The sequence below is a fragment of the Rhipicephalus microplus genome, chromosome 6 (assembly GCF_043290135.1).
Source record: "Rhipicephalus microplus isolate Deutch F79 chromosome 6, USDA_Rmic, whole genome shotgun sequence".
NCBI classification, from domain to species: domain Eukaryota; kingdom Metazoa; phylum Arthropoda; class Arachnida; order Ixodida; family Ixodidae; genus Rhipicephalus; species Rhipicephalus microplus.
Genome location: NC_134705.1, coordinates 25,478,497 through 25,550,585, shown reverse-complemented (window position 1 = coordinate 25,550,585; position 72,089 = coordinate 25,478,497). Strand labels below are relative to the sequence as shown.

General features: G+C 48.6%; 1 protein-coding gene across 1 annotated transcript; it reads right to left on the bottom strand.

Annotated features, from left to right (window-relative positions):
• Window positions 1-15,073: 15,073 nt before the first annotated feature.
• On the bottom strand, window positions 15,074-54,207 carry LOC142765826 (uncharacterized). The gene is made up of 2 exons (XM_075867632.1): window positions 53,224-54,207; window positions 15,074-15,262 (listed from the first exon to the last, which is right to left on the bottom strand). The coding sequence occupies exons 1-2, from the start codon at window positions 54,205-54,207 to the stop codon at window positions 15,074-15,076; spliced, it is 1,173 nt and encodes a 390-aa protein (XP_075723747.1).
• Window positions 54,208-72,089: the final 17,882 nt, after the last annotated feature.

Genomic DNA, 72,089 nt, shown 5'->3' with positions numbered 1-72,089 from the left:
TTGCAGCGCCTTCCACCAGCTTGGATACGCAAATAACGTAACAAATGACAGCACTCGACAGCCGACCGCGTCCACCTAACGCCCCGGCACGGACACCCACGTCCGAGTGCAGACACTGCGCGATGAATGGCTTACTTGGACAGATGCATTGGCATAATGACTGCTCACGACGCACAAGCATTTTCGCCCTCTCCACCGACGAGAGAAACGAGGAAGGTGAGCCAGAGTTCATGCAATTCAGTTTTATGCCCTCATTAACGGGCCCCCTACCAGCGCTACTCTTGATACCGGTGCTATGATTACCTGTATAAGCGAAGGAGGGCTGAAGGCGCTTCACCAGCTAATAATGAGAAATTCATGCATCTCAGTTCAGCAAGTCACATCATCTACCAAAACTTTGGGTCGTGTCAAAGTAAAGGTACAAATAAGAAAAGGGACAAGAGAAATTCAGGTTCATTTTCTACAGGGCATGAAAAGCGACTTACTTCTTGCTTTAGATAGTGCCTGTCTCTTCTGATAAGAAGTGCCAGTGCCAACACGTGTCAAACGCCATCCTCTCCACTATCTTGTGTTACGTCTAGGCGAGCCGCCGATACATACTTAATCATATGTAAATAAAGGTCGTTCTGCGTTGGTTCCCAGCTTGTCTCGGTCACTCTTGGTTAGTTACTGCAGTGGCGACGAGGATGGGATTCAAAATTTCTGACCGCTTTATGTAACGACCCACCACCGCGGAACGTCGACGGGTATGCCTATCGCCACGAGTTTGGGCACCCCAAGTGTTGACGAAAATCAAGATAAGTGGAAAATTTACTTCAATTAGCAGCATGCATTTTTTGAAGGAAATGTGATTAAGAAAGCAGAAAACAACAGGGTGTTTTTGACTTTGACGCTGACAGCAAAGGTGGTAGGCGTAATTGAGGGACACTGCGCTCTACGTAAAGTAAATGAGCTTAGTTACGAAGAAGCACTTACCTAAATGCCACTATGCCCACATGTGTTTCAGTGAAACACATGTGCATTGTTCGTTTATTGCTTTATAATGTTATATCGTTGTTTTTGCGGTTTGTTTTCCATATTTTGCATTTCTTTTTCATCTCCGCGATATGAAGTGTTATTTGTTTTGTACGCCCTCTCCTGTATAGGCCTGAAAAGGCCCACAGTATTGAATAAATAAATAAATAAAATGAAATAGAAGTGTAACGAAATTGCCACAAGTTATTCACTAGAGACCAAACTGCCTGATAATCTGTCCGAGACTATATTGTTGAACTCCGCAAGCTGGCAGATAAGTGCAATTTCGGTATCGGCCTTGACCATATGTTACGTGACCACATCGTTTGTGGCATTCAAAATCGCGCTGTGCAGCAGACGCTGCTTGAAAGAAGTGAGCTCACGCTGGCTGAAGCGACAAACATTGCTTCGGCTGCTTGAACCGTGCCCCTGAATATGATCATTGATACGAGATCCCCATTTTCAATAAACCCGCAAGAAGTGTATCCGAAACATCGCCTGAGCTGGCCGCGCTAATCAAAATGAAAAAAGACGCTCAGCTGCTACATGAACCAGCTTCCCATTGTCGGTGAGCTGCAGCTTCAAGCTCAGTTTTCAGGCAATGTTGTGCTTGCCACCCTGATCGTTCTGGTCCTAGCCTTTGTGAAAGGGATTTAATACAAGCATTGTCAATACTTCTGAGCCAGTTCCTTGGAACAGTGCATTCAATGTCAGCTGCTCGTGATAGCCTCTGCACAGAGGTTCATGCACTTCTTCAATCCGGACTTGAAAGAATTCAGGGGCCTCAGGTGAAATCGAAGTTTGGAGAAGACGCCCACCCTAATTTTCAAAGGGCACGGCTTATCCAGTACGCTCTTCGTGAGAAAGTGGAAATGATCTGGAACGCTTAGTGAGTGAAGGCATATTGTCACCAATAGCACATTCAGAGTAAGCGGCACCAATAGTGCCGGTATTAAAGAAATACCGTTTCCTTCGCATGTGCGGTGACTTTAAAACCACAATTATTACTGTGTGTTAGCTGAGCAGTACCAACTCCCTAACTTCGAGGATAATTTCGCGTCACTTTGTGAGGAATCTTTTCTCACTACATTGGTGTGAAATACGCGTATAACCAGCTGCTCCCCTTGGATAAGCAAGCGAAGAAGCTGGCCGGTATAAATACGCACAAAAGGCTGTTCTGCTATAACCATTTTCCGTTCGGAGTTGCCTCGGCTCCTGCGATTTTTCAGTGCTGCATAGAAACCGTCCTGGCTGGCCTTCCACCCGTGCAGGTGTACTTAGAGAATGTACTAGTAGCCGAGTGTAAAGAGGTTAACGACTCTGTTTTTCGCGATGTCTTACACCGTCTGCAGAAAAACGGTGTCAAGCTGATAGCAGAAAGCTGTCACTTCCGTGAATACTGAATCGTCTATTGGGGCACCAGCTGGACAAAGACGACTTTCATCCGTTGGAAAAGAACCTCGCAGCAATACGCGATTCACCACGGCCTACAAACGTAAGCGAACTGCGCTCGTTGTTGTGTCTGCTGTCGTATTATCAACTGTTCCTACCACACCTGTCGCCAATCTTAGCCTCTTGTATAATCCGCTAGAAAAGTAGCATAAATGGGAGTGGGGTGCAACTCAAGAAAATTCTTATCTAAAGGTGAAACGAACGCTTTTCAGCTCATCCGTACGAGCTGTCCACAGAGAAACTGAATCGTCTATTGGGGCACCAGCTGGACAAAGACGACTTTCATCCGTTGGAAAAGAACCTCGCAGCAATACGCGATTCACCACGGCCTACAAACGTAAGCGAACTGCGCTCGTTGTTGTGTCTGCTGTCGTATTATCAACAGTTCCTACCACACTTGTCGCCAATCTTAGCCTCTTGTATAATCCGCCAGAAAAGTAGCATAAGTGGGAGTGGGGTGCAACTCAAGAAAATTCTTATCTAAAGGTGAAACGAACGCTTCTCAGCTCATCCGTACGAGCTGTCCACAGAGAAGCTTGACAGTACACACGCGTCAGCAGGTGTTTTAAGGGCGTTGACCAGTACGTACAAAGATGTTATTGTTGTCCAGAACTTCACACCTAATGGATGGCCTAAATGGTTTTCATCATGTAACAGTCATCTCCAACCTTATTTTTGCAGCACACTGGAACTGTCGAGCACTGAAGGTATGCTCTACTGGTGTCATGGAGTTATCTTACCCAGTAAGGCGCGGGGGCCCATGCTATTTGAGCTACACCGGTCATACCAGGGAGCATCGGCGATAAAAAGACTGGCTCAGACATTGTTCTGGTCGCCAGGGTTGGATGGTGAGATCAAAAGTCTCGCTCGTTAATGCATGACATGTGTACAAGCTAAAGCAATGCCGCATCGTCAAGAGGCTATCAGTTGGCCAGAAACCGGTATGAAGTGGTCGCGGCTTCACAATGACGATGTAGAGGGGCGCATGCTGCTTATAGTCGCTGATTCGCTCACGAAGTGCATCGTAGCCCTCCCGGTCAGATCAACAACTACCGAAGTCACAATTACATGGTTTCGCGAAGTATACGCGCGTTTTGGTTTGCCGCAAGCTGTAGAGTCAGATATCGACCCCTAATTTGCAAGTCAGCAGTTTGCCCAGTTCATGACAGATCACAATATAACGCATTTACATAGTGCCCCATACATCTCACAATCTAATGGCCATGCGCAACGCGCAGTTCGCACTATCAAGGACTATCTAGTTAAACATTTTATGGTGGACGAGCTTAAAGTTAGTCTAACACGAGTATTGCAAGGCTACCGACACACGCCTCTACTGTGCGGAAAGTCTCCGTCAGAACTGCTGCCTAATTATCAAGTTCGTTCACGCTTAGATACTTGTCTGCCATATTTATGTCGGAGTCATTCGCAGCCTTCCAGATTCCAGCCCGGAGACTTTGTGTAGGTGCGCAACTTTGGACACTGGAGGCGATGGTGCCCAGGCGTCATCAAAGGCACTGAAGGTTCGCGCCTCATGAAAGTTGGCACACCAGAAGGGCCGACTCGGCGTCATTTAGACCAAATTCTTCTGCGAGTGTCACCCGGGGCTTTATAGGCGGACGATTTTGAATCAGTACCGCCCAGCTGTGACAACACGGAGAAGCAAACGTCACGACTGGAGGAGCGGTTAAGCCCAGCAACTCCCGCACGCATGAACGTTGTTGTTGTTTCTTCTGCAAAGCCACTAAAATCTCTACCAGCTGTGGTGACTTCTCCAACTCCTCAAGTCGTATGAAGGTCTACCTGACTACGAAGATCCATGCAAAAACTCAATCTTTAAAAGAACGGGAGAAGTAATAAGAAGTAGAGTGCCAACACGTGTCAAACGGCATCCCCGCCACTATCTTGTTTTGCGTCATAGGCAAACCACCTATATATATATTCAATCATCTGCAAAATAGAGGTCGTTCTGCGTGAGTTTCCAGTCCGGCTTGGTCACTCTGGGTTAGTTACTACTTCAACTTGTCGCTGGACTTTGACACTCTGACTCTATGCCAAGACAATGACTTCCTCCATTCTCGCACACAAAACTATGCCACGGCTAACACGGGCACGTATTTGCAAAGAGTTTGAGTTCGTGATTTACGACAGTATTATGAAACTCGACAGTCGGAATCAAAGCAGCTTATCCACAAATACGACGGCATTTTTTTCAAGTTGTAGACAGAAATTGGGTGATTCCACAGCAAAATTTATCACATTCATCTCACCAACAATGCTCCCATCCGTAGAGCTCCCCGTCGATGCTCCGAAACCGACAGCGTTGAAATAGACAGATTAACGACCTTCACTAGCAAGGTTTCATAAAAATACTTGCGTTCACATACGCTGCGCAGGCACCTCTGGTAGAGAAAAAAGGGGAAGATCACACGCGCTTCTGCATCGATTACCGTAAGTTAAACGAATCGACAGCGCCCAACTATCAGCCTATCCCCCGCATTGATGACATTCTCGATTCTCTGGGGAAACCTGCGTAGTTCTCGGCGTTAGAAATAGCGTCAGAATACTGGAAGCAGATTCACCGTAGTGAAATTTCGACAATGGCGTTTGTCACACCTACCGGTCACTACGACCGGCTCGTCATGCTTTTTCTCTTCGCAATGTTCCGGCCACCTTCAAATGTGCTGTAAAATTCATATTGACAAACAATGTTTGCAGCACGTCACGAATTACTTAGATGACATTGTTGTCGATTCCGACACGTTTACAGACCATCTGAGTCATCTAGAGGACGTTTTAGAGGCTTTCAGAAGCGAAGGCGTCAAGCTGAAATTAAAAATGTCGATTCGCCCAAACCTTCATGGAGTTCCCGAGGCACAAGTTTCGCATGCTACCGTAAGTCGGAAACAAATGCAACTTCAGTGCAATCCTACGGTTTCCGGCACCCTCACACCCAAAGAGTTATAGCGTTTTCTCGGCACTGTGATTATTTACCGCCGATACATCGTCTATTTCAGCCAAATTGCTGACACACTGAAAGCATGCTCATCAAAGACGCCACCTGAAAGTGGGACTCGGAGTGTGAGCTGGCTTTGACTAAGCTCGAGAAATGCGTGACAGAAGAGCTCATCTTTAACATCTACAATACCTCTGCGTCTTGTGTGCTATAATGCATTCAACAAAGGTATCGGCGCCGTCCTGAAACAGGCTGATGATGAAATTAAAGAACATCCCATTGCATACCATGCACGCAAGCTACTCAAATTTGAAATAATTACGCCATCACCAAAATTGAATGTTCAGCAAATATGGATGCCAATAATAAATGACATTGTTAACTACACGGGAAGCCTTTCACTTAGATCACAGATCATGCAGCGTTGCAATGACTTAAAAGCACCGAGAATGCCCGAGACCAACTTTCGCGATAGTCCTAGAAACTCTCCATGTATGACGCAGAAATCCAGCCCCAAAACGGCATTTACAACATCGCAGCTAATGCACTATCTCGAAGCCCGATAGTTCAACCAGCAACTAGAACGGACTGAGTTCAATCCCGCCTAGTGAAATTCGCAAAGTGTATGTCCTTATTGCCCTTCAGTCTTCTCCATAAAGCTCATGACGCTTTCGGTTATGTTGGTGTAAAGAAGACGTTGCGGCTTCTCTCTCCGCAATACTATTGGTCATACATTGCCACAGTTGTGAGCGAGTACATTCGGCACTGCGATGCTTGCTAGCGCTGCGAGAAGCTGCAAACCAAACGATTTTGCTCCTGGGACTCTTCACCACTAGCGGAGCAACCATTTGATTATCTGGCCGTGGACATTATTAAAGGTTTTGGCAAATGTGGCTCTTCAAAAAATTCATCCGTTTGGCCATTCATCATGTCACCAATTATATATAGGCATTCGCACTCAAATATTAGACTTGCGAGGCCTACTTATCTTGCCTGCAGAGTATCGTCACTGCTGGAAAGCCTCAAAGTTCTTTTTAAACCGCAGCACAGGAATCACTGCTGGAAAATTCAAGCAGTTCTTCAAGCACAAGAACATTACTCAGCTTTTCACAAGCGCACAACACCTGCAGTGCAATGGCCTGAACGAGCACACTAATCAGCCTATCGTTAATCGCCTCTGATGCACGATCAACAACAAACCCCGAAAATCATGGCCACACCTTCTCTCTTACCTTGTCGACGAGTGCAACAGAACACGCCAGCAAGTCACAGGCTACCCACCTTGTTTCCTCATGTATGGCACACTATCTTATCCCTATCTATTTTCAGATATTCCTGAAAATCTGTGGGAAGCCGCGCAAACACAGTTCGCAATTAGGTGGGCATATCTCGAGAAAAACAAGATCATATTTGAAAAGAAGTTTCTTCCATCAGAGTTTCAAGTGGGAGACTGTTTTATACAAAACACCTTGACCCTCGAACAGCGGTAAACTCAGTGCAGCCGTGGAAGGACACTCAACGATCATGTGCAAGATCTCGGCTGTTGACTACAAGAGCGACAGCAGCGTGACTTCACTCAGTCACCAGACTTACATCGTTCATGTCGGGAAACAGCCATTATCATCCGCCCCTTCATCAGCGTCTCTCTCGGGAGGAGGGGGGAGGCAGAAGCGTGTGACGAACCACAGGAGAATGGTGTGGTGGAGTAGTAGGAAAGGAAAAAGACCAAGCTAATTCTTCATATATATATATATATATATATATATATATATATATATATATATTTATATATTGCCACGTTCTCATTCTCAAGTTTTGTTATCACCCCAAACCACTACACCGAGCAAAACGCGCGTGCAGTTTTCGAGAAGCTTCTGGACTTTAGTAGATCATTTCGATAAGATCACGCCCATTCTGCGAACGGTACATATTATTCTGGAACCTACGCCACCACCAGCAATAACACTAGAACATTCGACGGCAAGAGTATAAATGCCGACGCGCTTCGCCGCTTGTCAGTAGTTGATTGACGGCCGACGCTGCGTTCGCCGCTTACCGGGTGCCGGCATTCCCGCGACCAGGCACGCTGCCAGTCGTCGACCCCATCTTATCGAGCGTCAAGTGAACCCCTGGACAACCCCCCAGCTCTGTCCAGGCCTTCATCGTGAGCCAACGCCCGGGCACCACAGCACAGGCCGTGGGAGCCAGGGCCAGGACGAAAGTGTGATGGCTTTCGCAGTGCCACCGCTGAAAGGTTATTGCTTTACCTTCAGCGCTCCAGAGGGGAGCACCGTCGACGACATCATAGATGCCCTCGAAGCAGTAACCGGCCCAGCCGGTATCAAGTCCCTCCAGCACATGGGAGGTGCAAAGTTCGGCACCGCTGCCGCAAACGTTCATGCAGACACCAAGCTGAAGAGCCAGGGCGCCATTCTCTTGAACGGCGAATCAGTTCCACTAGTCAGCGTAGGTCCTGAAATAGTCCACGTCACAGTCTTCCGGGTACCAGGGTGGGTAAGCGACGCAGGCCTGAAACTGCTCCCTCCACCTACGGCAACGTGCAACATATCCACGAGCCAGTATTCAAGCACCGCCCTGGGGTCGGCACAGGTGTCCGTGTGGCGCGAGTGGAAATGAAAAGCCAAATACCGAACTTTCTGACAGTCCAAGGCTACAATGTCATGTGTGACGTCCGGGGTGTCAAGAAAGTGTTCTCTAAGTGCAGGAATGCTGGCCACATCGCCAAATATTGTGCCACGCCCCGTTGCACGCGCTGCAACGTGTTTGGACATGCCACAGAGGGATGCGCAGAACCGTGCCGCAAGTGCTCGGGCAGCCATGCAACAGCTGACTGCGTACGTCCGATGTTCTTCGCAGCGGCTGCAGCAGCGGCAACCGAAGAACAAGCGTGCACCGACCTCACGCCCGCATTGCAAGATGATTATCCGTCGCTCGAGCCTGCAAGCGACACTGGCACAAGCGACACTGACGCCCATGCTGAACCACAAGACACAGGGGACCTGCCTCCCCTGTCTGAGATAGCCTCGTCAACCGTTCACACCCCGTCCGAGACCATCGACTTCTCGCCGGACGCCTATGAAGAACACAGCTCATCCAAAGTCGAAGCCCGAGTGCCCGTACTTAGCAGAGACCACGAGAGCTACAGCTCTGACACAGTTGGCACCACCAGTAGCTCCGAGGCGCCGAGAGCTTCGACGGGACGCGGCACCCGAACGACGGGACGTGCAGACGCTCCGGTCATCGGCCCGGACAAGACCACAACGGTGCGTATGCCACCTATAACGACGAAAGCCCGCGCCAGCAAGTACTCTGCTCAGACCCGAACAACTGAGCCTGTCAAACCCCATTTACCAGATTACAGGTGCGGTTGCCGGTGTGAGTGTCGGTGCCGGCGCCATGGAAATAGACCGTTCAGCCACCAAACGAGCCCACCCACCGACCACGGACTCTGAGGGCTCTACGGACAGTAGTAAGCCCCCAAAACTCGCTAATGCTCTGACGACGTCACAGCATTTTTCTCTTTAGTTTTGTATACTCGTTGAGCGCTCGCCCCACCCCCTGAAAGGGGGTTTTTCTGAAGTTTGCGCGCACTACCCCTATTTTCAAAATGGCTACGGTGCATTTTCTCTCCTTAAACGTCAGGGGTTTCAGACGCCGAGATAAGCAGAGAGAAGTCATGCACTTCTCAAGGTCACGTCATGTCAATATACTTTTCTTACAGGAATGTAATTTTAGAACCCCAACCTTGATGTGCAATCCTTTTGTTGACGTTTTGGAGACGAGGCCTTTTTCTCGCTGACTGATTCAAAGATGTGTGGAGTCGGAGTTGTTTTTTTGACACCAGCGTTACGTCGAAGAGCACACTGTGCTTATGGTTTTGACGGCCGCACACTAGCAGTAGACTTTGACCTTAACGGCAGACGAGGAAGGGCGCTCGTAATATATGCCCCAGCTCAACGTGGGGGCACGGCCGACATTTTCAATTCACTCGACTCATTTATGTTTGACAGCTACCCCACTTTCTTAGTTGGGAGATTTAGACTGTGTTGAGGACACCGACAGAGATGCGCGGACGCCGACAAATTAGACAATATAGCGGAGTCAGCGCATTGCGACAACTCATCCGCAATTTCAAGCTCAGGGATGCGTGGGTCGACACTCACGGGAATGACTTCGTTGCAACCTGGCAACGGGGTCCCAACGTAACCCGGCTAGACCGCTACTATTTTCCAGAAGTGGTAGTCACTCATGTCCTTAGTTGCGAGGTCCTACATTTCCCACCGGACGTTTCATGCTTACAGACCACTTTCCAGTGTCTGTAAAACTTTTCTCTGAACAACCCACTACATTTAGAAACCATTGGAAAATGGACACCACACTCGTGCATGACCCGGAAAGCGTAGCATTACTGCGAAATGCACTAGAGCAAGCGTGCTATAGGCCGCCTGAACCCCGCAGCCGGGACGATTTGAAACACAGTTGGCGCGCCGAGCTTATCAAAGCGGGGCGCGAAAGGAAAGCGCGCCTGACGACAGAGATAAACGGCACGCTACGAAAAGCGCGCATTGTACGCAGAGGCAAGACGCTGACGTTCGCAATGCACGACTATCTCGATCAGTTAAAGGCGCAGTACGAACTTTTGCTACGTCTTAGTTCACGCACGTCTGCGAGGTCTTTTATCAACGGACGACTGGTTTCAGATCCAGTGGTTCTTCGAAGTGTTCGCAACGGCTCCTTGGGGGAACACCTGCATGTTCCTTTCGTTCAGTTGCCGAACGGCGAACAGTCTACACGAGCAGAAGACATAATGAGGGTCTTTGAAACACTTTTAACGAATCTTTTCAGGGCGGAGAACGCAAGCGACGTGAACTACACCACCATAGTTAATGAGTTTTGCGCGGGAATTTCCCGCGTACCGGAGGAGCTCCGCATTGGTCTGTGCAGCCCAGTGACGCTGGATGAATTACGCTTTGTGCTTCAGCACATGAACGCAACCGCCGCCGCCGGCCCTGACAGGATACCTTTGTGTTTTTACAAAACCTTCCTTGAAACATTACAAGACCACCTTTTGACAATGCTAAATGGGCTTCTTGCTGATGGAATCAGACCGAATACGTTTCGTGAGAGCAGAGTTATACTCTTGCTTAAAAGCGAGGGAGAGCCGTCCGACCCAAGGGCGTGGAGGCCCATTTCCCTACTGAACTCGGATTATAAGATATTGACAGCCATCCTTGCAAACCGCATAACAATCATTCTACCAGAAATATTAAGCGACATACAAACATGCTGTGTCCCAGGTCATACGATCTATATCTCGCTCGCACTGACTCGCGATTTACTCACGTGCGCTACAAGAACACAAATATCTGGCGTTTTTGTTTCCTTGGACCAGGAAAACGCTTTTGATTGCGTAGAATGGAACTATCTTTTCGCTGTGCTTGGGTGTTATGGCTTCTCAGCACATTTAACCGACACCCTCGGTTTACTCTACACAGACTTAGAAACGTCATTAGTAGTGAATGGCTATACATCTGAACATATTGCAGTAAGTAGGGGCATTCGACAAAACTGTCCCCTCTCCGCAATTCTCTTTGTATTATGCATAGATCCTTTATTGAAACAAATCCAGAAATGTACTTCGATTCGTGGTTTCCCTCTTCCAGGCTTGGGCAAAATGAAAGTAGCGGCATACGCCGGTGACATCTCGTTGTTTTTTCGGAACATGGATAGCTACAGAGCCTTTCTGCGAATAATCGACACGTATAGTTACTTGTCGGGAGCACGTCTCAATCCCGGAAAAAGCAAGGCATTGTGCTTTGGGATGCACATTGAAGAGTTCCCTGATGGCGTCCAAATCGTCCAAGGCGTTAAAGTCTTAGGTGTAACTTTCCTTTCGACTGGTGAGGTAGCCCGCACCACATGGAAAGAAACCCAACACGAAGTGCACAGATGCATTGAAGTCACCAGAACGTTTCAACTACCTTTTACTGAAAGAGCTTATCTAATTAAATCCAGCATAACAGCGCCACTGCTCTATGTAGCCAGAATTGCCCGACCACCTAGACGGGTTTCGCTGAGAGTGGCTACTGCGTGCAGCTCCTTTTTTTGGGATGGCCACGCCGAAGCTGTTGCCAAAGCCTTGGTCCGCCTACCAGTAAATTGGGGAGGGCTTAGTCTAGCCAACCTTGATGTAATGTGCCGCATGTTGGCTCTCAAAAACACCTGGGCATCTTATAGAACTAATCGTATCGAGGCAGGCAACTTGTAGTGTATCTGCTAGGAACCTCTAGAAGACTTTTTGGTTTAGCAAACGACACGGGACCAGCTGCTGAGCAGCAGCGAGCGTATTACACACATGTTATAAAATCTTTTCAACAATGGCGAAACGATTTTCCAGCTCAAGAACTTATAGAAATGTCCCCCACCGACATGAGCGAATTAATAGCATTTAAAAGCCTAACTGAAGAACAACGCCGGAAATGCCGGGCGAAAAGACGCTGGACTTTTACAAACACGTCTCTCCCCTCCGAGGTCCGTGACCTAAACTGGCTCAGAGAATGGGGGGCTTTACTAACGGCCGACCGCCTTGCGGCGTGGGGCACGGCGCCCTCGGGCACATGCCCGCAATGCGGTCGCGTCGAAACACTGAACCATGTCTCCCATGAATGTATAGTAGTGCGCACCTTTTGGCGCATGGTTACCAGGATGTCCCAAACAAGTATGCAGTGGAAGTTTAGCCACAGAGATAACTTTGTCGTACTCCTAATGGCTATCGGAGCGAGCCTTCGTCTTATGGAAACGATGGGGACTGGCCTGCCTGAGGGGACGCCACCGGAGAGCCATGTTTCCCCTACTACATCGGGTAAGAAACATAATGCTTATGCATATTAACGCAGAACTAGTCATGCTTGGAGAGGAGGCTATCCTCCTACGGTAGTCTACGCGATTCATTATTGTAAAAAACAACAGTGTTCATGCCTTTTCTCCCCTATTGAGGATGTGGGCAAGAGCTTGTACCACTGTGACATTACAGTGTGTATTTTTCTTTTCTTCTTTAGAAACATGCCCTTTTGTGCAATATTGTTCTTGAGCGTGAGTGCAAATTGTCCTCACAGGTGAATGCAAAATATCACGCTACACTGTGAATGACCTCACCTTGTTTGTTCATATAACCTTATTGTTTATTTAAGTTTAATCATCTCGAAGTCATGAATGTCCTGTCTTTGTTGTACAGTTTTTGCATTGTACGTCACTGCATACGCTATAAGTTCTTTCGCTGTATATAACAGCTTGCATTGTACATACGCATTGTTCACCATTGTTCATTTTTATGTGTGCACATAAGCTGTGTAAGATGTATCCGGAAATAAAATTCTCTTAAACGCTTAACGCCTCTTAACGGCTCTTAGCTAGCCTTTTTTTTCGTTCGGCCCAGGGTCCCGTCACGCTGACGCTGACCCCCGGGAGCGTAATCAAGAGGAAGAAGTGCCTGCTTCAGCGCATTGCCGCGCGAGGCACCGAAGGTGGCGGCTCCGGTTATTCAGCCGGTAAGCCTCCCCTCCCCCCTGCAGCAAGGAGCAGAGGATGAGTCTGGGAGTGACCCTCTCTCACGGATCCACCTCGCTGCTACCACCGCTGCAGCTACCAGCCACGCCCACCTGATCAAGGCCAAGAGCCCTGTCCACGAGTGCGCAGCAACAGCTGCGCGCCACCAGTTCTACCAGACACGCCCCCGGCCCTGCTGCCAGCGTGACGGAAAGATTACGCCCACCATAATGGCGTCTGTTTTTGAACCCCCGGTGAGGGAAAACTTTCTTATTTAACGCTCCGGAAGGAGACGTTTCGTAGATGAGCTTGTAGATGCTATAGAATTTACGGCAGGTGATGATAGTGTGCTGGCCCTTCAGCACACGGGAGGCTCCAGATTTTTTATCTGTGCGTGCAACGCTAGCCAGGCAACCAAACTAATGGTAGCAGAGGGTTTCACACTTAATGGCACGAAGTGCGAGTGGAAGCAGTAGGGCCGCCTGTCACATATGTAAACGTCTAACGCTTGCCGGCGTATGTACCGGATGAAGCAATAACCTCGGTTATGCAACATTTTGGTAAAGTTAAGAGCGTGACGTTCACCATGGTACCGACCCGGCACACTAAACTGAATGGAGTTCAGATGATGAAGATAGAAATGAGCAAGCCGGCTCCTAACTTCACCTCGATTCAGGGCTATAAAGTAATGCTGCAATACCACGGCATGCGACGCGTGTGCGCACGTTGCCAGGGTGAGGGGCACATGGCCACCGCATGCACCACTCCTTATTGTAAGCGGTGGGCCGCTTTTGGCCATAGCACGGAAGCGTGCGAAGAAGCGTGCAAGCGATGCGGTGGGCGACACGGCACGCGCGAGTGCTTTCGGCGTCGCTCGTACGTGGCTGCCGCGCACGGTTTTCTACCAGTCCATCATGAACCAGCAAACGACGAGCAGAACGGTCACCCTGTGACCTCGCGCAGCGCGGAACAGACGACGGGACTCCAGGTCCTTAAACCCAGATCTTCGGCGCCTACCACCAGCAGAACACCCAACTACTGGGACAACGCCGCAAAACACGAGCGGGTCGATGAGCACGCCACACTATCAGAACCCGAGCCCCTGATGGATGCTGCGGAAAACGGCAGTAAGTCGAGCCATGATGGCACTGATACAGAGCAAGCGGCGAGCAGTAGCCCTGAAACCAGCTCTGCCGAGACTTCGAGGGAGTCATGGGTGGTCTCGTTGTCGGAGGGCGAGGAGCGAAAAGTATCAGACCACGAGAATGGTGAGGAGTTGGTGGAACTGCTCGTCGACGAGGCACACTTCCCGCCTTTGGACGTCGGACGCGCCACCTCTTCATACCGGCATTACGCCTAGCGTTGGTAGCGACCATGCCAGGACACCTAACCCGTGGCAGCCGGTAGTTTACCCCAGCCCGGCAGAGACGACACCGCCAGCAGGCCCGGCTAACGAGGACGACAAAGGGTTCCTACAAACCCAACACAGCTCGCTCGCGGGCGCAGTAACCGCTCGCGCTCAGGCTCGCCTCGGGCGCAGAACAGGCCAGTCGATTCGGGACAGATTATACCTCAGGGCTCCGACAATATACATCGCCGACAGACCCCTATGGTATCGAGTAGCGACAGCGATGCCCCTCCCCGAGTAAAGTCCCAAAGACTAGCTAGAACCCCACATGGGAGAGGAAAATTGCCTGTCAGAGAGGCCGGCGATAGACCCTGATGCGTCACGAATTCTAATGCACACCTTAACGCAAGCGCGCTTGAGGTGCCCCCTCCCCACCTTCCCTTGAAGCAGAGGCCCGATTTTTCTTTATGCGCAACATAGCGCAGGTTAACCCTCGACGCACCCCCCCCTCCCCGAGGCACTGGTTTACAACGAAGCGGTATGGCGCTCCGAGTTGCTACATGGAACGTCCGCGGGTTCCGTGATAAGATAAAGCAGCGCGAGCTTCTGGCGGTGGCCCAAGCACTTGAGATTGACATGCTCCTTATTCAGGATACCAACTTTACGTCCCCACTCGATGTCGCTGTTTTTAAAAAAGAATGCCGCGTCGAAGCTTTTTTTCCCTGACGAGTGCCAGGTCATGCGGCATTGGCGCCATCTTTATCTCGGGAAAATTCCGTCGCAAGGCCCACTGTATCTTTGGGAAGTATGGGCGCTTCCTGATGCTCGACGTCTACATCAACGGCAGGAGGGTCCAATTTGTGTCTATTTACGCACCAGTTACGCGAACAGACACGAATGCCTTCTTCAGAGGGCTGCACAACAACCTGCAGGAACCACTATCCCACGTTCTGTTAAGCGATTTTAACTGCGTGGTGTACTCAACACGGCGCATCAGAGGCCCGGGCAGTGGGAGGTCTACTTTCAATGCCAAGAAATTAGTCAGAATTCTGCGTCATCTCAGGCTCACTGATGCTTGGGTACACCTTCATGACAATCTTTTTGTACCGACCCGTGTGTATCCAGGACCACCGTGAGCAGGATCGACAGGATTTATGTTCCAGACTTCCTGCTACCGTCAGTGGTGTCATGCGAAACAGCAACTCTATCCTCCAGGGTAGAAAGAATGACGGATCATACCCCGGTCGTGTTCACAGTCAAAGGGACAGCCGGACCTCGTCACGACGACTCAGCATGGCGACTTGACCCTACTCTGCTACAGGACAAAACTAGCCTGCAAAATATCAGGTCCTTCCTGGAAAAGTCGGCGCAGAAAGCCCCTTCTATAACACCTGATGTCTGGGAGAGCTTGAAAAAAGAGGGGAAGGGGTTCCTGCAGAGCGAAGGAAGGAACAGAAAGCGCTGACTGACGGCACAAATGGCCAAAGTGTTACGCAGAATGCGAATTGGTAAAGGCGCAGAGACCCTTACCTCATGCACAAGGGACTACTTGGCATCCCTGGAAGTCGAATACAAACGACTCCCTCAAGAGAGGACGCGTAAGACGTCGGAAGCGCATGGATCGTCGGGCGAAATGGACGTGACGGCTGACTTGTGCGAGGTTTGCGGTAACGGAAGCTCTAGAATAACACAGGCCATGCATCCGGATGGTTTGACCACAGATTATCAAGCGGAAATAGCTGCCATTTTCCGAAGCCATTTCAAGTCCCTCTTTCAGGAAGTCGCCCCTGAAGATGGCTACTAACTTTGTCAACCGGTCGCAGATCTCTGCCGGAACCTCCGAAGACTTGGCGAAGGCGCTTGCGAGACCCTGTGCGGTGAAGCGTTAATTGAGGAGGTGTGATACGCAGTTGCCCCCATGTCCCCAAACTCGTCCCCGGGAATGAATGGCATTACGGTTAGATTTTACCAGGCCTTTCTTGACCTCTTGGGAGACTTCTTGTAGCACTTGTGAACGAGGTGCTAAAACAGCACCGAAACCAGCCTCGTTCCGTGTAGGTCTAATTGCGCTGCTGCTGAAGGATGGGGTCCCCCTACTCCACCATCATCTTGGCGCGCCATAACCCTCCTCAATGTCGACTACAAGGTTGTGGCCACAGTTATTAACAATCGTGTGAAATAGTTACTACAAGAAATCATCTCTCCAAGCCAGACTTGCGCTGTCCCCGGAAGATCCACGTTCGCAAACCTGACTTTAACTAGAGATGCCTTTGAGTATGCGGCCAGCAAGAGACTCTCGGGTGCCTTTCTGTCGCTCGACCAGGGAAAGGCATTTGACAGAGTCAGGCACGAATACCTTTTTGAGGTCTTGCGAGAACTAGGCCTACCAGAGGACTTCATCCACGTTATGTAGTTGCTGTATAGTGACCTGACATGCTGGGTGGCCGTCAATGGTATAGCAATGGCAAGCTTTGCCTACACCAGAGCCATAAGGCAGGGGCACCCGCTGGGTCCCACTTTTTGTCCTATCTATTGAGCCGTTGCTGACGAGCCTATCAGGTGATGCGCACTTCAGGGGACTACCACTGACTGGAGATGAGGAGTTGAAGGTATTGGCCTATGCTGACGATGTCTCCTTGTTTGTTAGGGACAGAAGCAGCCTTGAGCGGTTTCGACACACCCACAGCCACTACGCCGAAGTGTCGGACCCCGGAATCAACGAGGAGGAAAGCAAGGCTTTGACTTTCGGTTTGTTTCCATCGAATGCAATGGGTAACATGGAAGTGGTCGCTACAGTAAAGGTCCTGGGTGTCTATTTCTCAAGGGAGAGCGTAGCACCCACACCGTGGCAGAAAGCCCTGGGGAGAGCTCAAGGCGGTGCCGAAAGAGCCAACCACTGCTGACCCTCCGAGAAAAGGCCATTATTGTAAAAACTGCCATGTGTGCCTTCGCGTTTTTTGCGAATAGAGTGGCATTGATGCAAGCAACAACCACAAGTAAGCTGAACAGCATCATCACAGGCTTCCTTGGGGGAGGAAAGCCGGCACCGGTAAAAAAGAAGCCTTCTACAGCTGCCCGCAAAGGAAGGGGGCCTAGCACTGGAACACGTGCTAACTACCAGTAAAGTGCTCGCCCTAAAAACAGCACGCTCCCTGCACCAGATGGGGCCTACATGGGGAAAAACCTTCTTCTGTACTGGTCCAGTACCAATAATGGCTTTCTAGGAGCCGACAGGCACCCAGGTCCGTTGGCAAAAAACTTCTCTCCCTTCTACAAGGCGGCGGCGAAGACCAAGAGGATGCTCGACAAGAAAGTCGCGGAGTGCGACGTCGACAAAGAACCACCGGTCCGTATAGCGGAGGAGGTGATGAGACGCCAGATGTTAGAAGAGGAGAGAAGCAAAGTACGGAAATGGCGAAGGAAACAGGCAGAGCTTGGGGGCGGCCTTTAAAGGAGATCCAAGTTTTTGTTTGGAAGAGGAATTGGGGGATCCTCCCAACAAGAGACAGACTCCATCGGTTTGGGGTAGTCCCATCCGCACGCTGCCCTAACTGCCGTGCTGACGAGTCAGCGGAGCACACATTCCTCGAATGCCCTGCAGCCAGGCCTATCTGGCGACTGGTGACAAGGGATTTCCGCATACGGCCACCGCCGGCTCTTGACCGTAACAAAGGCGCATTCGCTAGGTTGGTGGTCGCTTGCGCGCTTTACGTAATATGGCGAAGGCGATGCCTAGCGGAAGCCAAGCACAGGACTATTATAGCGGCCTACCCAGTGGTATCCCGCATTAGACTTTTGGTGTGGCAGCACCTCACAAGAGAGCTCGAGACCAGCGGCGAGGAGAAGTTCCTTCGCCGCTGGCATACCAGGTTTTTCTTTTTAAAGAACGGCAGACTTTTGAGCCCGGTCACGCCTTACTAACCTCTTTCCACCCGGCTTTTCTTCTTCTTTCCTTTTTTTTTGGGGGGGGGCAAAAAAGTTGCACACCTACGTTTTATTACGTCTAAATGAGTTAGCCATAAGGTAGTGCATGAGTGTACTCTGCGGGGTGAACACTGTTAAGAGAAAGGGCATGCTTGCATGGTAAGCAGTTATATACATGTTCGCCATTGTATAATGACACACTCCAATATATTGTATCAGCATGAATCGCCAGCACCCATCCGAAATTTTGTACCATGTCCACAATCACATTACATGCTCTGTTCATTTGGGAATGTACGGCCACAGCGCCCTTGTCAATATTCCTGATAAGTTTTAAAAAAAGCAACTATGTGCAATGTTATGATAAGTGTATGTGTATATTGACTACATGTTATTCGTTGAATAAAAATTGCCTTTGTGCTATCTGTGCTAGACTGCTACTGTAATTGGACTTTCCGTTTGCCGTGCTCAGGTTCGCCCAAATAAACTGTTAAATACAAAGTATCCTATCTTCGGCCACGTCACGACCCCGTGACAATATATATATATATATATATATAGATACAAAGTATCACTACCAGGAAAAACAAGGGAAGCGTGGGCAGAGAAGGAAGACGACGTTGCCTCCACTGCGATCCCGCTGAGTGGGTACGAGCCATGGCGGTGATCATCATCACTATACTGTGATCACGGACTCAGGGCCCATTAAAACCCCCCCATTAAGTTACCTTAATTTGTGTAACAATTTGGTGGAAGGTGCTGGGTAGGACGAACCAAAAGACGGGAGCTTCACTACCAGGACTTCATCGCAGCCGTCGCCTCGCCGGACTTCCACCTTCGCCGATCGTAATGGCCCAAGAGCAGCCATCCAACGCTTCGAGGCCAACTCCCATGGGTTCCGTGCCGTACTACAGAGTGCCACCAAACTTCGGCGGGACCTCAGGAGAAGACGTCGACGTGTGGCTCGAGAACTACAAGCGGGTGAGCAGAAGCAATGGCTGGGACTCGAACGAACAGCTCAATCATGTCGTATTCTCGTTAACTGACACCGCCCTTATGTGGTACGAGAACCACGAGGACATGTTCACGACTTGGGAACGTTTTGTTGAAGAAGTGCAGAAGTGCTTCGGTGATTCAGACGCAAAGAAGAAACGCGCGGAGCAGACATTGTCTCAGAGGGCCCAGCTTCCAGAAGAAACATGTACGACATACATTGAAGAAATATTGAAGCTGTGCAAGATCGTGAATGCGAGGATGTCTGAAGAAGACAAGGTTAGACACGTTCTCAAGGGTATAGCTGAAGACGTGTACAATTTCTTAATTGGGAAAGACTGCTTGAACTCCGTGTCCGACGTGATGAAGCACTGTCGTACCTTTGAATCCCTTAAGATGCGACGAATTTATCCGAAATTCGGCCGCCTGTCCAACGTCCACTCTGTGGCTAGTGTTGAAACAGTGCCGCCTAACGACCTTGCTTTGACCATACGGCCGATCGTTATAGAAGAGCTGCTTCGATGTCAGCAGAGCTATCATCTCCCCAGCGATTTTCAGGATGGGTACGTAAGCGAACCAGAACGTGTGCGGACTCTTGTTTCTCTTCCACCATGGCAACCATCGATCAACGCAACAGACGCTTATGAATATCAAGGCACACGGCAGGCTGGATTCCCCCGTCAACCACCTCCCAACTACGAACGAAGTTTTCGCCCACCTGTTTACCCAACATCGCCTCCCTACAGGGCTCCCGAAGGACGGTACCACTATCCCATGCCTTCCGAGAGGAGTCGTTACTCTGAGCATCAACGTGCCCCTCGACCAAGTCCGGTATGCTACAACTGTAGTGTCCCGGGTCACATCGCACGTTTCTGTGACCACCGCCCATATCAGCGACAGTCTCGGCACATGTCTCACCAACCTTTCGACCATCCGCTCTCCACGTCACGGAAACCACGCGCACCTACCGGATCGCGCTACCCCTCGCCGGCCTCTGATCGAAGTTTGACACCACCACCAGCTCCCCGTGCTCCACGATCACCATCGCCACGGCGACGCGCACGTACACCACCGCCGGAAAACTAGTCGGTGCGGCCAGTGGGGGTGAGGCCGCGAGGTCACACGTGCTATCTACAGGTATACGCCAGTCAGCGTTTTTGTTGAAGAACAAAGTTCATGTAGTTGTCGATGGAGTGGATACTATGGCACTTGTGGATACAGGCGCGACAGTCTCGGTGATGAGTGTAAATTTTAAAAACCTGCTGGGACCAAAAGTGATCTTTTGCCTGAACCGTGGGGTGACATTTCGTGGTGTAAGTGGTGACGTGTTGTGTCCGGTGGGATATTGTACTGTGGACGTCTCGCTGTGTGGCAAGGTGTTTTGCACAGAGTTTGCGGTTATTCCGCGGTCTACACATGACGTTATCTTGGGTATTGACTTCTTGTGTGAGTGTGGGGAAACTGTAGACTGCAGAAGTGGGCATCGTTCTATACACGGTACTTTCCCAACGGCGCTCTTAGAAAATTCCCGTCCGGAGGAATGCATCTTTTTCGTCTCCGTGAACACAGTCGTTCCTGCATTTTCTGCTGTGTGTGTTCCCGTGACATGTTCTAGCAACAACTGTGGCACGTTTGACGCCACGCTCAAACCGATTCCCTTGGCATGCCTGAAAAAGAACATTCTCATTCCCCATTGCATAGTGCCAGTCGTTGATGGACGGGCAGGTGTGTGGACAATGAACAGTTCCATGGAGCCTGCACTTTTGCCAGGCGGCATGAAACTTGCAGTATTTAGACCCGAATCATGTACGACGCTGGTTGCGCTTCTTGATGCTACAAGCCAAAATGAACATCTAGGCTTAGAAGGTTCAGAAGATGTCCAATTGCTACAAATGGTCAGCAAGTCACTTAACCAAAGCGAACGTCATACACTGCTCGACTTTCTATCCGAGCACTCGAAAGTGTTCGATTTTTCTAAAAATAGCCAACGGCCCTTAATCCCAGCGTCCCGGATACGTCATCAGATCCACACCAAGTCGGCGCATACCATTAGGCAGAAACCTTATCGAGTGGCACCATCGGAGCGCAAGATTCTCAACGAGCAAGTCCAAGAAATGCTGGAAAAAGGAATAATACAGGAATCGGCAAGTCCGTGGGCTGCTCCTGTCATTCTAGTGAGGAAAAAGGATGGTACGTGGAGATTTTGCGTTGACTACCGCCGACTGAATTCTGTTACCAAGAAAGACGTTTATCCACTGCCGCGCATCGATGGCGCTTTAGACTACCTGCATTCCGCGTCCTACTTTTCATCTGTCGACCTGAGATCAGGTTACTGGCAAATTCAGATGCACGCAGATGACAAAGAAAAGACGGAATTAGTTACAACCGACGGACTTTACGAGTTCAACGTTATGCCATTCGGATTATGCATTGTTCCTGCGACATTCGAAAGATTTATGGACTCTATATTGCGTGGTTTAAAATGGCATATATGCATGTGTTACCTTGATGATGTCGTAATTTTTGGACGTACGTTTGAGGAGCACAACACTCGCCTAGACCTCATGCTAAGCTGCATTGAAAAAGCTGGCCTTGTATTGAATTCGAAAAAGTGCCACTTTGGTGAGCGACAGACATTGGTGTTAGGACATCTCGTCGACAAAGATGGCATTAGACCTGACCCACAAAAGACCGCGGCCGTTGAATCGTTCGAGCGTCCTAAATCTTTGAAACAACTGCGTAGCTTCGTCGGGCTCTGCTCGTATTTCCGCCGGTTCGTACCCAAGTTTGCGGATGTGGTTCACCCCCTGACGAGCCTTCTACGTAAGAACAGCCTGTTTCAGTGAACCTCCGAGTGTGATGCCGCTTTTCACAAGCTGAAGTGTTTGTTAACTTCGCAGCGAATACTTCGGCACTTCAATCCTTCGTCGCCGACGAAAATTCACACAGATGCAAGTGGCATCGGTACCGGTGCGGTGCCGTTCTCGTTCAGCGTTCTGGCAAGAAGGAACACGTTGTGGCGTACGCAAGTCGTTCTTTAAGCAAGCCTGAACGCAACTACACAGTGACCGAACAGGAATGCCTAGCCGTAGTCTTTGCCGTGCAACGGTTTCGCTCATACATCTATGGTCGCCCGTTCACTATCGTCACAGATCACCATTCCCTGTGTTGGCTGATCAACCTTCGTGACCCATCCGGCCGCCTCACACGATCGGCCATTCGTTTGCAAGAACATGTCTTCACCATCTCATACAAGACTGGCCGTCTACACGCTGATTCGGATTGCCTCTCCAGAATGCCGCTACCATCGACAGATTGTGAATCCGATAACTTTGAACACGTTATCGCTTTTCTGTTGTCGGTCTTTCCTGATCCCGTGACTTTCTCCGCTGACCAGCGTAATGACCCAAGCTTAAAAGCTCTCTTCCCTGGAGCGAGAAATTCATTAGGCGAAGGCAGATGCTGCGTCCGAAATGGTCTTTACCAGAGAAACTTGTCCACGACGGGCGCCCGCTTTCTGCTGGTTGTTCCTGCGTCCCTCCAAACGTCTGTTCTGCGTCTCACGCATGATGACCCCACCTCTGGCCATCTAGGCACCGCACGAACATTTAAACACTTAGTCGCACGAAAGAGCGGTTCTATTGGCCGAAAATGAGCAAAACAATTCAGAACTACGTGGCCAGCTGTACGCAGTGCCAGAGCCACAACCGGCCCTCCTCGGGTCCAGTTGGTCACCTGCAACCGGTAAAGTCTCCCGGTTCCCCTTTTGAAAAGGTTGGCATTGATCTGATGGGACTATTTCCACGCTCCTCAAAAGGTAACCGGTGGATAATTGTATGCGCCGACTACCTGACGCGGTACTGCGAGACGGCTGCCTTATGCTCCGCCACGGCAGTCCAGGTTTCGGAGTTCCTGTTGCATTCAGTCATCCTCCGACATGGACCTCCTCGCGTGATAATAAGTGACCGTGGACGACAATTTACCGCTGATATTGTCGAATCATTACTTCGTTTGTGTGCCTCCAAGTTCCGACACTCAACTGCGTATCATCCGCAAACTAACGGTCTCACCGAGCACACAAACCGAACGTTGATCAACATGTTGTCAATGTACGTCGCCTCTGACCACAAAAACTGGGATGAAGTCTTACCATTCGTCACGTACGCCTTCAACACGTCGAAACACGAAACGACAGGCTATAGCCCTATCTATCTGCTCTACGCTCACTCACCTCGACAAACGCTGGACATTACCTTTCCTTTTGTCATCCATGACGATTTAACAATTGCGGAAACCTTGTGTCGTGCGGAAGAGACCCGTCGACTTGCCTGCTTACGTACACTGGCAGCGCAAGAGTCATCCAAAACTCGCTACGACAGTCAACACAGGCATGTAACCTCTGCCCCCGGTGATCTAGTGTGGGTGTGGACCCCAATACGCAGACGTTGCTTGAGCCAAAAGCTACTGGCACACTATGCCGGTCCTTTCGTGATACTCCGTCGAGTCAGCGAGGTCAACTATGAAATTGCACGTGTCACCACTAGTGGCCGACGTTCATGCAAGACGGAGGTGACGCATGTTGCCCGCCTGAAGCCGTTTACAAAAGAGATGCAAGAATGACTCGCCCAGAGGGCTTCTTCTGAGAGAGGAGGAATGATACAAAGTATCACTACCAGGAAAAACAAGGGAAGCGTGGGCAGAGAAAGAAGACGACGTTGCCTCCACTGCGATCCCCCTGAGTGGGTACGAGCCATAGCGGTGACCATCATCATTATACTGTGATCGCGGACTCAGGGCCCATTAAAACCCCCCCATTAAGTTACCTTAAATTGTGTAACAATATATATATATATATATATATATATATATATATATATATATATATATATATATATATATATATATATATATTTATATATATATATATATATATATATATATATATATATATATATATATATTCCCGGCGGCACAGATTGTTGGCCCAATGTTGGGAATGAATTGGAAGTTCATGGCCCAAGAATGGCCCAACTTTGACAAAGTACCGTCAATATTGGACGTGCCAGCGTATTAGAACGGCCACATTGGACCGGTATGAGCTCATTTCTGCGTCTGCTGCTTTTGGCACTGTTCTGGTCCCACTCACGTGTCAATTTTTCAAGTTCAAGAGAGTGATATGCCGGGCGCATGAGTAATATATTTTTGTCATTAAACCATGCACACCAAGTTGATATGCATGCTTGTATTGAAGTTGCGCAACGTAGACTATTTCTCTGATAAACATTTATTTATTTAAGCGTATCGTATTTTGTGTCCTGTTATGCTATCGCCACGACCGATTTGGTTTTTTCGCGTTCACAGCGCTCTACCAGTTAACGACACACAAGTCCTTGACGTGTGGGAAGTGGGGCTATGAGTTGCGTTACGGTGATCGAATCGTACAACACACGCATTCACCGTGATCTGACACACGCACTGACGCTCGCATCCTGTATCCCAACGACCACACGAATTACCTACAACTTTGCAGTGAATGGTTGGTAAAGTGGTAAAGTGGACATCGGGCACCTTGTCTTCGTGGGTCGTTGCGAATAACAATTTGGTTGTGGAACGTTTATTGTTGATTATTTTGATAAACATTGCCCTACTGTAGCCAAAACATCAGCTAGCTTACGCAGTTCATAGACCTAATTGAGCACGGCCGCAAACCGACGCGCAAGAACAAACGTTTCCGTGAGTTCATATGTGCTGATCCATATAACACATAACATGTAGGCTAAATTGTTTAAAAACAAGAAACGCGCACGCTTACGGTGTCGTGTTGTTTTATCAAGTACAGAACAACCGACTTCTTTCCACCCCTTTCTCTCCTGCTTTTTTCAAGTCTGTGGAAAGAAGGAAGTGCTCTGCACAGATCTGGCAAGCTTGTTCCTGTAGAGAGTTTTACTTCACATTCGTTGTCGTTTATTATTTTTCCTTTAAGTGGTGTGGCTAAGGCCAGCTGGCTGTCTTTCGAGAAATTGATGGATGTACACGTTGCGTACCGGAAAGTGTGTCAAAACTTGCTGTCATCTCCAGAACAAGAGAAGGATACTTTGACAGCTGGTGTCAAAACTGGTCCTCAAAACTGAAAGGCGATATCTATGAATAAATCTTAAGCTACGAGTGGGGACTGTTTGTAGTATCGAAGACCGTTGCCTTTGCTGTCAGCAGCTGTGCATGTTTTGTATATTTGGCATGTGAGATTTTAAAATTTGTTTCTCACTGTGTTACTCAATCTTGCTCAGTCATATGTTTATAGTTTTCTTTCTCAAAAATCACTGCAGAACAGCAAACAGAATTGTTGTGATCAGCAAATAACTAGATCAATTGTCTTACTTATCACATACTCTATGTGTAATTTTGGGTTGTGTGTGTCTTTAGGACGTCCTATAATCAGTGGGAGAGTCAAACAGAACTAAATGCAAGGAATAGCTCAGTTGGCGACAGTAGCTGGTGCATGCCACTCTTCCCATATTTTATATCTTTGTGACTTATACTGCTCTACACACATGAAGTTCTCAATAGTTTTAATATTCATGTGGTATAAGAACACGTTTCCTCAAAGCTTTTCAAACTGAAACGACCTTTTCACTTTTAGTTTGACATGCAGATCAAGATATTTATATCTGTATTAGTAATCGCTGAAATAGTCACGTCCACCAGAGAGGCGGTTTAATTGATGAGCCACTGAAGGTACAAAAGTGCAAGATGGGTGCTTCATATTTAATGCAGAGGTGTAGCCAAGAAATGAGACACTGGGAAATTGGCCCACCCCTGAAATTTTCAGCAATGGGATAACGAGAAACAAATATTGCATACTCAACTTGTCTGCACTGAAGACCAAGGACGTCATCTCCCTATCCCTACACCACACTAAGTTCCGCCTATATCACATGTTATAAGTCCATGGCCCCTGTTTAAGCATTTTGTCAAGGTTTATGCGATCTTATGTTTTCAAATGAAAACATTTTACTAAGAGGTACAAATATAACCACTTCGCATCAGTGGCTACATTTACGTATGCAATTATGTTATGTTAGCTGTGTTAACTTGAGGCCAAAATAGAGTAGAATACATAGTTCGCTCGATGAACTGAACTTTCTCTCTAGTCTGTATGTCCTGACCTGACCTCAGTCTGCTGCGCACTACTGTAGGTGATCACTCTCGTGAAAGAACTGTTATCTTTGATGGGTCGTTCAAATCGTGTTCTAAAACCAACGTCAAGTGTTTCTTTTATTCACCCAAAATAAAGCAATGAGAACTAATTGCCCACACATCAGGAGCTTATGATTTCATTTATTTTATGTCAAAACTAAATATAACTTACAGCAGAATGTTGAAGTATTTAATTTCATAGAAACTTTATTGGCTTGCTGAAGCTCACATAAAAGAACACATCATTTCTTTCTTTGGAATGTAATATTGAGTGTCTTGTGGTTGTGCTAGCTGAATTTTCCACATTTATTGACAGTGCATCATAATTCACACCTGAAGGGGCTATAATCTAAGCAATTGGTAATGATGTTCTTCAGAGGTGATTTGCAGCTATTTAAAAGAAGAGGCTTTGCCTGTGGAGCTAGTAATAGAATTTCAGGACATCACCACTGCAAAGATACACCAGCCGCAACCAAGAAAGTGCACACTTGCTAAGAGTTAAAAGATGCTAGGAGTTAAAAGTTGTAACGTTGCTGATCTTCCTGTGAAGTAAAATAAGGGTACACTGAGAAAAAATACTGAGGATACACCATTAGCAAATGACTGAACAAGAACCAACGGAGGTATGTCTGCGTCACATGAACAGGCTTCAACTGATAAGACGAGTAAATAACTGACAAACAATGAGTGCACGAAGGAGAGCTGTCACACGAGGTCATCAGCAGTCAGATGACACAGGCTCGAATCGGGGGTGGTGCCAAGGTAGGCACAGGGATACTGGAGGCCCCCACCCCTCCCCCGATTTTTGCCTGACCCCTGTGTTGTGTTATGACTATTTATTACGACTATGTTCCCAAGAGAGAACATAGTCATAACACAATGGCTAAGTTTCCCGCCTCTCTGCTCCTCCTGAAGGACCTCGCTTGTTGTGAGTGCATGCCCGGTATAGATCAATCCTGGCACCGACCCTGGCTAAAATACAATAACAGAACATTCAAAGCAAAGGTTACCACCATAATTTGACTCCTTGTTCGTGTGAAAATGAATCTAGCGAGAAGTATGTGGAACACCAAATAAAAGCACCACGATCAACAGCTGCTAGTACTTGCTTTCGAATTAGTACAAATTACTGAAGAAGCATGCAAACAGCAATACTACGAAGCAAAGTAATTTAAAGCAACGAGAAGCTGGGTCATGACAGTAGTCTGTGTACAGCACTGAAAAGTCATGAAAACCACCTACCTTCAATATCTTTCTTGCTAAGAACAATTGAAGGAACACACACTGATAGAGAAGAAAGCTATACTCAAATCCGGCTCTTCAACAATGGCTTCAATACAATTGCTTCAGTACAACTCTTGAGCTACCCTCAAAAGTGCTGGCTGCAAGTGGACGAGACATGAAGGCCGACTACAATGTGACACATTGAACACGTCATCCACCAACCATGAACATATGCTAAAGTGGATACCGCAAAAAATCTTGAACACTAAGAACACTCAACGTTCCCAACCGAAATCTCGACCTCATAAACACGATAAGATTGTTCCGAGAAGCTGCTGTCCATCGCCAAGATGTGAAACAAGGACATATACATACACACAACTCATCTATACGTGATTGAAATGCTCTCGCTTTCAGGTTTAGAGAAAGTCTCACCAAATTTCTCTCTAATCAGCTCACCAACTTCATTGTTGCTGGGAGTGTGCTCAAATTGAAGGAGAAACAGGGCACTGGTGGGGCTACATGTAGTTAGGTTTGGACTGTCACGGTGGATGGACGTATTTTTTGAGCGCTCCCGATCGACTGCGCAGATAAATTGTTTTGCATGTTTTTAGCTTGTCTTCATAATTATAAGGCAGCAGTTAAAATCCCTGTAGCACTTATTTTATTGTACGGCTTTTCGGAGGGTCAGTAACTAGGTATTTATTAGTTTTTGCGCGCGTGTGTGTGTGTCTGATTTTTCGTTTTTTGTTTTTTTCTTTTGACACCCCCTGGGGGAAGTGCACTTACATTGAACACGCAAATTTTTGCAGTAGAGCTTAGACTTTCTCTTTTTCGTAGAGCAGGGCTCAAGTTTTGTAATTATCAAGTGAGACAAGTCATAGGGACAATTGGTGTCGGAAACACATGGTTAAAGAGACTGTAAAGTGTTCAGGATGTGGGGTTGGTTTGAGAATGGACCCAAGTGTAGAAGCCTGAAGAAGAGGCTGACGCGAGGTGTAGGCAATGTGAGGTCAAGGGAAAAATAGAGAAAATGATGGTTACCCAGAGTGACCTGCTGATGAGAATCACCGAGCTCGAAACTGCGTTGGCGACAGAGCTAGAGAAAACGAGGGCTATAAGATAAAGGCTGAAGTCCACCGAGGAAGCACTAGCCAAGGTGAACAGAGGAGCGGCCTACGGAGGGGACAGTAGGGAACCGGCACCCAGAACGGCGGAGAAGAAAGAGCAAGCAAGTTTGGCAAAATCAGGTTCAGCCGGTTCGATTGTCAGTTCCAGCTTCAGCGAAGTAGTGGTGGGGCTGGGAGGGAACAAAGCAGCAGGCAACACAGGTGCAAGTAACCCCCAGGTGCAGGACGCTCCAGCTGAAGTGTCACACCATGTAATGATCGCTGGGGAATCGAATTTCAATCGTCGCACAGTAGCCATCAAGAGAGGGTAAGAGGTGACAAGAGGGTAGCAGTAGGAGCGTTCCCAGGACGCAAGCTGGAAGCAGTCATGAGGCAAGCGAGCGCAAAACTCAAGACTACAGCTTCTAGACAAAGCTCGTGATAAATGCAGGCGGTTTAAACGATATAGTAAATGAAGATACAGCAGGACTAGCAACCACACCGGCGAAAGGCGCTGATGACATGCGTACCAGTTCTCTTCAGGTACAGGTAGCGGTATGCACGGCACCAGAGGTACCGATGCGTGATAGCAACCTGCAAAGATTGGTTGTCACCGCAAACCAAGAACTGTGACGGATGCGTCGAGAGAAAGGCTTGGAGGTGGTGGAAATAAATAGAGAGGTGCATAGGTGAGTGGTTTTCAACGAGACAGAATTCACTTTGATGGGCGGCTAGGTCATGAGGTGGGTTGGCGACTTGCAGGACGCGCAGTAGCTTTTTGGGGGGGGGGCGAGCAAGCCCTTCGGGGTGCAGGATAGCTAGTAACGGGAAAACAACCAGGGAGACTTTTTGACAGGTGGTAGGACAGATACGGTTCCAAAGCGGCATCAGTATCTAAGATAGGTAGAGTCCGGGGCAGAAATAGACGTAGCCACGAGCGCCGAGCCAATTCAGACATAGGGTATATTACCATGCAGGGTGGTAGGAATAGGCTCAAGGGGAAAGAGATAAAAGGACAACTAAGGGAGGAGAGGCCGATGGTATACGGTTTTGTAGAAAATTATCTCAGGGACATAGAACGACCTCCTAACAATGAGGACTAGGCGTGGAAATATTGTAATAGAACAGAAGGCAGCATAAGGGGTGGTGGCATTGGGGCATTCATTCATAAAAGTACAGACTGGCAAAGGATCAACCAGGAGTGCAAGAAACAATAATGACTAAAAGAGAAAGTGGCAGGGCAAATGACGCTCCTTGGTTTTGTGTACTTGTGGGCGGGAGCAAAGGTTCGAGAGGAAAACCAGGCAATGGTAGAGTGAGTATCAAATGACATTCAGGAGTTAGGAGGAGATTGCGAGATAGTTATACTAGGAGATATGAATGCGCACATAGATGATATAGATGGGCATACCGACCCGACAGGCAGAATGATCATAGATATGTGTGAAAGGCTTGATTTGAGCATTTGCAACAGTACCGAGAAGTGTGAAGGGCAAATAACATGGGAGGTAGGAAGGCTGCAGTCGACGATAGAGTACGCAGTGATGTCACATAAGATGTATAATAAGGTCAGGGAAATGAACATAGATAAAGTTGGCGCCAATACTCTCGGTAGTGATCACAAACGTATCAAGCTAAGTTTTCGAAGAGCAGTGAAAGTTGGAAGGAGGCAAGATGAGCAACTACAGGAAAATTTTTATTCAGAAAGGCAAATTGAAATAGCCAATAAACAAATTGAGAAAATAATTACTGAGGTTCACAAAACAGCGTAGACATACACGAACCTAATAGACTGTTTGAGCTAGAGCTTGTTAGAGCACGTGACAAGTAACCCCGGAAAAGAAGACAGAAACCCAAATGTTTGTGGGATGAGGAAGATAAGAGAGCCATAGCAAAACGTCAGGAAGCCTCTGGGAAACATAGACATGCTAAGCAGTGGATGAAACCGACAGATGTTGATGAAAGAAAATGGGAAATCTTTCTAAGCTGTAAAAGGGGTGCATTCCTTCTGATCAATGAAAAGATTAGAAGAAATGGAGCTCAGTGGCTGGCAGAAGTACATAAAAAAGATAGAAAGGCAGCTGCGAAATTTTGAAACCATCAAAACTCCATAAGATATGAGGCGAGCCTACAGCAGAGGTTTATAACTACAGCTGAATGTGCTAGGCCAGAAGGGGACGAAGCTATTGAATATATAAAAACAAGGGTGATGAAAATTTCGCCAAAGAAGTGCTTTATGCACCACAATAGACAAGGATGAATCAATGGGCGCAATGGCTCCATTTTCTCCACAAGAGTGGGAATGGGCTGAGAAAAGAGTTTGTAGTAGTACATCAACAGGCCCATATGACATTCCAATTATGCTGATAATGAAAGTAGGTCCGAAGTCTAAGCAGGCTTTGAGAGAGGCAGTGAGCAAAATAATAATCGATGGTGAAGTTCCCGATGGATGGAATCTTAGCAGGATGAGCATGATCTATAAAGAAAAGCGATACAAAGCTGACATAAACAACTACCATCCTATAACAGTGACACCAGTGGTCTACAGTCTGGCGATGCAGATTATGAAGGAAAGACTGCATGCATAGATAGAGGATGAGGGGTTGCTGGGGGAACAGCAGATTGGGTTTCTAAAAAACTGGAGGTTGAAAAGACAATTTGTTCTCACTGACGCAGTGCATCGAAATAGTAGAAAAGGAACACTAGCCCCTGTGGCAAGCATTTTTGGATATTGCCACGTTCCATTTCCTAAGTTGTTATCGTCCCAAAACACTACACAATTCTCAGCGCGAACCACGCCTGCAGTTTTCGAGAAGCTTCCGGACTGTAGTAAATCATTTCGATAAGATCACGCCTACTCTGTGAACTGTACAGATTATTCTGGAACCTACGCCACCGCCAGCGATAACGCTAGAACATTCGACGGCAAGAGTAAAAATGGCGACGCGCTTCGCCGCTTGTCAGTAGTTGATCGACGGCCGACGCTCCGTTCACTGCTATCTGGGCAAGACTGCAACTGTATTCGAACTTTCCGCTTACCGGGCACAGAATCGCCCAAATAAACAGTGAAATCCCAACATAAAGTCTCCTGTCTTCGGCCACGTCACGACCCCGTGACATCTGGTAGAGATGCGGCTTCGTTCATGTACCGGACGCCCCCGTCAAGCTGTGAACCCAGCCCACGTCGCGGAGAAGACACCGACGCCAACCAGGAGCAGCGAACAAGCCGCCGACAGCAAGGGCTACCACCAGAGTACGGGCTTTTACAAGACAAGGCGCGGAAGACCAAGGTCATGACCGCGACTGCAGCGACAATGACAACCGCAGCGTCCCAGCCCACGATGGTCATGCATGAACCCAGGGAACCACCAATTTCCCATTGGTCATCGTTCGAAAACCCGGAGTCCTGGCTAGAAACATACGACCGTGTGGCCGCCGTCAACCACTGGGACCATGACGAAAAGCTCCGTCGTGTGTGCTTTTATTTGGAAGACACCACAAGGACCTTGCTCGAAAGTCGGGAGTCCACGCTCCGAAAGTGGGATGTTTTCTGCAGTGCATTCCTGCAAACTTTCGCGAGCGTCGCTCGCAAAGAGAGGGCCGCTGCTTTATTAGAGACTTGGGTTCAGCTACCAAATAAAAATGTCACCAATTTCACAGAAGAAATGGCCCGACTATTCCGTCACGCTTACCCAGACATGCCTGAGGAGAAAAAAGTTTGTTTTCTCATGCGAGGGGTGAAACAGGAGCTCTTCGCGGGACTGATGAGAAATCCACCGAACACCATCCAAGAATTTGTAGCTAAAGTGACCACTGTCGAAAAGACCCTGGACATGCGCACCAGACAGTATAATTGTCGCTTGACTACAGAATGCGCTGCTGCTCAAGCCAGTAACTCCGAAGACCTGCGTGAAACAATCCGAGCGATCGTGCGGGGAGTGTTGCGAAAGCTGTTGCCTTCGGCGCAGGCTCAAGTGGATTCGATCGCCGACATTGTGCGAGAAGAAGTTCGGCAATCGCTTCGAATTCCTCAAGCACTGCTGCCCGAGCCGGAAGCTATGAGCTACGCCGCTGCAGTGCGCCAACGCTCCTCCCCGTTTACGCCAAAACGCCACCCCATCGCACAGACGCCACCGCCACCACCACCCCCACCGACGTCATACCGTTCGTCAGCGGCACAGCGTAGTGCACTGAGGAAGACTGACGTCTGGCGCACCCCTGACCAGCACCCGCTTTGCTACCACTGTGTAGAGGCCGGACACACATACCGCCGTTGCCAGTACCGACAGATGGGACTGCGTGGCTTCGCCGTCAGTGTATTGCGTCAACAGCCAGGAGAACGACCACGTGACATCACCGTCTACCTGACAGAAACTCAGTGGACACACACGAAGCTCTTGGCGTTCGCCTTCGCCCAGCCGCCGCACGTCACCGCACCACCGGCAGTACTCTGGCCCAACGCGGGGCCGGTCTCTTAGCCCGTATCCGGGAAACTAAGGGCAGCAACCGATGGAGGTGCGGTTGCTGTGCGACGAACTACCGAAGATCCTCCTCCTCCGACGACGACGTGACGGATCTTTCCAAACACAACGCCAACCAGGCAAAGCCCTGACGGCGAAACCTCAATTACTGAAGGTGACCTGACGACACAATATGGAAGCAGCGGAACAAGCCGGCGCAGCCGTGACCCGATGCCACGCCCTAACGGTAATGCGAGACGGTGAACTAGCGACCTCGACGTTCTTATCGACGGCCACAGTGTGACCGCTCTCGTCGATACTAGAGCCGACTACTCCGTCATCATTGGGTCGTTCGCCGCGAAGTTAACAAAAGTTAGGACAGCTTGAGAAGGCCCTGAAATCCGCACAGCTGGAGGTCATCTCGTAACGCCTGCAGGAATCTGCACAGCGAGAGTGACCATTAACGGCCGTATTTATCCTACAGACTTCGTAGTCCTACAGCGTTGCTCGAGAGATGTCATCCTTGGCATGAACTTCTTATGCCTCCATGGTGCTCTCATCAACCTAAAAACAAAGTCGATAACGTTATCCACAGAAGAAGCACTACCGCCGCGCACGCCGTCAGAAAACCTTGCCTTGAATGTGGTGGAAGAACAAGTCACCATTCCGCCTCGTTCAAGCGTCATTATTTCAGTCGGCGCTCCTAAATCACCTGACCTGGAAGGCGTCGTTGAAGGCAGTCAGCATCTGTTGGTCACCCAAAACATTTGTGTCGCAAGAGGAATTGTGGAGCTGCGGGTAGGCGAAGCAACGGTTATGCTCCCAAATTTCAGCAATGAGTACAAACATGTGAACAAAGTAACAACGGTCGCACACATCGAAAAAATTGTCGAAGCTACCGCTGCTTTCGCCCTCGCCGATTCTGCGGAACCTGCTCAGAGTAACCAAGCCTCTCCCATAGCTTTCGGTGTCAATCCCAGACTTCTGAACCATAAGCAAGAACAGCTCAAGGCCCTGCTCCTGCAATACGAAGATTGCTTTTAGTAGTCACCAAAAATTCGGCAGACCCCAATCCCGAAACATCGCATCATAACCAAAGAAAATGCCAGACCACTCCGTCAGAGTCCGTACAAGATTTCCACGCGAGAACGTGAGGCCATGAAGAGACAAGTTGATGAAATGCTGTGGGATGATATTATCCAGCCGTCCAAGAGTCCATGGGCATTCCCCATGGTGTTAGTGAAGAAAAAAGATGGGACCCTACGTTTCTGTGTTGATTATCACCACCTGAACAAATATCACAAGAAAGGACGTTTATCCTCTCCCACGAATAGACGACGCACTTAGTCGGCTCCATAACGCCAAGTACTTTTCTTCAATGAACCTCAAGACTGGCTATTGGCAAATTGAAGTCGACAAAAAAGACCGTAAGAAGACGGCGTTTATAACACCAGACGGCCTCTTCGAGTTTAAGACGATGCCTTTCGGTCTTTGTTCAGCGCCTGCAACGTTTCAACGCGTTATGGATACAGTACTCGCAGGATTGAAGTGGCAGATTTGCCTTGTGTACTTGGACGACGTCGTCGCGTTTTCCTCGAGTTTCGACAAGCATCTTCGGCGCCTTGAAGCTGTACCTCAAGCCATCAAGATGTCCGGACACACACTCAAGCCAGAAAAGTGCAGATTATCGTACAAGGAGCTCGTGTTTCTTGGGCACGTTATTAGCAAGTCTGGAGGTCGTCCCAATCCACGGAAAACAGCCGCCATCGCCGACCTCCCGCCGCCCACTGACAAGAAGGCGGTGCGCTGATTTCTGGGCCTGTGCGCCTAATATAGGTGGTTCGTGAAAAACTTCGCCCGCATCGCCTATCGTCTCACTAACCTTACCAATGCCGACGTGCAGTTCAAGTGGGAAATGCCGCAGGAACACGCTTTCCAGTAGCTTAAACATCGCCTCCAGACGCCTCCGTTACCTGCCCATTTCGACGAATTCGCCGAGACAGAAATACACACTGACGCAAGCAGCGTAGGTCTTGGCGCCGTTCTTGTGCAGAAGGCTGACGGACTTGAAAGGGTTATTAGTTACGCCAGCCGATTGCTATCCAAAGCAGAAGCCAATTACTCCACAACAGAAAAGGAGTGCCTCGCCATCATCTGGGCAACGTTGAACTTTCGCCCCTACCTCTGCTGCAGGCCCTTCAAAGTTGTGAGCGACCACCACGCCTTGTGTTGGCTAGCCACCTTAAAGGGCCCTTCAGGTCGCTGCGCACGATGGAGCCTGAGACTTAACGAATATGACATTACTGTCATTTATAAGTCCAGCAAGAAACACTCCGACGCCTGACTGTCTCTCTCGTGCGCCTGTCGACCAACCACCACCCGACGACCCGGATGACGACTACTTCTTGGGAATGATAACTACTGATGACTTCGCTGAATGACCGCGGCCCACCCGGAACTTAAGGCCCTAATAGAATACCACGAAGGCAGGACCACCGTAGTCCCGAAGGTATTCAGGCGCGTACTTGCGTCGTTCTTCCTGCGAAACGGTCTTCTACAAAAGAAAAACTTTTCACCACTTCGAGCTAAGTACCTCTTTGTGGTGCCTTCAGCTTTGCGACCAAAACTCATGCAGACCCTGCACGACGATCCGACGGCAGGGCACCTCGGTGTTTCTCGCACGCTCGCGAGGATACAAGAAATGTACTATTGGCCAAGTCTTACCACCGACGTCACTCGTTATTTGAGGACATGCCGGGACTGTCAGCGACGCAAGGCGGCACCGCCGACAAGGCCAGTGGGACTTCCGCAGCCAATTGAACCACCTTGCCGACCTTTCCAGCAGATTGTTAAGGACCTAGTGGGGCCGTTCCCGACGTCGGCTTTTGGAAACAAGTGGATCGTGGTAGCTACAGACTACCTCACCCGCTACGCCGAGACAAAAGCCCTTCCCAAATCAATGCATCCGAGGTAGCTAAGTTCTTCGTCGAAAATATCGTCCTATGTCACCGCGCCCCGGAGGTTCGTATGACCGACAGAGGGACGGCATTTACTGCCGACTTGAATCTGGCGATCTTGGCATACAGCCAGACAAACCACCGCCGGACGTCAGCGTACCACCCACAGACCAACGGCTTCACCGAGTGGCTTAACAAGACGATCGCCGACATGCTGGCAATGTACGTCGATGTCGAACACAAGACGTGGGACGCCATTCTTCCGTACGTGACTTTCGCATACAACATGGCGGTGCAGGAGACGACACAGATATCTCCATACAAATTGGCCTACGGAAGGAGCCCGGCAATGACTCTCGATGCCATGTTACCCAACGTCACCGACGAAGAAAATCTCGATCTGAGTGAGTACCTACAACGTGCCGAAGAAGCCCGAGAACTCACGCGTCTCCGTATCAAGAATCAACAGACGACGGACCGCCACCGTTACAATCTTCGACGATGCTTCGTGGAATACCAGCCCGGTAAACGTGTTTGGGTATGGACACCGATACGCCGACGTGGACTAAGTGAAAAGCTTCTGCGACGGTTCTTCGGACTACACAGGGTGGTTCGACGTCTCGACCCACTTGATTACGAGGTTGTTCCGACGGCATCACGAACTTTCAACGACGCCGATCACGATCTGAAGTCGTTCATGTCACGCGCCTCAAGCCGTTTCATGCGCGTTGACAAACTGAAACAGTGTTTTTTGTATTATTATTGTATCGTAATTTATTCATTGTACCTTGCTGCATTATTGTTGTACCTTCATCTTTAGTTAGAGCATCGGGACGATGCCTTTTTCAGAGGGGGCAATGCCACGTTCCATTTGCCAAGTTTTGTTATCATCCCAAAACAATACACAATTCTCAGCGCAAACCGCGCCTGCAGTTTTCGAGAAGATTTCGGACTGTAGTAAATCATTTCGATAAGATCACGCCAACTCTGTGAACTGTACAGATTATTCTGGAAGCTACGCCACCGCCAGCAATAACGCTAGATCATTCGACGGCAAGAATATAAATGCCGACGTGCTTCGCCGCTTGTCAGTAGTTGATCCACGGCCGACGCGCCGTTCACTGCTATCTGTGCAAGACTGCTACTGAAATCGAACTTTCCTTTTACCGGGCACAGGCTCGCCCAAATAAACAGTTAAGTCCCAACATAAAGTCTCCTGTCTTCGGCCACTTCAAGACCCCGTGACAATATCACTGGAGCGTACGATAGCGTGGTTCAAGAAGAATTGTGGGGAATACTGGACACACTAGGCGTGGAAGATGTAGTTATTAATCTTTTAAAGGATATCTATAAATGTAACCAGGTAATTATGATGTGGGAAAAACAGGTATCCAAGCCTGCAGAGGTAAAACGTGGGCTTAGGCAGGGGTTTCCCTTGTCACCCTTATTATTCATGATGTACCTACAAGGATTAAAGGCCAAATTAGAGGAAAGTGGACTGGGCTTCAACCTTTTTTATATCAAACAAGGAACACTCATTGAACAGGCACTACCAGCATTGATATGCGCAGACGATATAGTGCTAATGACCAACAACAAGGGAGATTTGCAGAGATTGTTGGACATCTGCGGTAATGAGGGAGATAGGTTAGATTTCAGATTCACTGGAGAAAAATCAGCAGTCATAATTTTTAATGAGAATGAAGGTAGTGAGCTTAGAATACAGGAGGTAATGCTAGAGATGACAGATGAATACAAATATCCAATTGTATGGATAACAATGGGCCTGAGTACCTAAGTAACACTAAATATACGTGTCGACTAAAGGTACCAGGAATGCAGTGGTAATGAAAAGCAGGGCACTGTGGAAGTACAACAGGTATGATGTTGTGAGAGGAGTATGGAAAGGGGTCATGGTTCATGGTCTGACGTTCGGCAATGCGGTCTAGTGCATGAGATCAGAAGTTCAAGCAAGATTAGAAATTAAGCTACGTGGAATAGGTAGGCCTGCCTTAAAAGCTCACGGGAATACACCAAATCAGAAAGTACAAGGTGTTATGGGATGGACATCATTTGAGGACAGGGAAGATAGCAGTAAAATAAAATTTGAGAAGCGATTGATATACATGGGGGAGGAGCATTGGGCTAGGAAGGCATTCAGCAACTTGTACATGAAGAATAGCGATACAAAATGGAGAAAGCGAACCAGAAAATTGACTGGTAATTACTTGGAAAACAGCAGGGGGCGGAATCAAAAGATTTATCGGATAAGAAGAATGTGAAGGAAGCTGAGATCGATATGTGAAGAATTGGTATGATTAAGAAGTCCGCACTAGAGATCTATCAAACTTTGATGCAGGAAATTGCCAAGGAAATGATCTATGATAATACTCGGGGTAGTTCTCTACTGTTTGAGGCCAGGACGGGAGTATTGCGAACCAAGACATATCGGGCTAAATTAGAAGGAGTAGACATGGTATGCAGTGCTGTGGAGGGCAAGGAGAAACTGCCGAACACTTGATGATATTCTGTAAAGGGGGATCACCCTATTGTTCAGGACGATGGCGCAGAGTTTTTCAAAGCACTGGGGTTTAGGGACAGGGGGGGAGCAAAATAGACCGGAAGCGGGTAGAATTAACTAGAAAGAGGTTATCTGATTGGTGGCTAAAGTCAAGGCACGAGTGAAAATTAAAGCCTTCACTGCAAAGTACGAATCCTCACCCTCATTCTTTAAGGAACAAAACCTAGTTTTTGGTTCATTAAGTATTACGGCTTGGTGGTGCTAGCGCCCGCCCGATCTAAAGGGTACAGCCATATCCATCCATCCATCTAGTCATCCAGCTGATGATGTTCTTCGAATAATTGAGCAATGGCGTGCATGGTCATCTTTGACTACCTTTCACGTCTGAGCCATTTCTTATATTGACGTTGACATGTTAGTGTACTAGTTTCGTCTAATTAAAGGCATGAAAGACATGAATAACAGTAAGACAGGCATGTAAACTTTAGGACGTCTTTTAATTATTGCAAATTTGAACTGTGTTAGAAAAAAAACGAATTGGTGCTCTAATTACACTTTGTATATTATGAAGATATATTTGGACTGTGTTTCTGCTATCTTTCTGCATGCAATGAATGGATAAAGTCAGGCTTGCTTAAGCTAAAGTGAGGCTTGGAAACTGATCAGAGAATGACAATCAACGTGCTTTCTCGTATAGCCCCTGTCAGAATCGGCTTTCATGCTCTATAATAATATTATTATTAAAGGTATATAGATAGGGCTCGCATGTGCCTCAATTTATACGGCCTTACTTAAAATCTAATGCTGTGGCTTCCTCCGAACAGCTTTTTCAATTTGGAAAATGCCATCACTAGCTGTCCTCTTACTTGATTTGCTTTGAACGTGTGTTTGATTCAGTGAACTGCAGGAAAATTTGCTGCATTGACTTACTGTCAGCGATAAGTTCAGTTCATTGCACTAACGCTGGCGGGACTTTTAATGGTAGCAATAATTCAGTGTGCAAGAGTTAACCAAAAAAAGAACTAATGAGGCACAAGATACAGAACAATTACGGCAACAGTGCACTCGAAGAGAGTCCATACTAGTGGATTTTCACATAAACAAGTGAGGGAACAACTACTATATGTAATCTTGAGATCCAGTAAGCTTTCTGGTTTTTAGACTGGTACGACAAAGAAGGAAAAAAGACTATTGAGTAACGTTAGCGAGCACAAGCTTACTGAGTTGTCCTGTGATGATGTTTTAAAAAAAGGAAACTTATTGCGATGGTACAGTCAAAATGAAAAAAAAACAATCATGCATCAGCTTTATTTCAATTATACTGCAGGGTAAACAAACCTTCCCTCTTGTGTACAACTTGTTTTTTATTTTTTTGTATTGATGGTCAATTTTGTGTATTGCCATGTGGATGTAGTATATATTTGTTGTGTAATTTGGAATAAACTTCAGCTGTGAATCACATCTTGTGTTCCTGGACTCATTTGTTTTTGATCTTCTTCGTTGTAATTTTTAATATTGTCACGTAAGAGTGAGGGTAGCCAGAAGTCAGGAGACCGGGAGGTTAGTAGAAATAGGAGATTCGTTTATTTGGCGGACTTGCGCCCACTAAAGGAAAACAGACGCGCCGGTTAGCGGGTGGCGAACAGCGCGTTCAATCGCCGTCGGGAAACAGAATGACCCACTGGAACGCAAGGCGCGTTCACCATTCGAGATACAGTCGCGGTAGCGTCTGGCGCTACGGTGACTCCTCGCGGCATTGCTCCCCTCCTCATTGTAAGCATCGACCCGATGCTTCGTTTAAAATAAAACCAAAACAAAAGGACAGCCTGTGCGAAAGTAAATGGCAAATAAGCACGAACCACGCACACATAAACAAAACAAGAGATGCAAAGAGGGAGCCTCCTTTAGCGCGCATGATAAGGCTTCAAACGGGCGACGTGTACCACTTCTTGTCGTGCGCGGCGTCGTTGGGATGAGCTAGCCCCATCAGGGACCACTTCATAGTCCACTTCATCCACTTGACGGATGACTTTGTATGGGCCGAAATAACAACGCATGAGTTTTTCGCTTAATCCTCGGCGGTGAACGGGCGTCCAAACCCAGACTTTGTCATCTGGCCTGTATGTTAAATCGCGTCTCCGCAGGTTGTAGCGTCTTGCGTCGTTTCGCTGTTGGTCTTTTATGCGCAGACGAGCAAGCTGCCGGGCTTGCTCTGCGCGCTGAATGTAGGCGGCCACGTCTAGGTTGTTTTCATCGGTGACATTAGGCAGCATGGCGTCCAGGGTAGTAACGGCATCTCTCCCATGGACGAGATTAAATGGTGTCATTTTAGTGCTCTCCTGCACCGCGGTGTTGTAGGCGAAGACCACGTAAGGCAGAATTAAGTCCCACGTCTTGTGTTCTGTGTCTACGTACATAGCGAGCATATCGGCAATGGTCTTGTTCAAGCGTTCCTTGAGACCATTTGTCTGTGGATGGTACGCAGTTGTTCTTCGGTGATCTGTATAACTGTAATGTAAGATTGCCTGAGTAAGATCAGCCGTAAACGCCGTTTCCCTGTCTGTTATTAGTACCTCAGGTGCGCCATGACGGAGGAGAATTGATCCGACAAAAAATTTGGCAACTTCTACGGCTTTGCCGTTCGGAAGGGCCTTAGCTTCAGCGCATCGGGTAAGGTTCTCAGTGGCCACTATGGTCCACTTGTTACCGGATGTTGACGTGGGGAAAGGTCCAAGCAGGTCCATACCAATCTGTTGGAATGGTCTCGACGGGGGTTCAATTGGCTTGAGAAATCCAGCTGCTTTTGTTGGAGGTCTCTTCCGGCGCTGACATTCACGGCAACTCTTGACGTACCGCGCAACATCTGAGGAGAGGCGGGACCAGTAGTATCGTTCTTGAATTCTCTGGAGTGTGCGTGTAAAACCAAGGTGGCCTGCAGTGGGTTCGTCATGTAACCCTTGTAAAATTTCTTCTCTGAGGCTGCTTGGGACGACAAGAAAGTAAGCTGCCTTATTCGGTGCGAAGTTCTTTTTAACTACCATCCCGTTTTGCACACAGAAGGAGGATATCCCACGCTTGAACAGTGCAGGCCATACGGAGGCCTTTCCTTCGATGTAGTTGATCAACTGTTGTAGGATCAGGTCTGAGCGCTGCTGTAATGCAAAGGTGCTGCTGCTGATAGGCCCAAGAAAGGCATCGTCATCTTCATGGCTTGGTGGTGCGCCGACAGGGGCTCTTGAGAGGCAGTCTGCGTCAGAGTGCTTAGGACCAGATGTGTAGACTACCTTCACGTCAAACTCCTGAAGCCGTATGCTCCATCCAGCGAGGCGGCCAGAAGGGTCTTTCAAACTGGCCAACCAGCACAACGCATGATGGTCCGTTACGACCTTGAAGGGTCTGCCATACAATTATGGGCGGAATTTCGAGGTGGCCCATACTATCGCAAGACACTCCTTCTCAGACGTGGAATAGTTCACTTCCACTTTCGACAGTGAGCGGCTTGCATACGCGATGACGCGCTCGCAGCCCTTGTGCTTCTGAACGAGAACGGCACCTAAGCCGACGCTGCTGGCTTCTGTACGTATCTCAGTTTCGGCATTTTCATCAAAGTGACCCAGCACAGGCGGCGACTGTAAACGTTGTTGAAGTTCTTTGAATGCCTCACGTTGCCCAGCTTTCCATTCAAAAGGGGCGTCCGACTTGGTGAGCTGCGTCAAAGGGTCAGCAATGTGTGAGAATTTCTTGACGAAGCGCCGGTAATAGGCGCACAGTCCTAAGAATCGGCGCACTGCTCTCTTATCTTGCGGCTGAGGAAACTGTGTGATAGCGGCTGTCTTCTCAGGATCTGGTCTTACGCCATCTTTGCTTATAACATGGCCAAGAAACTGTAGTTCTTCATAGGCAAAATGGCATTTTTCTTGCTTCAGTGTCAGCCCTGATGACTTAATTGCGTCCAGTACCGTCAGGAGCCTTTTCAGGTGGTCGCTAAAGTTGGAGGTGAAGACGACCACATCGTCCAGGTATACGAGACATGTTTGCCACTTGAGGCCTGCCAGTACTGTGTTCATTAGACGCTGGAAGGTTGCTGGAGCGGAACAAAGTCCAAATGGCATCACTTTGAACTCATACAATCCATCCGATGTGATGAAGGCGGTCTTTTCTCGGTCTCTTTCATGAACCTGAATTTGCCAATACCCTGTCTTCACATCAATGGACGAGAAGTACCTTGCATCACTAAGACGATGTAAGGTATCGTCAATCCTTGGTAAAGGGTACACGTCCTTCTTGGTTACACTATTCAACCGTCGGTAATCGACGCAAAACCGAAGACTTCCGTCTTACTTTTTGACAAGGACGACTGGTGCCGCCCAGCCCCGCCGCGGTGTTCTAGTGGCTAAGGTACTCGGCTGCTGACCCGCAGGTCGCGGTTTCAAATCCCGGCTGCGGCGGCTGCATTTCCGATGGAGGCGGAAATGTCGAGGCCCGTGTGCTCAGATTTGGGTGCACGTTAAAGAACCCCAGGTGGTCGAAATTTCCGGAGCCCTCCACTACGGCGTCTCTCATAATCATATGGTGGTTTTGGGACGTTAAACCCCACAAATCAATCAACTGGTGCCGCCCATGGGTTTTTCGATGGCCGAATTACATTGTTGTGTAACATTTCCTCAACTTGCTCTCGGATGGCCTGACGTTCACGTTCCGACACACGATAAGGGCTTTGATGGAGAGGGCGGATGTCTTCTTGTGTTATGATTCGATGCTTTGCCAGAGAAGTGTGTCGGACCTGTGAAGAAGTGGCGAAACAGTCGTCATAACGTCGAAGGAAGTTCTGGAGCAGTTGCTGCTTGCATTGAGGCAAGGAAGGGTTAATGTCGAATGACAGCTGCGAGTTGTGGGTCTGTGGGGTGATGGTCACTGGATTCGAAAGGGCGAGGGTGTCACTGACTTCCGCGATTTCATCGAGAAAGGCAATGGTCGTGCCTTTGGCCAGGTGACGGTGTTCTTGGCTGAAATTTGTTAGCAGCACTGGGCCCTGTCTATTCCGGAAGTCCGCAACGCCTCTTGCGATTGCGATATCATGGCCAAGCAAAAGCTGTATGTTACCTTCGACGACGCCATGAGCATTTTCGGCAGTACCGGTGGTTACGGAGATTAGGGTCGTTGATCGGGGTGGGACGCTCACGTCATTCTCGAGCACACGGAGGGTTGCGCGATTATGTGGTGCCGAGTATGAATTTATGGCTTTATCCGAGAATAGTTTGATGGATCTGGACGCCAGGTCAATAGCTGCGTGATGTTGAGTCAAGAAGTCCATGCCGAGAATGACGTCACGGGAGCACTGTGGGAGCACCAAGAAAGTGGCAAGGTATGTGTGACCATCGAATGTCACCCTTGCAGTACATCGCCCCGATGGGGTGAGGAGGTGGCCTCCCAATGTGCGGATCTGCGGGCCGTCCCAAGCCGTCTTAACCTTCTTCAGTTGTGCTGTCAATGGCCCGCTGATGACCGAGTAGTCAGCTCCTGTGTCAATCAAGGCAGTTACCGGGTGGCCGTCGATAGATACTTCAAAATCGGTGGCACGTGGGCTGGAGTTGCGCGTTGGCTTTGGGTTCGGGTCACGGCTTCGTCTTGTTGCTTCGTTTTGCTTCGTCTCGCGGCTTGGGTTGTTGTGCGTTGTCGTCGTCGTAGACGATGTGCTGTCATCATATATGGTCGTCGGTGGAAGGTCTTCGGCTTTTCCTCTTGAAGCAACCTCACCTCCTAAGGTTGCTGGTTTTAGTTTCCCCTACGGGGGCTTGGGGACCTTCTTCGTTCGCTGTTGCTGCGGTGCGGTGACGTGAAGCGTCTGGATGGTGGTGATGGAGAACGGCTGGGCAAGTACTCTGTATGGCGCAAGTAGTCTTCGATTGCCGGAGGTCGTTGTCCAGGGCGTGGCCGTGGTGCCTGAGATGAGAAGCCATGCAGTCCCATCCGCCTGTAGGGGCAGTGTCGAAGAATGTGGCCGGCCTCACCGCAGTGAAAGTATAGGGGACGGTCGTCGGGAGTTCTCCAGGTGTCGCATTTTCTTTGGCTCGGGCGTCTCTCGTATGTAGGGTGGGCGGGTAAGGGCGCACGGCTACTTGGGGCTGCAGCGTACCGCCGAGGACTGGGCTCGTTTTGTCGGGGTGGCCTAGTGTTCACTGCAGCGGCGTAAGTCATTGCTTCGGCTTCTGTTCGAGTCGTCGCTGATGAAGAGCCAAGCGCCCGCTGGACTTGGGGATGCTCCCTGGGGGGGCTGGGGGTACGAGGTAGCAATCGGTGTAGTTCTTCTTTAACCACTTCTCGAATAGCTTCCCGCAGATTGTTGGTGGTTAGCCCACCTCGAATTGGTTCCGAGTAGAGCGAGCTGAGCTGAAACGGGCGGTTGTATTGCCGAGTCCGGGCGTCCAGGGTCCTTTCTATGGTGTGCGCTTCTTCAGTAAATTCGGCGACTGTTTTAGGAGGGTTCCTTATGAGACCGGCGAAAAGCGACTCCTTCACCCCTCGCATTAGGTATCCGACCTTTTTGTCTTCGGTCATGTCTGGGTCCGCTCGCCTAAAAAGACGTTTAATTTCTTTGACGTACACGTTTAGGGTCTCATTGGGCTGTTGGGTCCTCGATTCTAGCAGCAGCGGGGCCCTTTCTTTTCGCATGATGCTGGTGAAGGTCCTGAGCAACTCATTCTTCAAAAATTCCCAGGTGGTCAGTGAGGTCTCATGGTTTTAATACCACGTTTTGGTGGAGCCGTCCAGGGAAAAGTAAACGTATCGCAGCTTCATTTCTTCATCCCACCTGTTTATGGTAGCCACGCGCTCGAATTGGTCGAGCCATTCTTCTGGGTCTTCAGCGGCAACACCATGGAAAGTTGGGGGCACCCGCGGCTGCTGCAGCATGACAGGGGTGGGTGATTGCGGGGTGCTCATAGTGGCTGTGGAAGCGTCCTTTCGTGGTCACGTGGGGTCCGGTAGCGGTCCCAGCTCAGGTGGCAGGTTTCGGAGGCGGCGACTGCTTCGAATATCTGTGTCTTCAGCGTCCTCGTTCTCTGTAGTGGCTGTTTTAACGTCGTTTTTGTGCATACCCCGCACCTCCACCAGATGTCACGTAAGAGTGAGGGTAGCCCGAAGTCAGGAGACCGGGAGGTTAGTAGAAATAGAAGGAGATCCGTTTATTTGGTGGACTTGCGCCTACTTAAGGAAAACAGACGTGTCGGCTTAGCGGGTGGCGAACAGCGCGTTCAATGGCCGTCGGGGAACAGAATGACCCACTGGAACGCAAGGCGCGTTCACCATCCGAGATGCAGTCGCCGTAGCGTCTGGCGCTACGGCGACTCCTCGCAGCAATATCATAGATCCATATCAACCTAATATGTCAGTCCTATTCAAACGTTCTGGCTCCTATAGTTGTATTAGTACAAAACCATGTCAGAGTTATGATCAAGCATACCTCTCAAAATGTTTAGAGGACCGTTTGATGTACGGAAGGGTTCACAGCATTCATCACATTGTTTACGTGAATATTGATTTTGCTGCTCAGGCGCACATGTATGGTCTTAATCTTTAAGTTTTGCAAATGTGGCTTTACAAGCTTCAGTGCTTTTATGATGTGAATGAGTTAGAAAAGACAATTGAGCTTGACTTCCGACCATGACCTTGTTGATCTACAAATGAAACAAAGCTCAAGATGCAAGACCACACTGTCTTTTATTCCAACTGATTGAAAATTCAGGTATTTACAATAGTGCCTCAAACTTTTTAGGTGAGGTCTTATCACAGGGGTCAAGTTCACAGCAAACATGAAGTTACACTTTATTTTTATAGCACATGAGCGCAAGTATCGGGCGATAAAAAATCAATAAAAACATTCTTACTTTTTATTTTTGGCACTAGAGAACTAGCACATTTGCTAACCCATGCAAACTATAGATTTACAAAATTATATGATAACATTAAAGCTGTTATTCAATAATTTTTGTTGCCATTATAACTAAGGTGTCACAAATTCACTGGGGCATTTCTTTCGCACCTAAATTATTATTTTTCATATAACAAATGCATAAAACACAACATATTATTTTCACTTACCCTGAAGAAATAATGCTGATAAGGGCTTTATTAGCTAGATTGACTTGACAACAAGATACCATATAATTTTAATCATGACATTGTGGGGAATGTTTAATAATGTTATGTAAGTGGGAGATTTTTTCTGTTTCAGGTAATTTGTGCACTGATGGTGACTTCTGCATAGAAAGTGAGTCATCTGTTTTGTTTTCATAAAACTTGAGTTAAAGTTACTTGAGAGAAAGGATTTTGAAAGTTGGGAGCATGACACCATTGAGGGATAGTTAGCCCATATCATCTCATTATGCATGCGTGTACAAGAGTCAAGTTCACTGCTACCTTATGTGCCTTCCAATACGCTGTCACACAGCTATATGTAGAAGCTTCTTTAGAATGTAATATAGACAATATGTGTAGTCATTGGCAGGAAGGTTGGCTTCGTGTCGATCAGAGTAAAAGAACAGGGTCAGTAGGTAGACCTACAGACACGCCTAAAGCACGCTTTACAGTGTGTCACCCAATGTCTGCCTTGAATGTCCTGCATATACGTTTCAGTATTCCGTTGCTCATTAAGAGGTAGGGCTTGGTGAAATACTGTCGGTCCATATTGGCTTTCTCTATCTGTTGGGATCAAGGATGACATGAGTGATGCAGCCAGCAGCTTCAAAATTAGGATCAACAGTGCATAACGTAGTAATGTCTGGAATAAGAATATATTCCACCCAACGCTGAACCATGCAATCAACACAGGCCTACAAGTTTTGTCTTTTGCAAGGCAGCAGTATAGTCAATGGCACGACAACATCCTCAGAAACGTCGCTGAATCTAGTGGTTTGGCCTGCAAATATACCGAGCAATGTCACAATGTGATTCAATACTGAAGTGCTGCAAAGCATTCGACACTAGGTGGTGCGTAAACCCACGTGATGCCATACACCTTACGTTATCTGCCTGGGGAAGCCTTTGGATTTCCCGTGTATTTGGGCACAAAAGACAGTCCAGTAATATGGCTAATTGTGCTTGCAAGTGGGCATAAATGGTCAGTTCTTGGGTCACAGCATGTTTTGAAGCTAAAATGACTCCTGTTACTGGCAAACGACTCTGCACCACTAAAAATCTAGCAGCGTCAAAGCTTTTATTTCTTGCAGATGGCAGAATTGGTTGTCATGTCAACCAGTCGCCACTTTTTTAAGGCCTATATCTCTCTAGAACAGGTGAACATCTTGATTGGGCTAGGGGACAGGGCATCAATGACAATTTTTAGCGCTCCTATGATATGTTTCTATATATTTGACATCTGCTGCAGTTCATGGGAATATGGATGCCACGACTGTAACTTAGGGAGTGTAACATGTACCGATAAGAGATTTACTCACATATTCTATGATAAAAAATCACGTAATTTCTTCCATGTTATAAAGAAATGGCATAATCACAAACTATTTATGCCCCCTTCTAAGTACAATTAGGTATATCACACTTAAAGGTTCTTTCACGTACACCCAAGTACACGGGATATCCAAAGACTTCCCCAGGCAGATGGCATAAGGTGTAGCATGGTATCACGTGGGTGTACGTACCACATGAGTAGATTGCTTTGCGGCGCTTCCAGATTCAGTCGCATGTCACATTGCTGGATATATTTACAGGGCCAACCAAATGATTTAGTGACGTTTTCGAGGATCTATTGGTTTCAGTCTCCACAAAAATATGCTGTGATGCTGCTCAAACAGGGGGCATGTGTTTTCAGGAAATCTAAGGGAACTGATTGGCTGCCATATGTACTCCTTTGACGAGTTGGTGATTTTGCACAAATTGCATTGAAGATGGCGTACAATGATGTATAGTGGAACTCGGATTTGATTATCAGTGAGTAGCATTTGCTGTCGCTCAAGCATCTGTTGATCCCCAAAATTTGTATGGGAGTTCTTGGTCTATGGGAGCTCAATATAGTAGCATTTCTGTGTATCAATAGCACGAACTGGAGGAAATATGTATAATGGACTGTCGCCATGGTACAAAATGTTAACATAGTATGCAGTTCACATAAACAAGACGAAGGAGCTTGTAGGGCCTATCAGCATCTAGTATTCGGAGATGGGAAGCTCTCAACACCTATAAATATTCCTGGGTAGACTTGAATACTGGATGCGCAGGGCACAAGGATAGGACAGGTGAGCTTTTGGACATCAAATGCACACCTGCTTATGCTGACAAGCGTGCCTTGTTCAGGTGTTGGATTACAGAATTCAGATGTGAACTGTGCTCATCTAATGCACTCGAGATGAGTGGGTTGTTGAGGCAAGGATGACAGAATTCAAGGCTAGGGAAAATGAAAAAAAAATGCACGTCTAGAATTTCTCATACCGCATGGCATATGTAGAAGATCATACACGATGAACGGTGTCACCATGAGTATGTTATTTGAAACCTACACATCTTCTTAAAGGATTTGATGGTTGAACTACAGGAGGTCGATTTCGAAGGAAATTGCAGCATCATATATCTGTGACATCATATGCAAATGTGAGGTGCTGGGTTGAAACAGCTAGGCTCAGTTGACTGTTGGCGCTATGCCATCAGCATTCTGATTTAGACTTCAGCACCATTCGCAGAACACAGTAACACCAACATGCAGCACATTTTGAGCTGAGTGAAGTGAGGAAAGTCTGTAGATATATACGTAATTTGGTATGGCTGCGTCAAAAATTCTTTTGGATTGCAGCCCACTTGAAATAGTGCTTCTAACCTAATTTATGTAGAACATCAATTTCTTGGTTGAGTTGCCAAATGCAAAATTAATTTTTCTTTGTCTGTGATCAGAGCCCTGAGACTAGAGCTCTCTCTCAAAGAACCATCGAATACTGTTGTGGTGGCTCCGTGGTGTAACATATGAAACAGTGATAATGTAGTGTGCAATAATATTGTTGGCGCAACGAAAAGAAGCAGAGAGAATCGCTATGACTTAAAACACAAGTAATAATCTGACCAATCGCTTCGCACCGATGCAGAGCTTTCCTTAGCGGTTAAGCTGTCAAAAAATGTTGAAAATTACCGCTCGTGTTGTGCACACTCTTCCACAGTCATCGTTAGTTTTGCGATGTTTTGCTTATACGCTAGCTGGTAGCATATTCTGGTACTTTTCCTTAGTGTATACATGTAATGTAGCTAGGACTAAGTTCATAGCGGACAGGCGCAGGTGGACTGTTGTGGCTTTGCGCATTTTTTACTAATAAACCATGTACGTGTATACGCTTAGTAATTGTATTTTACAAGCTGCCGTATTGTGTTCATGCGGTCTGGTGTATGTCGCAATCAGAGCGAGATGTAATTGAGATTAAAAGTACACACACATGTGACCATGCTGGGTCACGTTTTGAAGGGCGTAGGCAGGGTTTAGTTTTGGGTGAAGCGTCGAAACCGCGGTGTGGTTAAACCGGTATTATTGTATTGAATTGTAAAGTTTGAGCCCAACCTTGTGGTAACGCCTAGCACCTTATACTACCACCTACTTTAATTAGGACAAAAATTTTGCGCTTCTTCGCCCCTTTACGGCCGTCATTCTCGTTTGGTATTGACGCGTCATTCTCTCACGTACAACGGTGGCTTTTCAGGCATGTGGAGTTCCAGACTACTGCAGCTGCATACCGTGCGGAACTTCGGCATAACGAAATATATGCTGCAATCGTATTAGCTGATGCTGGTTTTCGCGATTTTGCGAGGATCGCCTGATTTTTCTCGCTGATACTTTGTAATGGTGCCTTTTGATCTTCATCAGACCCCTCAGGTTGTGTTTGGTGCAGAATCGCGCAAACGTTTCGAAAACACATTAGGAAAATCGCGGCCTGTGAGTCGGAAATTGCGATGCACAGATCGCGACCATCTTATTCCTTCTGCTTTGACAGGTGTCCGTGTGACACGCAACTGAAGCTTAGCACAGTCGTAAGAAGTAGTACGCTTATTTTGTTGGTTATACAGCCCGCTGTTGCTGTATAATAGCTATCAAATGCATGCTACTTCATTAAAAAAAATTTTCACAGTCATTCGCGCCAACCACGATCTCAGTCGTGATACAAGCTCGCCGAGCTGAGCGACAGTTGATTTTCACAATTGCTGGTTGACGACACCTTCGCTGCCTCTGTGAGTGCTAAATATCACTTCTGTTAAGGAGGCTTGAAATCATTTTAGTTTTGTTGTGAATAAAAACTTCCCTGGCCACCTTTCGGGCGACTTTGTCCGATTTCGTCGACGCTCCCTTACCAAGACCTGATAACATTGACTTTGTCATCCGGCTTCTGGGCAGAGAAAAGACAATTTCAGCTGCCTCAGCAACGCCAGCGACGAGCAAGATTACGTTTGTAAGTATAAGTTGCTGTTCTTCTGTACGAGTGCCTTTTTGTTCATACCTGTCACGTGCACCTTAATCAACTGCTCGCCGTAGTGTGCGAGTATTCGGTGAGTAAGCAGGACGAACGGTTGCGGCTAGTTGCGTACGTGCGACCCGAGTGATCGATCTTTTTTCTTTCGATACGAGGGTACATAGTAGAGTACAAGTAATCTTTTGATGTGCAACTTGTGTAAGCTTACCGCAACATGACGGCAGCCTATGCCATCTGCATATGTCTTGGGTATCCTTTGGAAAATTGTCTGCATGTCCCCAATGTTAATTTTATGTGCCTGGGTGTTAAACGTGTGCAGTGGATCGGCAGTGTGAACTAAATGGTGCATACACGTAGCACATGTCGCACCATTTTGCATAACCGCGTCTTTACGATGCACCTAAAACAAGGGCAACTACTGCAGTCTGCCGTGGGTTCAGCGTGGCCATTATGTGAAGTGCGGCCCATTGCAACTAGAGGCAGTTCTCTGTGTGGGAGGTTAGTACGCTAGGCAAGGCATGTGTAACTTTCTAGCTTAGAAAATTGAAATTGCTCCAGCCACAGTTCAAAAAGAGCCCGACGTTTCGGGACCGACTCGGTCCCTTCCTCAGGGGGTGACTGTCTTGGTCATGGAAGTGTCGTCGCGTCGTGTTCTCTCACCACGGCTCCGGCTTTCCCTTTCCACCACGTTTCGGAGACCGTGAACGTACACCGAAGGCATTGTTCCCAGCGAGCGGTTCACGTTGGCAGGCGTATGCTGAATGTGCCAAGACTCGAGCAAGAGCCTCTTTCCCAAATTCCGTTCTGTTTCAATAACAGAAGCGCCGTCTAAGTCAATTTTATGGTCGTGCTTCTCGCAGTGCTCCGCCAGAGCGCTACGTTGCACTTCCATCTTCCTGACGTCGTTCTTGTGTTGGCGCATTCTTTCCGGGAAACACTTGCTCTCGCCTATGTAGCAGGCTGGACACCCAGAACACGACACTTTGTAGACAACGCCCGGGTGTAGCTCCCTCGGAGGTCGGTCTTTCGGCCGCGGTAGCAAGCGAGTGAGCGTCGAAACAGGTTTATGGATTACCGTGACCCCGGCTTTTCCTAGGACTCTCGAGAGCTGTTCACTTATGCCCGGCACATATGGAATGGCGACGCGGTTGTTTGGCGACTTCGTTTCTCTCGTGTGCGGTGGTGTGGCCAGGGCGGAAAGGGGGTCGGGCGGTGTGTCGCTTGCAGGTGTCTTTCCGCGGTGCGGTGGTTGTCGTCTCGACAAACGGCGTGACGCCCGGCGGATGAACGCTTCTGTGTAGCCATTCCTTCGTAGCTCGGCGACAATCCTCTTTTCTTCTTTCTTCCTCTCACCTTCCGACGTGCAGATTACTCGTGCACGTGAGAGGAGTGCCGAAACCACTGAAGCTTTGTGGGCAGTTGGATGACAGGACGAAAAATGCAAATACCTGCCGGTGTGAGTTGGCTTTCTATACACCGAAAAGGTCATGCGCTCGCCCTGTCGTCTGACTAAAACATCGAGAAACGGAAGCGCCCCGTCTCGCTCTCGTTCCACCGTGAACTGTATCGCTTGGTCGATGGAGTTTAGATGTTCGAGGAAGCTGTCTACTGCTGCCTTCTTTATTATGCAAAAACAGTCATCCACGTACCTCACAAATACTTTCGGCCTGTCAATAAAGGAGCCCAGTGCCGTCTCTTCTATGTGTTCCATTGTGAGGTTCGCAGCCGTAACTGAGATCGCCGCTCCCATCGCGGTCCCGCTGGCTTGTCTGTAGAAGCTCCCGTTGACGCTGAAATACGTCCCTTTGAGGCAGTATTCCAGTAGGCGACACAGTTCGTCGACGCCCAGGCAGGTTCTTTCATCCAAGAGCTGGTCTTGGTTCAACGCTGCTCGTGCGCTAGATACCGCTAGTGCTACGGGCACACTGGTGAACAGGGATACGACGTCGAACGAGACGAAGCACTCATCGCTGCTCACGGTCACATCTCTCATGCGCTCCACGAAGTGGCTGGCGTCGCGTATGTGGGTTGGTGTTTGCCCCACGAGCGGCGCGAGAGTCCGGTGGAGATACTTGGACAGCGCCCGGAGTGGAGAAGTTGTAAAATCCACGATAGGACGGAGCGGAACTGTGGGCTTGTGGGTCTTGGGAAGCCCGTAAAATCCTGGTGCAGAGCCGTTCCGGCAGATGAGCTGGAGGTATATGTTTCTCGCCTTCGGGTGCGCTTTAAAGATATCCGCCAGGAGCTTGTTCATTTCCCTTTGGACACTTGGTGTGGGGTCCTTCGTCAGCTCTTCGTAGGCCGGACTGTCCAGCAGGTCTCGCACTTTGTCGTTGTATGCCTCCCTGTCGAGCAGGACCACTGCGTTCCCTTTGTCGGCCGGGAGAATGACAACCTTATCATCATTTCGGAGCGCATGGATCGCCTTACACTCCTCTCTCGACAGGTTGTGCTCACGGCGCTTTCCTATTTTTGATAGTACGCCGATAGCCTTGAGACGCACGTTCTCCCGAATGCCGCTGTCGAGTCGCCTTATGCCTTCCTCCGTAGCCGCGATGATCTTCGGCAGTGACGGACGTGTCGTGGTCGTGTTGAAGTTGTGTCCCTTTGCCAGCACGCTGTGCTCTGTCGGGGAGAGTTGTTTGGAGGACAGATTGACGACGAAATTCTCGTTGTCAGGACTGTAGTGGTGTTTTTCGCCATGAAGCGTCGCAAGCTTACTTTTGTGGGTCGCTTGTTGTTTCTGCGCTGTTGTTGCAGCCACATTTCGTGCGAACTCCTCCAGTGACGGAAAGGTGTCTGGGAGTCGATGTTGAAGTTGCCGTCGTAGAAAGAACAGGTCTAATTCCTTCTTCTTGATGACGCTGTGGCACTCATGGATTCGGGCGTTTAGTAGCCGCCGTTCAGCTTGTGCGATGATCTTGTTGCCCTCCGCCGTGTGCACCAGGCGCTTGAGCTGAAGGCTTCGTGGTATCACGTTCCTCTCCCGACAGGTCCTCGTGAAGTCGAGATGGTTGCGGTAGGTCATGACGCCGCGTGCTACGTTCACGTACCGCTTTGCGAGGAGCGCTGCTTCCTGACCGAAGTCACTGCGTAATGACTTAAACGTAAACATTTTGACAGCAATCTGTCTGGCTGGGTAGAAAAGTTTAGAAAATTGAAATTGCTCCAGCCACAGTTCAAAAAGAGCCCGACGTTTCGGGACCGACTCGGTCCCTTCCTCAGGGGGTGACTGTCTTGGTCATGGAAGTGTCGTCGCGTCGTGTTCTCTCACCACGGCTCCGGCTTTCCCTTTCCACCACGTTTCGGAGACCGTGAACGTACACCGAAGGCATTGTTCCCAGCGAGCGGTTCACGTTGGCAGGCGTATGCTGAATGTGCCAAGACTCGAGCAAGAGCCTCTTTCCCAAATTCCGTTCTGTTTCAATAACAGAAGCGCCGTCTAAGTCAATTTTATGGTCGTGCTTCTCGCAGTGCTCCGCCAGAGCGCTACGTTGCACTTCCATCTTCCTGACGTCGTTCTTGTGTTGGCGCATTCTTTCCGGGAAACACTTGCTCTCGCCTATGTAGCAGGCTGGACACCCAGAACACGACACTTTGTAGAAAACGCCCGGGTGTAGCTCCCTCGGAGGTCGGTCTTTCGGCCGCGGTAGCAAGCGAGTGAGCGTCGAAACAGGTTTATGGATTACCGTGACCCCGGCTTTTCCTAGGACTCTCGAGAGCTGTTCACTTATGCCCGGCACATATGGAATGGCGACGCGGTTGTTTGGCGACTTCGTTTCTCTCGTGTGCGGTGGTGTGGCCAGGGCGGAAAGGGGGTCGGGCGGTGTGTCGCTTGCAGGTGTCTTTCCGCGGTGCGGTGGTTGTCGTCTCGACAAACGGCGTGACGCCCGGCGGATGAACGCTTCTGTGTAGCCATTCCTTCGTAGCTCGGCGACAATCCTCTTTTCTTCTTTCTTCCTCTCACCTTCCGACGTGCAGATTACTCGTGCACGTGAGAGGAGTGCCGAAACCACTGAAGCTTTGTGGGCAGTTGGATGACAGGACGAAAAATGCAAATACCTGCCGGTGTGAGTTGGCTTTCTATACACCGAAAAGGTCATGCGCTCGCCCTGTCGTCTGACTAAAACATCGAGAAACGGAAGCGCCCCGTCTCGCTCTCGTTCCACCGTGAACTGTATCGCTTGGTCGATGGAGTTTAGATGTTCGAGGAAGCTGTCTACTGCTGCCTTCTTTATTATGCAAAAACAGTCATCCACGTACCTCACAAATACTTTCGGCCTGTCAATAAAGGAGCCCAGTGCCGTCTCTTCTATGTGTTCCATTGTGAGGTTCGCAGCCGTAACTGAGATCGCCGCTCCCATCGCGGTCCCGCTGGCTTGTCTGTAGAAGCTCCCGTTGACGCTGAAATACGTCCCTTTGAGGCAGTATTCCAGTAGGCGACACAGTTCGTCGACGCCCAGGCAGGTTCTTTCATCCAAGAGCTGGTCTTGGTTCAACGCTGCTCGTGCGCTAGATACCGCTAGTGCTACGGGCACACTGGTGAACAGGGATACGACGTCGAACGAGACGAAGCACTCATCGCTGCTCACGGTCACATCTCTCATGCGCTCCACGAAGTGGCTGGCGTCGCGTATGTGGGTTGGTACGAAGAGCTGACGAAGGACCCCACACCAAGTGTCCAAAGGGAAATGAACAAGCTCCTGGCGGATATCTTTAAAGCGCACCCGAAGGCGAGAAACATATACCTCCAGCTCATCTGCCGGAACGGCTCTGCACCAGGATTTTACGGGCTTCCCAAGACCCACAAGCCCACAGTTCCGCTCCGTCCTATCGTGGATTTTACAACTTCTCCACTCCGGGCGCTGTCCAAGTATCTCCACCGGACTCTCGCGCCGCTCGTGGGGCAAACACCAACCCACATACGCGACGCCAGCCACTTCGTGGAGCGCATGAGAGATGTGACCGTGAGCAGCGATGAGTGCTTCGTCTCGTTCGACGTCGTATCCCTGTTCACCAGTGTGCCCGTAGCACTAGCGGTACCTAGCGCACGAGCAGCGTTGAACCAAGACCAGCTCTTGGATGAAAGAACCTGCCTGGGCGTCGACGAACTGTGTCGCCTACTGGAATACTGCCTCAAAGGGACGTATTTCAGCGTCAACGGGAGCTTCTACAGACAAGCCAGCGGGACCGCGATGGGAGCGGCGATCTCAGTTACGGCTGCGAACCTCACAATGGAACACATAGAAGAGACGGCACTGGGCTCCTTTATTGACAGGCCGAAAGTATTTGTGAGGTACGTGGATGACTGTTTTTGCATAATAAAGAAGGCAGCAGTAGACAGCTTCCTCGAACATCTAAACTCCATCGACCAAGCGATACAGTTCACGGTTGAACGAGAGCGAGACGGGGCGCTTCCGTTTCTCGATGTTTTAGTCAGACGACAGGGCGAGCGCATGACCTTTTCGGTGTATAGAAAGCCAACTCACACCGGCAGGTATTTGCATTTTTCGTCCTGTCATCCAACTGCCCACAAAGCTTCAGTGGTTTCGGCACTCCTCTCACGTGCACGAGTAATCTGCACGTCGGAAGGTGAGAGGAAGAAAGAAGAAAAGAGGATTGTCGCCGAGCTACGAAGGAATGGCTACACAGAAGCGTTCATCCGCCGGGCGTCACGCCGTTTGTCGAGACGACAACCACCGCACCGCGGAAAGACACCTGCAAGCGACACACCGCCCGACCCCCTTTCCGCCCTGGCCACACCACCGCACACGAGAGAAACGAAGTCGCCAAACAACCGCGTCGCCATTCCATATGTGCCGGGCATAAGTGAACAGCTCTCGAGAGTCCTAGGAAAAGCCGGGGTCACGGTAATCCATAAACCTGTTTCGACGCTCACTCGCTTGCTACCGCGGCCGAAAGACCGACCTCCGAGGGAGCTACACCCGGGCGTTGTCTACAAAGTGTCGTGTTCTGGGTGTCCAGCCTGCTACATAGGCGAGAGCAAGTGTTTCCCGGAAAGAATGCGCCAACACAAGAACGACGTCAGGAAGATGGAAGTGCAACGTAGCGCTCTGGCGGAGCACTGCGAGAAGCACGACCATAAAATTGACTTAGACGGCGCTTCTGTTATTGAAACAGAACGGAATTTGGGAAAGAGGCTCTTGCTCGAGTCTTGGCACATTCAGCATACGCCTGCCAACGTGAACCGCTCGCTGGGAACAATGCCTTCGGTGTACGTTCACGGTCTCCGAAACGTGGTGGAAAGGGAAAGCCGGAGCCGTGGTGAGAGAACACGACGCGACGACACTTCCATGACCAAGACAGTCACCCCCTGAGGAAGGGACCGAGTCGGTCCCGAAACGTCGGGCTCTTTTTGAACTGTGGCTGGAGCAATTTCAATTTTCTAAACTTTTCTACCCAGCCAGACAGATTGCTGTCAAAATGTTTACGTTTAAGTCATTACGCAGTGACTTCGGTCAGGAAGCAGCGCTCCTCGCAAAGCGGTACGTGAACGTAGCACGCGGCGTCATGACCTACCGCAACCATCTCGACTTCACGAGGACCTGTCGGGAGAGGAACGTGATACCACGAAGCCTTCAGCTCAAGCGCCTGGTGCACACGGCGGAGGGCAACAAGATCATCGCACAAGCTGAACGGCGGCTACTAAACGCCCGAATCCATGAGTGCCACAGCGTCATCAAGAAGAAGGAATTAGACCTATTCTTTCTACGACGGCAACTTCAACATCGACTCCCAGACACCTTTCCGTCACTGGAGGAGTTCGCACGAAATGTGGCTGCAACAACAGCGCAGAAACAACAAGCGACCCACAAAAGTAAGCTTGCGACGCTTCAAGGCGAAAAACACCACTACAGTCCTGACAACGAGAATTTCGTCGTCAATCTGTCCTCCAAACAACTCTCCCCGACAGAGCACAGCGTGCTGGCAAAGGGACACAACTTCAACACGACCACGACACGTCCGTCACCGCCGAAGATCATCGCGGCTACGGAGGAAGGCATAAGGCGACTCGACAGCGGCATTCGGGAGAACGTGCGTCTCAAGGCTATCGGCGTACTATCAAAAATAGGAAAGCGCCGTGAGCACAACCTGTCGAGAGAGGAGTGTAAGGCGATCCATGCGCTCCGAAATGATGATAAGGTTGTCATCCTCCCGGCCGACAAAGGGAACGCAGTGGTCCTGCTCGACAGGGAGGCATACAACGACAAAGTGCGAGACCTGCTGGACAGTCCGGCCTACGAAGAGCTGACGAAGGACCCCACACCAAGTGTCCAAAGGGAAATGAACAAGCTCCTGGCGGATATCTTTAAAGCGCACCCGAAGGCGAGAAACATATACCTCCAGCTCATCTGCCGGAACGGCTCTGCACCAGGATTTTACGGGCTTCCCAAGACCCACAAGCCCACAGTTCCGCTCCGTCCTATCGTGGATTTTACAACTTCTCCACTCCGGGCGCTGTCCAAGTATCTCCACCGGACTCTCGCGCCGCTCGTGGGGCAAACACCAACCCACATACGCGACGCCAGCCACTTCGTGGAGCGCATGAGAGATGTGACCGTGAGCAGCGATGAGTGCTTCGTCTCGTTCGACGTCGTATCCCTGTTCACCAGTGTGCCCGTAGCACTAGCGGTATCTAGCGCACGAGCAGCGTTGAACCAAGACCAGCTCTTGGATGAAAGAACCTGCCTGGGCGTCGACGAACTGTGTCGCCTACTGGAATACTGCCTCAAAGGGACGTATTTCAGCGTCAACGGGAGCTTCTACAGACAAGCCAGCGGGACCGCGATGGGAGCGGCGATCTCAGTTACGGCTGCGAACCTCACAATGGAACACATAGAAGAGACGGCACTGGGCTCCTTTATTGACAGGCCGAAAGTATTTGTGAGGTACGTGGATGACTGTTTTTGCATAATAAAGAAGGCAGCAGTAGACAGCTTCCTCGAACATCTAAACTCCATCGACCAAGCGATACAGTTCACAGTGGAACGAGAGCGAGACGGGGCGCTTCCGTTTCTCGATGTTTTAGTCAGACGACAGGGCGAGCGCATGACCTTTTCGGTGTATAGAAAGCCAACTCACACCGGCAGGTATTTGCATTTTTCGTCCTGTCATCCAACTGCCCACAAAGCTTCAGTGGTTTCGGCACTCCTCTCACGTGCACGAGTAATCTGCACGTCGGAAGGTGAGAGGAAGAAAGAAGAAAAGAGGATTGTCGCCGAGCTACGAAGGAATGGCTACACAGAAGCGTTCATCCGCCGGGCGTCACGCCGTTTGTCGAGACGACAACCACCGCACCGCGGAAAGACACCTGCAAGCGACACACCGCCCGACCCCCTTTCCGCCCTGGCCACACCACCGCACACGAGAGAAACGAAGTCGCCAAACAACCGCGTCGCCATTCCATATGTGCCGGGCATAAGTGAACAGCTCTCGAGAGTCCTAGGAAAAGCCGGGGTCACGGTAATCCATAAACCTGTTTCGACGCTCACTCGCTTGCTACCGCGGCCGAAAGACCGACCTCCGAGGGAGCTACACCCGGGCGTTGTCTACAAAGTGTCGTGTTCTGGGTGTCCAGCCTGCTACATAGGCGAGAGCAAGTGTTTCCCGGAAAGAATGCGCCAACACAAGAACGACGTCAGGAAGATGGAAGTGCAACGTAGCGCTCTGGCGGAGCACTGCGAGAAGCACGACCATAAAATTGACTTAGACGGCGCTTCTGTTATTGAAACAGAACGGAATTTGGGAAAGAGGCTCTTGCTCGAGTCTTGGCACATTCAGCATACGCCTGCCAACGTGAACCGCTCGCTGGGAACAATGCCTTCGGTGTACGTTCACAGTCTCCGAAACGTGGTGGAAAGGGAAAGCCGGAGCCGTGGTGAGAGAACACGACGCGACGACACTTCCATGACCAAGACAGTCACCCCCTGAGGAAGGGACCGAGTCGGTCCCGAAACGTCGGGCTCTTTTTGAACTGTGGCTGGAGCAATTTCAATTTTCTAAACTTTTCTACCCAGCCAGACAGATTGCTGTCAAAATGTTTACGTTTAACTTTCTAGCTACATTAGATATAATGAGCAGCGACGTTTAAAAGCTTCGTGACAGCAATGCGAGTAAATAAAAGTGCCATCAACATTTATGTCAGTTACTTCGCAGCAAAGAAAGTGGTGGTGATTACGTTGCTAGTAGCGGGGTTAGCTTGGCAGACATTAAAAGGAGGTCTGAGTTACTTTTTCGTTTTTTCTTGCTTCGCCAGCCCAACAGTACCTTTCAGTTTGTTTCGAAAGTTCACTTGTGGCGAGTCAGAAGAAAGTATCAGATTTCAAGTATTATTTCATCTGAATTCTTGTGTTTGTCTTGTGTGTTAGCTTCGTGTCGTTTTAAGAATGTAAACGCCCCCCCCCCCAATCCTCATCGAGTGATGCTGCTTCTGCGCACAAATCTGCCAAACTAGATTTCGGTGCTATCCTAATAAAATCAATGTACATTGTGCCATGCTGCACTAGAGCCCTACGTTTGATCGTGTGTATTAACAGAAATAGCATTGCTGGTCTAAACATGTGCCGCTTGATTTCAAGGCCCCCAATCTCACAGCCATACACCAAGATATAATAACTGAACAGTGCGGGCTCGCAATATGTGCTATACTGCATGTAGCCAGAAACCAGATGCATTATTTAACCACTCAGAGGTGGAAATTCAGTTGTGGTGAAAAAGTTGTGCGCAAGTGCACAGCGACCATAAAGATGTTGAATTTTTTCGAAACAGTGCTGTAATAGCGGAGTTAAATGCATTTGATTATCTAAGCGCAGTAATCACTCCTTTCATTTTTCTTTTCACTACCCTAAGTTGGTACCTCTGCCGAATCCGCTTTGCCTTCTTGCCGAGCACCTCTCCCAATCTTGCGCGGCATTCATCATCGATGACATATTGCTCCAAACACTGTCTTGTTACGGTTGCCGCGACTCCGCCCTCTGTCAACTGTGTGCTTGTTGGTGAATCGCTGTTGCTGTGCCAGCTGGTGCTTATACGATTAGTGTCGGTATAAACTCGGTGCTACGGACCACAGTACCTGATTCGCAAGCACGTGCATGCGTGTCGGCATCACGACAAATGACGAGTGGCGTGGACAGCTTCGTGCAGGCTAACAGGAAGCCATAGGAGCTTGCTTGACCTATTGCACTATATTTATTCTGCACGTCACATTCCAAGCCCGAAAGGCATGGGATATTGTTTCTTGGAATTGGTGAAGCGCCAACGGCTTGTTGCGCTGCCACGTGTAGAATCGTTGATAATGCAGCGTTTTGATTATGATGCACGTGTTTACTTCAAATGTTTGCAAAAAAAAACACGGGGGAGGGGGTAGTTTAGGGGTCCTTTAAATAGACTGTAGCTGTCACCGGATTTTAAAATAAAGATTCCTTCATTTATTTGCTATTCACGAGGAACAATGCAGGGCGGCTAAAAAGAGGCTATAGCGAGACACACCTGGAAGCTAAGGAAGCTTTGTTAAACCATTTCAAAGCGTATTTTACTAGAAATGGCCTATGTCGACGTGGGCCTTCATTTGTAAGCGTATTATTTAGAGTGGGAGGAGATAGAACGAAAGAACAAAAAGGATCAAAGAGCTTGTAAGCAAACTAAGAAATTCGGAAATGCTCTCAACACAAGAAAAATATAAAATGAATACAGCACATTATTAATATTGGCACGTGTTGTTTTCCAAAGCTTGAGATTTCAGAGTAGGATCACTTCAGCCATTTATTTGTGTCTTGAGTAGATGCCAGGTGGTGTTGCTATTCGGAAGAGCCAATTTGTTGTGATTTTCGCAGCAGGATTATGGTAAGTCAGGTGCAAAACCGGCTAATTTGATTTCTTGGGCTCCAGCGCTTCATTTTAATTGAATCGATGTTGTTCGGATGCCATTTTGTCTCTATTTTACCCTTTTAGGGGGGCATTTGCTCGAAAACAGCACAGTAGGTGTAAAATATTTGGGTTCACGTCATCACTTTCGGGGCTTATTTGCACCTTACAGTTTCACGCCGTTTGCAGCAGGGCAGTTGTTTATCGCCTACTGAACATTTGCGAAACCACCTTTGTGCCTAAACAGTGGGAGCGCACCCACAGTTAACGGTAACAGATTTGCCAGAACAGTATTTTTTCAGTTTTGAACAGTGTTGACACACTTGAGACATCTATTAACATTTTGCGGCACACTAAGGTGGATAAAAGATTTTTCATGAAGGAGGATCACCATTTAGAATAACATATTTACTCTTCTTGGGGTATAAAAAATAATAATAACAGGCGGAGAGTCACAGCATTCGGTTTGCTCTTATGAAATTGGCCGCCCCCTCTGAAAGAGCACATGGAATTCTTGAAAAAGTACACATAGTGAAGCAATACGTGTGCAAACCCCACCACCAAATGTTACCCTATCAAACTCCACAATAAACAAGTAACTATAAGAAACATGTTCGAGAAGAACTGGTTCATTAGATGAGATTCGATGACGTGAAGAAGCTACGTGCCTAATATGTAATTGTTATCGCAATGTAATCGACAAAGTAATGCTGTAAAGAGCAGCAGAGGCAAGCATGAGTAGCCACGATGCGGCTTTGAAACTCGTTCACAAGGCCAGTTTGTCTGGCCTGCATTCAAACGGTTCAAAAACTGTTTTATTCTGGCATGGCATGAAAGAGCATGCTGTGATGAATGCCTATGCTGCCCCACATCCGAATAGAACGGAGAACATAAACACGCATTTAATTGTAAGCAGCAAAATGAGCTACAGAGCTGGCCTTTGGCGTCAGCCACGAGAAAGTCAAATAACATAAAGGGTAATTTCCTGCAAATATTTTTAGCATCCCAGTTTCCGCAGTCTGAGCAACAAGGCACACGAAACATTTTTGGCAGTGCCACCCCTATCTGCCACTGCACGTTAATATGGACATTTAGTGCCTGCACAGGTGGAGCGCACCCACCCTTCAACATTGCAGAAATGCACTCGGTGTCTGCTAGATGGCAGCATATTCTACACAAAGTCTGTACAACACTGTCGGGTGTTTCAAAAACACACAAGTTTTCCAAATATTTCTTTTTTTAGCTAAGGAGGTGTTGTAGATCTGCCATGATAACAAGAAATTTTGTTCTCGTTCTGTTGACCTGTGGTTTGCATTCCAAGGCTTGTTTAGGGCAGTGCATCGGCTATCGCTTGGACACCAAAGTACAAAGTGGTAGGTTTCAAAATGTTTTGTAAGTGCTTTTTACTCATAGCAACCAGAAAAGCTGAAGTCTCAAATTGACGCTTCCCTTAAAGGCTGAGCTCCTGGTAGTCACTTGCTCTTTAAAGAAGAGCACTTTTTAGCGAAATAAAAGCAGCTTACCCAAATCTGTCTGCCAGTCAGTCTGTGTAGTATCTATTCGATCGATCAATTTAATCTAGCCTATTAAATTTGGGCGCTCTGTGATCATATCCTTAACCTGACACCTTAGTTCAGTAGCTCACTTATGAGTTGACTTAGTAGAGACTTGCTCAAACTCAAATTAAGCAATGTGCTTGAGTGAGTAAGGGTGAGTAATATCTTAGTGAGCTTGAGGCCGAATGAGTCGGGTTTAGGTGGATCAGAATGAGCCCCAGGCGCGAAGTATGTGTTAGTGAGATTGAGTGAGCTCTAATTTCTTTGCCAACTAATGTTTGACATGAACCTAAGTTTGAGGTCGCAGATGGCAGAGGCGTTGCCAGAAGTTTTTTTGAAGGGGGCACCACCTTGATTAGAATGGGTCACAGCTAGGCAAGCAAATGTGATAGACCGTTCTGAATGACAGGACAGACTATGTTATAAAAGGGTTTGATTCAGCAATTCACTGACTGTCGATCTCTATAATATACAAGATGTTTATTTACACTACATACAAATGCGTTAGAGAGCCAAGAATCTATGGTTGACTGTTCTGGAAAAGTCTCTTGTCCCTGTCATTTCGAACACTGACTCACCCTGCACCGACCACTCTTGTCTTCCTCTATTGCTTGCTGCACCGTCCTGTATATCATGGGTCGGTTATGCAGTTTCCCTAACATATTGGGCGTGAGGCCCAACGGAGACGCCAGTGCTGCAATCGCTGTGACATGCAGGGTTCGATCACGTGATCTCGCCTCGCACTGGCAAAGGAAAGCTGGCCGTTGCATGTGTGATTTCCCCATGACTTTGCTGTGTCTTCATTTTTGAACAGTGTTGTTTTGCTCTGGCTTCATGTCTGCAGGTTTCTTCAGACTACATAATCCCGAAAGACAGCAAAAGTTACCGGCGGCATGCCGCAGTGCGCTACATAATTGAGAGTACTCTCACGGCGGCTTGCAGTGCTACTGTCTCCTCTCTCTTTTTGTGTTGTGGTTGTTATTCAACAAAGGGTTAACATGAATGCTCGCACAAAAGTGGAACGTCTAGGTTTGGGCACGGGAGCCACGCTGACAACTAAAAATGAATGTGCGAACAGTCCAATTCTATACTATTTCAAAATAAGATGTAGGTGTGTATATCTTGGGGAAGTTGCTGTCATTGTCATTACAGTCAAGAATGTGTGTAATTGTTGTCCGAATTGTCAGAGAGTCTAGATATAGCGCGGAAGTACGAGTCTTTTCTCTTTATTTCGGTAATTTCACTTTATTCCGGTCAATTTTGTTGTCAGTTGCTTCTTTGTGTCCAGCCAGCACGTTGGACAAAACCTTCTTTCTTACATAATACATGTGCCGCTCCAGTTAGAGCTACTACTCTGGCCAAGGTAACATAACAGCAGCCTGTGCCACTCCCACTCTCCTCCCTGGCTCTCCTTCTCTATGTGTGTGCTCGACCACACTGGTTTCCATCGACCAGTACAGAGCCAGGGTTGGCACACCAGGCCCGTGCCTTCCTCCCCCCCCCCCATATTTTTCTACGGTATATAGGGGCGCAGAAAGTAACGGTCTACCACATCTGCTTGCCTAGCTGGGACCCATTCCAATCAAGGCGCTGCCCCCTTCAAAATAACTTCTAGCAACGCTTCTGGCATCTGCGATCTCAGTTCATAGGGTTCTTTGCTTATAGATTACGCCTGTAGGATTGGCCCACAGCCACTGTCACTTACTCTCAATACTGTTCTGATCTACAGGTGAAAACTTGATAAGCTTTGAAAACTGACTCATATTTTAAGAGCTGCCGTGAAATATCGCACAGTTTGAGAATAAAGCTTAAAAGAAAAAAAAACTGGACACTCGCTATTTCATTGAAAGCTCTGAGCTCCCCCCCCCTTTTTTTTTCTCTTGAAGTTGCGTCATCCTGGCCATGGTCCTGGCGATGGACATCTGCGGTACTGTCGCTAGGTCAACGGGTGCGCTAGGTCAACCGTTGTTACTTTACCTGGTCGAACGTGCCTTCGAGGGAGAGTCGAACCGATACCTAACCCCACGGTGGAACAAACAAAAACAAGGTGGGAAGTTGGGGAAGGGGAGGTGTAGTGATTCGAAAATTTCTTGGCTTGGAATTCTAACCCGTGCAAGGAATCCTGAATAGGCCACCTTTGCCATTTCACACCAGTGCTTTATGGAAAAGCGTATTGAGATTTGGAAGGGGCTGTTATCTCTAGTTACGGGACACTGCACGTAATGTTCACTTACTCATGCTTTTGTACACTGCCTAATGATGAGTATCAGTGTAATCACTGATGTCTAAATTTGCTACTGGAAATAATTTGGAGCAGTGTAAGACATTTCTGCTTCCCTAAAAGGACAAGCTAAATTGTGCACCAGTTTCTTTTGTTTTTTTCAGCGGCTGTGCTCTTCGGTTTCAGAAAGGTCCCAAACTTCATGGTCGGGAGCTTGGCAGATTCATATTTAAATTCACAGAGTCTGTCAAATGTCACAGACACAGCATAATGTTAATGTGAACTTTTTCATTGTTAGCTCAGTGGGGTGTTTCAAAATGTCACTTTCATTGAAATATCAGTGCTCATGTTAACACTGCACAATTTAAGTGATGTTGAATGCTTTATACATATTTGGTTTCTAATAGTAAGCCTTCTTTTTTACACTGCTCAAAATTTGGTATCTTGTGATGAAAATTGCATAAGTTTTTCCCTTTAACCTGCTCTAAATTGATATTTTAGTGCTCTAAAATAATATTTTGCTGCTCCAAAATTTGCTCCAAGTTGTATTTAAGCCGTTGCACCCGTGATCTTGTTAAAGAGTAGCTTTCAGTGACGCTGTGTTCAATAAGCAAACAAGTTTTATATTCGGACATTCTTTTCGCATTTTTATGGTGTAGTTGTCACATAACATTGACCTACTAGTATGACCAATATAACTGTTCGCGCATGGCAGAGGAATCTTGTTCACTACTCCTGTAACACAAGGAATGGAGAAGCTTCGGTCTTTCTGACTACATTCACCTTTATTTTTGGTTTTGCCTTTGGCCACCGAACTTAACAACTGTGCAAGTGCTGCCCAGCATAGGACGTAGTGCACACTTACAACCAACTTTATTGCACAGATGGTGGGAATATATTTACAGCCTAGAGGGTAAGAAGATAACACACAGAAAAAAGGAATAATGATGGCGCAAGCGCCAGACCACCTTATTCAAATCTTAAAATGACAACTTAACTAAAAAGATACCTCTCAATCCGTCGAATAATGAATACAGGTATCTTGTCAGATAAGTTGTCATTTTCAGACTCGAACAAGTTGGTCTGGCGCATGTGCCATCATTTGTTCTTTCTTCTGTGTGTGATCTCCTCGCCCTCTTGACCGTATGTATTATTACGGATGTGATGAGTTTATTTACACTGAAAAAATTTCAGCGCTCTACCGTCACTGCCGAATCACCATTGCTCGAGAGCGCCCGACCTCTTCTTCTTTCTCGCTCTTCCAGTCCGCGTTACATTTCCCTCCGGGTCAGACGAAGCTCACCGAGCGAGTAGAAGCGATCGGTTGTTGTAGGGCTTCAATCGGGCAATGTGCACAATTTGCGTCTTGCGCGAACGCCGGTACTGAGCTGTCAATTTCGCAACAGCGTAAGTGATGTCACTTAGGCACTGAGTAATGACGAATGGTCCTGAGTACTTAGAAAGAAACTTCTGGCAAAGTCCCTTCTTTCGAACGGGCGTCCACAGCCAGACCAAATCACCTGTAGCGAAAGTCACGGGCGGGTGTTTTGCGTCGTAACGGTCTTTCTCGCGAGCGTGGCCGGAAGAATTCGAAACCGAGCAATTCGGCGAGCTTCTTCGGCGCGACACTGGCGTTTTCGTTCGCCGAAAAAGGAAGTATGGTGTCAAGAAAACTTTGGGGATGACGAGCATAGAGAAGAAAAAAAGGCGTATAACCCGTGACTTCGTGTTTCGCGGTATTAAAGGCGTATGTAACAAAAGGTAATACGGCATCCCAGTTCTTGTGATCCGCTGCGACGTACATTGAAAGCCTGTTGATGATGGTACGATTGGTGCGCTCAGTGAGGCCGTTGGTCTGAAGGTGGTTTGGCGTGGAATGGCGATACTGACACCCACAAAGCCGTAGCAACTCTTCGACTACGTCAGCGGTAAACTGTCGGCCGCGATCACTTATCACCACACGAGGGGCCCCGTGACGAAGTACGATCGAGTGTAGAAGAAACCATGACACATCAGATGATGTGGCTGAAGCAACCACCATCGTTTCAGTATACCGCGTCATGTAATCTGCGCACACAATAATCCAGCGGCGGCCGGTGGTAGACTTGGGGAAAGGGCCCTGTAAATCTATGCCGACTTTTTCGAATGGTGATGTCGGTGGCTTAACCGGCTGCAGTGGGCCAGCCAATGATGTGATAGGTTGTTTGTGGCGTTCCAGACATCACAACTTGCGACGTAGTGCTTGGTGGTCTTCCAAAGTCGACGCCAGTAAAAATGTTGTCGGATACGGTGAAGCGTTCGGGCAAATACAAAGTGCCCAGACATGATGACATCATGCATGGCTTGGAATACCACGAGACGCAGGCATTCTGGCACGACGAGGAGTAGTGTGGAGCAATGGCTGGAGTAATACTTGCGATATAGTAGGGCGTCATGAATCACGAATGGCGTGGTGGGTTTAGAGCTACGAGCCACATCAATCATTGGTTTCAGCGAAGGGTCATGCTGTTGCTCGTGACGGAAGACGTCCAAATTTAGGAAGTTGAATCAGATTGCGGCCAGGTAGTTGTCGAAATCATCATCATCAGCATCCACAGTCAGAGATGGAAGACGAGATAAGCAGTCGGCATCTGCGTGACATCGACCACTCTTGTAGGTCACAGAATAATGCTATTCTTGAAGCCGTAAGGCCCAGCGAGCCAACTGACCAGCTGGGTCACGTAGTCTGACAAGCCAACAAAGCGAATGATGATCTGTGACGATCTTGAATTGCTGGCCGTACAAATAAGGTCTGAACTTTTGGACGCCGAGAACAACTGCAAGACATTCCAGTTCGGTGACCGTATAATTCCTCTCCGCCTTAGTCAAAGTACGACTTGCGTACGCCACGACGTGCTGGCAGCTGTCGTGATATTGAACTAGCACGGCACCAACACCGATACCACTAGCATCTGTATGCAGTTCCGTGAGTGCCTACGGGTCGAAATGGCGCAAGAGGGGCCCGGAAGTAAGCAAATACTTCAGCTGCTCGAAAGCAGCCTCACACTCAACGGTCCATCGGAATGGGGCGTTTTTGCGGAGTAACTCTATCAGGGGATGAGCCAGCTGGGCGACGTCTTTGATAAACCGACGAAAATAAGAACACAGGCCCACGAAGCTACGGAGATCCTTCACAGACGTCGGTTGCTTGAAGTCTGGGACAGCACTGATTTTGTGCTGGTCTGGTCGTATACCATCCCTGTCGACTAGATATTCAAGCATAAGGGCTTGACGCTCACCAAAATGACACTTCTTTGCGTTTAAAACGAGACCAGCTTGTTTAACGCAATCTAGAACAACGCTAAGCCCGATGGTTGTGCTCGTGGAATGTCTTGCCAAAAATAGTTACATCATCGAGATAACACGTACATATCTCCCATTTGAGGCCGCGAAGGATGGAGTCCATGAATCGCTCGAAGGTAGCTGGGACACTGCTTAAGCCAAACGGCATAACGTTGAATTCAAATAACCCATCAGGCGTGACAAAAGCAGTCTTCTCTTTGTCAGACGGATGCATTGGTATTTGCCAGTATCCAGACCTCAGGTCGACGAACGTAAAGTATGCGGCCTAGTGCAGACACTCAACAGCATCGTCGATGCGTGGTAGCGGATACACGACTTTCTTTGTGACGGCTTTGAGACGGCGGTAGTCTACACAAAATCGCCAAGAGTTGTCTTTCTTTTTTACCAATATAAGAAAAGCTGCCCAGCGACTGCTTGACTCTTGAATAACGTCTTTCTGCAGCATGTCGTTGACCTGGTCGGCGATCACTTGCCTCTCTGACGGGGATACGCGATAGGGTTTCTGGCGTATCGGTGTAGCATCTCCCGTGTTGTTGTGGTGGTTGTCTGAATCCCGTAGGATTCAGGCAACATGAAAAAACGCTTGTTTTGAGCGAAATCAAAGACTCCCGCGTAGCGTGTAAGTACCTCCTCAAGGATATTCTGCTCGGAAGAAGGCAACGACTTATTGCTCATTCGTTTATTATCGGCTGAGTATTTGGGCGCAGTCTGAATGATGGCTGGAGACTCTGAGACCATTCTGACGTCAATTGTGGCCTGCCCCTCGAACGTTCCCAGTTTGAATCCGGCTGGTAGAACAACAGGCTCTGAGGCTGCGTTGAGCACCCACAAGCAAGCATGTCCGTCGATGGCTGTAAAGATAGACAAACAGTGGGACCAGCACATTCTTTTTGATGGCGTTTGCATGATCAGGATCCACAAGTCCAGTGCGGGGTCCTGAGCAGACATGAGAAGAGCTTACGGGTACAAACACTGGTGTCCGACCAGGGATCGTCACATCTTCAGACAACGAAAGAGCATCGATGGGCAGAGTCGGAAAATCGTCAACTATTGCAGTGGGCAACGCACTTTGTAGAAGAATCTCTGCAGTTCCACAGGGAAGCGTAGCGCCGCATTCATGAAGGAGGTCTATCCCTAAAATGGCGTCAAGAGTTGCGCGAGCCAGTACAGGGAATTCAACTCAGAAATTTTGTCCACCAATCGTGAGTACAACTGAACAAATACCAACAAGGCATAACGCTTCGCCTCCAAATTTACGAAAAGTTTCTTTACGATTCAACGCGAACATAACTATGTGACCCACGAAACAATGTTTGAAACGAAGGCTCATAACCGAAACAGCAGCACCACTGTCTACAAGAGCAAGAGCATCTACACCGTCTATGCCCACACGCACTTTGTTCATCAACATCACAGCAGAAGGAGGAATTGGTGAAACTGACCATCCCGCGACCGCACCTCCATCGGTCGCCCCAGTTAGTTTCCCAGCCGATGCGGGGAAGGTGACCGACGACGCGGAGACGGCGACTGGCGGGACCGTGTCGGAGGCGGCGTCAGGCTTTGCTCGGAGGCGGGGGACTCACTGCGAAAATCGTTAGGCCACTGCTGTCGGGGACGGTGGTCGGCCGGGTGAGAGGTCCCGGTTTCGTGCATACAAGACGGGTGCGTCGAAAAACGTGGCAGCACAGGCATTTCGTACATACGAGCTGGATACGTTGAAAAACGTGGCGGTGCAGGTGGCCGTCTGGGACAGAAGCGCAAAATATGCCCTGGGAGACCACATGTGTAGCAAACGGGGACTTGTCGGCTTACATTAGCAGGAGCAGAGGTGGCAGAAGTACGTGGAGACGGGTCGTGCTCCACACGAACATTTTGTGATGACGCATAGTAATCTTCTGGTAGAGGCCTGGTTGACGACGGTCGGAGGTCCGCAGCGGCACGTCGAGATGATGACATCCGGTGGTGGCCACGACCCATCGGGGAAAACGGAAGCCGCGGGGTAAAATCTGCCGTTTCTTTTCGTGGTCGGTTTTCGACGTGGCGCTCTCGCATCCAGTAGGGAGGTGGTTCGGGGCACGCGGCGAACGAGCATTGGTGGTGAACGTCACCTGCTTGAAGTCGTACGAGCTCTTCTCGAGCTACTCGACGTACGAGGACGGGAATGTCTTCGCAGGTGGCGACGTCCATACTTGCGACAGTGGGAACATTGTCCAAGCGCCCGAACTTGGGTAGAATTCTCCGGGTCTTCAACGCCTCGAATGCGCGACACTGCTGCCTGAAAATCAAAGGAGTGTTCAAGTTTTCTTCTGTTATCAAAAAATTGTACACGTCCTCGGCGATGCCTTTTAACAAATGACCGACTTTGTCTTCGTCGGACATATTTGCGTTGACAATCCCGCAAAGCTTCAATACTTCTTCAATGTAGGTCGTGCACGTCTCGCCGGGCAACTGAGCCCTACGTGACAGTGTTTGCTCAGCTTACTTTTTCATGGAACTCGTGTCCCCAAAGCAGGCCTTCAGTTCCTTAACAAATATATCCCAAGTGGGGAGGACATGTTCATGGTTTTCAAACTAAAGCAAGGCTGTCCCGCCAAGGAAGAATACTACGTTCACGAGCTTCGCCGGTGCGCCCCATTCGTAGTAGCGGCTCACTCTGTCGAAGTGTTTTAGCCAAACGTACACGTCTTCGTCAGTTTTACCTGAGAAAGTTCGTGGCTCGGGTGCCCAGTAGTCTGGTTGTCGAGGTCGATGGTCACCTTATGCCGTGTCGGTGGCACTGGTGGATGCAGCAGCGTAGTGCGTCAATGGGATTGCAGTGTCGTCGTTCATGCTGATGTTGTCCGGGGGTAGGCCAGCTAAGCGTCTACTTCTTCGAAGAACTTCTGCTGCGGGTTCCAGGATGGCAAG

What these genes read in the sequence shown, in the direction of transcription:
- LOC142765826 (XM_075867632.1), bottom strand. Translation starts at nt 54,207, where the DNA reads ATGACCTACCGCAACCATCTCGACTTCACGAGGACCTGTCGGGAGAGG. An exon ending in ACCGGACTCTCGCGCCGCTC is followed by an intron (nt 15,263 to 53,223) that starts GTGGGGCAAACA and finishes TGGTTCCTGCAG; the next exon opens with GTTGTTGTGCAGCCCTCTGA.